This window comes from Salmo salar, chromosome ssa01 (assembly GCF_905237065.1).
Source record: "Salmo salar chromosome ssa01, Ssal_v3.1, whole genome shotgun sequence".
NCBI classification, from domain to species: domain Eukaryota; kingdom Metazoa; phylum Chordata; class Actinopteri; order Salmoniformes; family Salmonidae; genus Salmo; species Salmo salar.
Genome location: NC_059442.1, coordinates 73142533 through 73203480, shown reverse-complemented (window position 1 = coordinate 73203480; position 60948 = coordinate 73142533). Strand labels below are relative to the sequence as shown.

At 42.2% G+C, this 60948-nt stretch overlaps 1 protein-coding gene across 1 annotated transcript; it reads right to left on the bottom strand.

The window, feature by feature from the left end:
* Positions 1–3379: 3379 nt before the first annotated feature.
* Positions 3380–30407, bottom strand: mrps5 (mitochondrial ribosomal protein S5). Its single transcript, XM_014206260.2, has 11 exons — positions 30304–30407; positions 25801–25938; positions 23154–23279; positions 22200–22433; positions 14595–14629; positions 7289–7379; positions 6835–6881; positions 6420–6477; positions 4879–4941; positions 4140–4276; positions 3380–3989 (listed from the first exon to the last, which is right to left on the bottom strand). Exons 1-11 carry the CDS (start codon positions 30380–30382, stop codon positions 3765–3767), a joined length of 1233 nt encoding a protein of 410 aa, XP_014061735.1. The 5' UTR covers positions 30383–30407; the 3' UTR covers positions 3380–3764.
* Between the last annotated feature and the right edge of the window lie 30541 nt (positions 30408–60948).

Here is a 60948-nt window from a genome sequence, read left to right as displayed (position 1 = left end):
GGCGTACAACTGGCCCGGCGTTGTCCGGGTTAGGGTTTGGCCGGGGTATGTCGTCATTGTAAATAAGAATTTGTTCTTAACTGACTTGCCTAGTTAAATAAATGTTAAATAAAAAATGATATTGAACCATATGGAAAAGTGAATCACTTAATCAATTGATAGTGACAAAATTAGATTACTTTCCCTTGGCTATAGGTTGTAGCTCAGCCTCAATGTCAAAGAAATGAAACGTTGATATCCCGTTGCAACCTGGTCTAAGAGCATTTCATATTATTCTGTACGTAAATCTGAGATACCCCATTTAGTATAATATGTTACGTTTGTAGGATGGTTGGTCGGGGTGGATGGGTGAGCGTATAACGTGAAAGTCTAGCAACTCAAAGCTTGTGAGTTTGAATCTCATCATGGACAATTCTAGCTAATTAGATACTTTTAAACTACGTACTAGTTTTTAGCTACTTAGCATGTTAGATAAGCCTTCACCTAACCCCTAGCCTAGCTAAAGTTAGTGAGCTAGCTAAATTCGTAACATATCAAAAAAAATACAAAAAAAATAAAAATATGCATGAAATGAAATGTAAGTCGCTCTGGATAAGAACGTCTGCTAAATGACTAAAATGTAAATCATACCTTTTGCAAATTCATAACATATTGTACGTTTTTCTAATTCGTAACATACAATATGAATTCTAATTCGTAACATATCATACGAAATGGGATATAGACATCCACATATTAATACATACATTTACATTACATTTACGTCATTTAGCAGACGCTCTTATCCAGAGCGACTTACAAATTGGTGCATTCACCTTATGATATCCAGTGGAACAACCACTTTACAATAGAACATCTATATCTTTTTTTGGGGGGGGGGGGGGTTAGAAGGATTACTTTATCCTATCCCAGGTATTCCTTAGAGGTGGGGTTTCAGGTGTCTCCGGAAGGTGGTGATTGACTCCGCTGTCCTGGCGTCGTGAGGGAGCTTGTTCCACTATTGGGGTACCAGAGCAGCGAACAGTTTTGACTGGGCTGAGCGGGAACGGTGCTTCCGCAGACGTAGGGAGGCGAGCAGGCCAGAGGTGGATGAACGCAGTGCCCTTCTTTGGGTGTAGGGACTGATCAGAGCCTGAAGGTACGGAGGTGCCGTTCCCCTCACAGCTCCGTAGGCAAGCACCATGGTCTTGTAGCAGATGCGAGCTTCAACTGGAAGCCAGTGGAGTGTGCGGAGGAGCGGGGTGACGTGAGAGAACTTGGGAAGGTTGAACACCAGAAGGGCTGCGGTGTTCTGGATGAGTTGTAGGGGTTTAATGGCACAGGCAGGGAGCCCCGCCAACAGCGAGTTGCAGTAATCCAGACGGGAGATGACAAGTGCCTGGATTAGGACCTGCGCCGCTTCCTGTGTGAGGCAGGGTCGTACTCTGCGAATGTTGTAGAGCATAAACCTACAGGATCGGGTCACCGCCTTGATGTTAGCGGAGAACGACAGGGTGTTGTCCAGGGTCACGCCAAGGCTCTTAGCACTCTGGGAGGAGGACACAATGGAGTTGTCAACCGTGATGGCGAGATCATGGAACGGGCAGTCCTTCCCCGGGAGGAAGAGCAGCTCCGTCTTGCCGAGGTTCAGCTTGAGGTGGTGATCCGTCATCCACACTGATATGTCTGCCAGACATGCAGAGATGCGATTCGCCACCTGGTTAATACCATACCAAACCTAACATATCATACTAATTGGGGTGTCTCAGATTTACATACAGAATATACCAAATGCTCTGAGACCAGTTTGCCCTATATGCATTGAGTCACCTCTTTCCCGGGTATTTTACAGCTTGTTTCGAGCATAAAGCATCACGGACCGAAGTTACATTTATATTATTTTCTTCAAAATCTTAAGTTAACAAGGAGTAGGCCTTTGTAAAAAAAAAAGACATTTTTTTTTTTGGGGGGGTGGGTAACTTAACAGCTTTTCAATGACATGGAGATAGGCTATTTAAAGAGTGCATGGTGTGTGGAGGAATTGACCGACATATCTATGGATATAGCAGCCTATAGCCTAATTTCGTCTGTCAAACAGGTAGGCTTACATCTTATTTCTTAAATAGGAAGAAACAGGCTCCAACGCAAAGCACCCTTGTTGTTAGTAAATTCTAATTAAAATGAAGATGGTTGAAATGAATTATGCCTACTCAAATGTGTCTACTTTCAGCACCATGAGCTGTCCTTCTCCGATTTATTTGTGTCACGGCTGCTACTTTGAGTTTCAGGACCACACTGTAAATTACTCAAATCTGGCTTTTTGTGAGGTCAATATCTCTGATAAATAGATCATGGGCAATAAACATGTTTTTAAAGCTATCAAAGTTAACCTCCGTTCCTCATCTTCGCGCTCTCCTTCTCAAACTGAATAAAACATAGGCTAGTCCGCATGCAAGATTTCTTGGACTAGGCCTAATAGTCCAAAAATAGGCCACCAATCCCATAGAGATTAAACGTGTAAAAGAGTAGTGTGCAGAAGAATAATAAAAAGTATGACGAAGATTTAAAGTCCCACCCAATTACCAAAGTCACTATAGATGTTTCTGTAAATTACTGGTAGCTTTGCAACCCTAGTCCTGTGCTACCCTAAATTGTCAGCTGAAAGAGTTTACTAATTTGTTTGAATCCTACCATAATGTCAACCACCAAGTTCAAGACAAATTCAAGATCACATTAATAGAACATTATTGAAATGCCTGTCCAGCTTAAAGACAGATGGAACTATTGGTATGATCCCTTCTTTGGAGAACTTCTCATGTGTCAATTAATGCTTCTTCATACTTCAAACCAAAGAGACTCCCTGCCACACACACAGAATTATTTATAACTTATAAATTGACTACATGGGCCATTAAAAGAGAATAATTATACACATTAACAGAGTCCGATTATAGTCAAGGAGAGATGACATGGAAAGTTCTTTGAAGCCATTTTCTTGGTGCATTGTTACCACTGAGTTTCATTTTCATGTTTGTAAAATGTGGCAAATATGTTAGAAGTGGCATACTGGAGTGTAGGCCGAAATCCCTGAAAAGCTAAAACATCAAGAACCTCTGGAGCGAGCGACAGACAGATGCTGAGGAGAAATGGTATACACAAACAATCACTACAACTGTCATCTTAGCATAAAATGTCCCGACTGCTCTTTTGGGGCGGCAGCGTAGCCTAGTGGTTAGAGCGTTGGACTAGCAACCGAAAGGTTGCAAGTTCAAATCCCTGAGCTGTACAAATCTGTCGTTCTGCCCCTGAACAAGGCAGTTAACCCACTGTTCCTAGGCCGTCATTGAAAATAAGAATTTGTTCTTAACCGACTTGCCTAGTTATAAAAAAAAGCAAGCCATTTTGGAGTTTCAATGTTTAATTAGACAGCTCAGATTTTCAGCAATGTCACATGAACAAGTGATTTTGAAACACTATTCTTACAGTGCAAAAAAAGATACTCCATTGGTTGAGTTAAACTGTTTAGATGTGAAACTCTTTTGGGCGTATTTCACAGCCTTTGGTGAAATACTAAGTCATGAAGCTATACATATGCATACAGTAAATGTCTAGGTTCGATGATGTTATTTCCACTGGGGTCCAATCTTACAAGTCTTATGATGCCGGAGAGACAGGCTTCCTTCCTACTAACACTCTCAACCCAACAACCTGAACCCAGCCAAACATCGCCCCAACCTATCTCAACCGGTCCATGGGGCCGGTCTACTGTTATGGTTGTGTCGCGGTCACCAGATGGTCCTCTTCACCCCGGCCCAGACGGAGCGTTTCATGCCCTGAGAGGCACGGACGTCATCCCAGTTGAGCCGCGTGTTGGGGATCTCCTCCTCAGGTTCAGGGTCGGGTCGCACACCCTTCTTAGGGGTGGCCACGATGAGGGGCAGGGGCCCGCGCTCCGGCTGAAACTCTACCACATGGAGCTGCTTCTTTTCAGCCAGGGACTGGTGGGTCTCCTACACAGAGAGAAGGGGAGAGGGTAGGTCTAAAGCAGTGTGTGTGTGCATGCGTGCGTGTTTAGAGCTCGTCTATGTTTTTGCAGGAAGATTTCCTGCGATTGGCCCGAGAGCCAGCAGGTCTCCCTGACGATGTTGACAACGGCTCACCTGATTAGCCAGTCCGGTGAACAGAGCCCTGGTGATGTTAAGCAGGTTGACGGAGCCCTCTACCTTGGCGTACATGTCCTCTACACCAATCAGCTTACAGATGGTGATGACCGCGCGGTGACAGTGTAGTCCGTAACCTAGAGAGAGAGAGACTAGCCAGACTAGTAGCCAACCTCCATGCCTATCACGGTGTTGTCGATGACGCTTCCATTGCGAACAAATGACATTCACAGAGGCACATACACTCATAGACATGAAAAACATGCACGGTTAAGAGTATTAACTGATACCGAACTAATCTCTGATAAGTGATAAATTTAGGAGAGGTTGTGCCTACATCGCCTGAGTCTAAGACTGTGGAACAGACACTAACACTAGTGTCGTGTGTGAGGACAAAGGTCTGAGTGGATACTACTCCAAAAAGCCAGTGTCACTCACACAACTACACTGGAGTTTCATAATCCTTTACACAACACCCCAACTGCCTCTTAGGCGGTTTACATGACAGGGTGTAAAAGAGAGAGAGAGATGTGTGGGTTCCTTTGTGTGAGTGAATAGATTTGGGACTGTGTGTATGTGAACAGTATCAGAGAGACTGTGTGTGTTTGTGTATAGGGTATGAGAGCAGCATTGTCATGGTATCATTTCTCAGTGCACTGTCAGTTCAACTCTCATCAACTTGCTCTTTTAGGTGGAACACATCCTGTTAGGGGCAGCCATGAAACCCCCCCCACTCTACCTTTATGCTGTTTCTTCATGAGTAGGGTGGTCCTCTTGAAAGTGGAATTGATATCATGGTAAACTGTTAAAAACAGAAGAAAAAAAACATCAAAATCAACCCAGCTGTCAGTTCATCCCAGACTGTCCTGCACTTTACCTCTCGCCAAAAAAAGTGCACTAAATAGTGAATAGGCGGGCATTTTCTGATTGCTCCTGATTAGGGTTGTAAAACTACCAGTGACTATCACTAATTTTGGTAATTAACAAGTAATCTATAAATTTGTAAGTCGCTCTGGATAATAGCGTCTGCTAAATGACTAAAATGTAAATCTATGGTAACATTGGTAATTTATACTTGAATAACTATATATATATATATAAAAAAAAAATATATATATATATATATAATTTTTTTTTTATATCTGTCCATGAGTTTCAAGTGGATAGACTACAGGGTTCAAGAGATAATTGGATAATTAATGAAAAAAAGCATCTAATCAACAATGGATATTTTTTTTTTACTAACTCTGCAACTCTTCCAATGATTGACTGTTTTGATGCCAAAACATTGACAACAAATACATATTAACATAGTACAGATTATAAAAGTTTGTAAAAACAAATAAAGGATATTTCATGCTGAAACCCTCATACACCAATGGTACTCACTAAGTTGATGGTTTATATTTAAGATAATGTTTTACAGCTTTGTCATTCATTTTTTTGTAATCATCTTATTTGATTATTTTATAAATTTCATTTTATGTGATAATGTCAGACAGAGGACCAGAGATAATTACAGACACCTGTGACAATCTGAAGTACCCAAAAAGGCCTCTAGATACCAGGTGATAAAATACAATAAAAAACTTGAAAGTTACCAAATTCAGGTAGATTACCGATAAACTTTCAAAGTTACCAGTAATATACCCTCTGTTTGCAACCCTACTCCTGATGAACCTTGGATGAGTCAGAGCCTTGAGCAAATGTAACTGTGTGGGTTAGTGGCGGCAGTCAAAGAGCCAGCCTGTGTTAGACTGGGTCACGAACCCTGGTCACGAACCCATCACCCACAGAACAGAACATTTACAGTAGCTGCTGCAGTAGGTTTGGGCCTGTTAGGAACAGCCTCTTTCAGTGTGTGTGTGTGTGTCTCACACACAGACTTACAGCAAGAGAAATATGCACAAACCCCTAGAGTGAAAACACTTCTCTTTGATCTACCGATTTGTAGCAACTGCTTCTCTGCAGAAAGCCTTTAGCAACATGACTACTGTTGACATAGACTAATCAAACTATGCTGACGGAATAGCAATGATATTATTTGAGCTCGCTCACTTGCAGTACAAGGGTTTGCATAGAACAAGCCTGGTTCGCTGTTCAGACAGTAAGCACAAAAACCATGTTAGCCAGAACAGACTCCTATTCAACAGCCCTGTGTCTGAATGGGCCAAGAGGAGATAAGTGGAGGAGTAAGAAGGATGAGAGAGGAAGCCTCAAACATTCTGATCTCACACTCAATGCACGCAGAGACCCTCCCACAAAAATATAGTGACTTACTAGTGTGATCGTTGTATCTCTCAATGTAGTACAGATAGTGCACTGCTCGGTTCTTTGCCTGTTATGGTAAGAAGACCATTGTCAGTGTATACACATTTCAACACAGCCACTTGAATACGTACTGTATACCAGGGCTGCCCAACCCTCTTCCTGGAGATCTACCATCCTGTGGGTTTTCAGTCCAATCGTCTTCCTGGAGATCTACCATCCTGTGGGTTTTCAGTTCAATCCGAATTTAACACAACCGATTCTACTAATTAGCTGCTCAACAAGACCTTACCTAGCTGAATCAGATATGCTAAATTAGGGTTGGACTGAAAACCTACAGGACAGTAGATCTATAGGAAGAGCGTTGGGCAGTCCTGCTGTAGAGTGCCAGTATGGGTATTTTCCAGGTAACAGGGAAACATTTTACCTTTCTCAGTGCAGTTTGACGGTCTGCCGCTTTACCCAAGGCAAAACCTGCAGGAGAAAAGATGGAAATAAGTATACAAAAATATATAATAATCTTAAGAATTATGTCTTTGGTTTCATCCACATCAGCTTCACTGCCTGTCATAGTTTCCATATCTGATTGCTTTATCGTTCATCTTTTCATGCTGCTGTCACTTGACAGTTAGGCGGAACCAGACAGAATTATTTTAAATAATTCATTAAGCTGACAGCTTCGACAGATAAACCAATCCCATTCCAATCCATGAAAGACAGAAGACACTTCTGGCTCGCTCATCTGTCTCAGTGAACTGAAAGCTTTCGAGTGCCACACAGTGGGAAAAAGTAGAGAGGCTTTGCACCCTGAGAGTGTAGCTAGCTCAGGAGTGGCCACCACTTCTCCCTGGAGCTACTCTCCAGCAGGGTTTTGGACTCACCTGCTGCCCCGTTCCCATTGCCAACAGCTACCAGGCAGCTGATGGACCTCTTCCGGCCCTCTTTGGCTGTCATGTTGAACACGCTCTTCACCTGTCAATAATAATAACCACCACCAGGTTAAAATAGCTTAGACTGACCCCTAGAGGACAGTCAGAACAAAAACCACCCATTACTGCAGACCAGAACAAGGTGAAACATGTCTTTATGGGAGGCAGAATGTCAGTGAATTCCATATACATCCTATTATAAAAACAGAGGATGGGCCCTGGGGGAGAACTAAAGGTAGGCAGGCCCCAGGTTCATTGGATTTGGTGATAAACTTATTCCCTCTCTATGCAATTGCTTTCCTCTTAAAAGTCCTATGAAAAAAACAAAACGGACCAGAGTATAGTCAAATGAACAAATGAACAATTGTTATCAAAAAGAATGCAGGTAGCACCTTATTAAACCTTTGGCTTTTTAAGAGGGATTGACCTTTCCTTCAAGGCCCCAGTCGCCACTTTGTGTCCGATGTTTCGACTGAGTAAAATTCCTGCCGGAGTCTGGAGGCGGTCTGTGGGTTTGCTCCTGGGGAAACAGCCCATCTCATCCCTCCTAGACACCCTCTCAACATTTAATTGCCTCCCATCGATCGGTATAGACAGACGAGTGCTGCCCTTCCCTGTCCGTTCACTCTGTTCCCCTCCCTCCGGACAGATTTACGAGCTGCAGTGTGACCTTGGAGGCAGCAGGGGGCAGTGTGAGCATATGACAGAGCTGAGAGTTACCATACATACAGCACTGGAGGAGAGACAACGGCTGCTCTACACACATTCACACCAGTAACACATTGACATAGAACATACACACAAGAACACACACAGCAAAAATACTGAGAGAATATCCTCTGATATAGAACATCACTGCCACCATTTTAGGTTTTATTTATTCACACCAAAGAAAATAAGTGAGACAAAACTGTACAGATAAAAAAAAACTGGTAAAAACGGTGTGCAGGTGTGATTAGAAGCCCAAAAGGGTTTATAGGAAAAGCACACCACAGATGCAAGTAAAACAAATTTAAAGTGTGTTCAATCAGTTAAACAAAGCAAATGAATTATAATTGTACATAATATAAGCAGTAAACAAGAAAAAGCATGTTTGATTATGTGTGTGTGTGTGTGTGTGTGTGTGTGTGTGTGTGTGTGTGTGTGTGTGTGTGTGTGTGTGTGTGTGTGTGTACACGTGTATGTGAGGTTACACGGAGGAGATATTTTTCTGGAGTTTGCTTCCCTGGAGAAAAACTCCTGGCCCCTCCATGTGGTAGACTGGATGTGATACTAGTGTACCCCTGGGCTTCCTACATCCAGAAAGTGTGAGTGTGTACAGTAAGTGTCAGTGCTCTTCAGTGTGATGTGGAGGAGTTTGATGAGACATAAAGAAGCTGTGACAGAGCTTTCCCCCTGTAGGAGAGGCCAAACCCAGAAGAGGGAAAAATGAGTGGCAAGATGGGTAAGAGACTCTTTAGAGGTTTAAGAGACAGGATTAAAGAGAGAGCAGTGAGAGATGAGATTGAGAGGCAGATACATAAGCGAGAGAGGGAGAGAGGTACAACATAATTATCATGCACCAACTCCCCTCCCCAACACACACACACACACCAAATCACATTGTATCCAGGCTGTATCACATGCGGTCGTGATTGGGAGTCCCATAGGGCGGAGCAGAATTAGCCCAGCGTCATTCGGGATTGGCCGTCATGGTAAATAAGAATTTGTTCTTAATCGTTTTGCCTAGTTAAAAAAAAAAAGATAAAAAAAATGTGCGTCGTAAACAGACGTAGACTAACCGTGAAACGCTTATTTGCACACACACACACACACACACACACACACACACACACACACACACACGCTTATTCACCCAGTCCTAGCCTATCCCGTCCACTACTACTAGGTTACTGACCCCATCACACCCTAACAGAACCCTCATCTCTACCTCATCCAACCCCTCCACTCGTTCCCTCCCCCCATGGGAGCTGGTACAGCTGGACAGTAAAGAGATCCTCCCAGGGCTCACAGCCGTCACAGACAGAAGAACCAGGACAGAACAGATGTAGAGCTGGTACCGGTCCAACAGCACTCTGCTCCTAACTCAACAACACTGACTTCAGAAGTTCCCTTTGTGCCCCTCTATGTCTAGGTGGGTTATGAGCCTATGTGACAGGGAACTGCCAGTGGCCAGCCAGAGAGACAACCCCACTGCAGACCCTGTCTGTTTCAAGGTGTGTGTGTGTGTGTGTGTGCGTGCGCGCACACATGAGAAAGAGCTCATATTACAGCAATACATTAAAAGCCTAAAACATAAACGCAAGATATTATGAGTCCATTTAAAAAGGAGGAAACCATAACAGCTGGGTATTTCACTATAAAAACATGACTCCCAATGTCACTGTGTTAGACCCACAGAGAGGGAAGGAGAGAGAGAAAGTGAGCGAGAGAGGGGGGGGGGGGAATAGCAAGAAAGAGGGAGTAAGACAAAGAGAGCTCCAGTTGCAAGCTAATGTAATTGGCAGTGTCGTTAAGCCACTTTGCCATTGTATTCTTGTTGCCATTTGCTGCTTATTACCAAGTCGCAGAGAACTGTTTTCTATTCACCCGGATACAATTAGGAACCAACATTGTCTCTAGAACCCTCATACTTATTTAACTCGAGTTAGCAGGTGCCCCGGCAAATTGCATCGCAGAAAACCTAATTGCAATAGTTAAACATGCATGAAGTCATAAAATGGAAGTTTGCTAGTGCAATGCGAGGCAGGGAGGGAGTGTTGGGAAGTGATATCTTAGAGGAGCTGGTGCTGGGTGTCATGGCGGGACTCAGTGGTGTATTAGGGAAACCGTTTACAGTTTAAGAACCAAATGGAAGCAAACTATTGCAGAGCTTCTATTGGACAAATTCAGGTAGGTCCCTAACTGTTTCGTTTGCTTCCATTTAAGAAACGTTTTGCAACAGAATTGGTGGAATGAATACATCCCTGGACTGTGGAGGAAGATTTAACTAAACTTTACTGCTATGTGTTGATTAAGCAATAAGGCCTGAGGGGATGTGGTATATGGCCAATATACCACGGCTAAGGGCTGTTCTTAGGAACAACGCAATGCGGAGTGCCTGGATACAGTCCTTAGCCATGGAATATTGGCCATATCACAAACCCCCGAGGTGCCTTACTGCTATTAGAAACTGGTTACCAATGTAATAAGAGCAGTAAAAATACATTTTGTCATAACTGTGGTATACGGTCTGCTATACCACAGCTTTCAGCCAATCAGCATTCAGGGCTCGAATCGCCCAGTTTATAATTAACAATATAGTACTATAAACAGTGAGCCGTGTTGGCTGGCACAGGACTAATGGACCACAGATAGTGCACCACTTCACAATGTGCATACTGGAGAATCACTGAGCTACTGTATGGAATGGATTAACGACCATGGGTATATAAAACAGAGCACACATTTCATTCCACTGCAAGAGTGGTGCGTCTTTTAAAACAAATCTTTGACTTTTGGGGATACTTTGAAGGTTGTGTAGCTAGTAGTTATACGATACATCCGTAATGGTATTCATCCCCTTTTAATGAAATGAGTTGTGAGAGGCCCGAGTCTCCGTGCCATTGGAGCCAGGCCATCTCCTATGGAAGTGCACTCTCCTGTCCCAACCCACTGACTAACTAATGACATGGTGCTATTGTCCTTGGGAAGAAATCCTCCCCCTTTCCAGGAAGCATTTCATATAATTCATGTATATTTATAGGGAGATGGAACTCATAAACTGATCCATCAGTTTCCGGGGGACACGAGTGTCTGTGGCTCTGTATTATTTATGTAAAGAGGAGCACATGCAGAGGCTGGGGAGGATTATCTGCGCAACGCATGCAGGACATATTTAATTAGTTGATTGCTGCAGGCCTGGGTCAATGCTGACCACATTACGATATACGACAGCTGGGCACTGGGCCCAACACATGCCCAACCTCTGAATACAGCTGTCATAATGCTGTCTTAACAGAATGAACGACATACAGCAACAAAAAAGAACAGTAGGCCGACATGGACCTCTAAGGCCATTCCAGCAAAATCTCTTACGCAAGAGAAAGATCCATTGCGTTCCTTCACATCCCCTCGTTTCGCTCCTTTCATCTTAACTCTGTATTTTCCCAACACTTTTCCCACTGTTTTTCTCTCTGTCTCCAAGTGCCCCTCTGACAGGTACTTTCCCTCTTTCAATAGGAATTTATAGCGGTACCTTTATGTTGAAGATTGTAAATACTGTACAGGCAACCACAGCTCACATGTTAAGGAATGAGTGCTTTAATCAGCCTGCCAGGCTTTGAGGGGAATGCCAAGTACTCAGCCTAATGTTCAGATTCAAAATAAATATCACCACCATGTTAAGAAAACAATCACAGCATTGCGCCATCTTGGAGAAACAGAGACATAGGGACATCGCCGCTCTGGCTTTCATCCAAATGCCTCATCTAAACATCTGCCAGGTGGCTTGCTACACCATCCAGCCGCTCACTGGTCATTCACACAAATGCCTCATCTGAACATCTGCCAGGTGGCTTGCTACACCATTCAGCCGCTCACTGGTCATTCACACAAATGCCTCATCTGAACATCTGCCAGGTGGCTTGCTACACCATTCAGCCGCTCACTGGTCATTCACACAAATGCCTCATCTGAACATCTGCCAGGTGGCTTGCTACACCATTGAGCCGCTCACTGGTCATCCACAGCTCAAGGACCTGAATGACAGATTGGAAGAGGGAGGTGTGTGAAACCTGGTCAGGCAGTAGTGTCTTTAGAACAGAACAAACACATAGATATGGTAAAGGAGACAATGGAACGCAGACGTTGACCAGATTGGCGCACATTCAACAAACCTGATCTAACAAAGTGGATATTTGTCAAATCCATATTGATTTATCTATTATAACAAGCCCACAATGTGCTTAAGTTTTGCTGCATAACATGTAGAAGTTCTCAGTTTTCAGGTTTAGAAGAAGTGACTGGTAAATGCTAACTCCGGTTCGTATAAGATGGTAGCATAGCTAGCATAAAGAAATCGTTGATGGTAGTCAAAGTTGTTTTTAACTTAATTGGCAACAATGACATGAACATGTGTTGGGGTTGACATCCATACAAGAATTATACTCTGATTTTTACCTCAACATAGTGAGAAATACACAAACAATAGCCTAATATGTCGACATTTTGCAGTGGGGCAATGAGGAGACTCGGTATCTTTCCCCCACGTCCCTTTTCCTCCAGCGTTTCCATAGAAAATTCCATTGTTTTGGTCGAGTTCAATTGACCTCTTTACCGCATCTATTAGGGCCACGGAGATGAACATCTAATGTGGACTGTAGCATCATGCTGATGCATTTTGGGAAAAAGAGAAGGAGGGAGAGGGAGTGCAATGGAGAGGACTGAAATGGAGAGTTCTGCAGCCTTCTCAGACCCATGTTATCCATCTAAAACCTGATACCCACAGACATTTCAAACTGCAACTTGACCCTCAACAACAATGCATTATGCACCTTCACTCTGGGATGAAAAATTAAATGGCAACCAATTCGTCTACCCCTTAAGAATCACTGTGGACTTACACACTAAAAAGGTAATGCGGTGCAGGTCCATTGCGGCAGGTATAAATTGACTTTATTACAATGGCTTAATGCCTTGGGGTGGATTTCAGTAGCTCTGTGTATCACATCCCTAGGTCCAGTTTTTCAAAATTTGAATGATCCGCATTCTGTAATCCTCTTTTTTTGCAATTCAGGATGAGATCAATCTGGCTGTTTTTGAGCTGTTTTTTCAGAAAATAATCAGATAAGATGACTGATCCATACCAAAGTATTAAGCTCACAGAATGCGTATTTTCAGTGCTTTGAACAGTCCTCCACCTTGCCATCTACTGGACAGGTTATGGTACTGCTTCTACACTGTCACTGGGAAACAGCGATGAGTAAACCACATAAAGGTAGCTCGATTCAAAACAATAGAGCCTGCATACATCCCTTATAAATACACATTTGACACTCATAACAACTGACCTTATACCCATACTGCGGTCAATTTAACATAATGAACCTTTATTCCAGATTAAAGGTCAAATTGGATTACCAAATCCCATTCTTCAGTTCTTTTGAAAAACTCTATGGATGGTCCCGGTTTGTTTGGGCCCTCCACAACATCAATTTGTATTAAATTAGCCTAAATGGAAAGACCATTACCATGAGATCTCTTACGACTGGATGGGAAAGCTAAACGTAACCCTGAATCTCTGTAGCCCCTCTTCTCTCTCTCCTCCACATAATGAGGATTGATGAGGACGGCGAGGAGTTTCTTTTGGGTGATGGTTGGCTTGTTAATCTGTTTATCAAAGTGTTTTGTAATCGACTCCGTCTATATTCCAATATCCTCTCAGAGGGGTGCCCCAGATAACAACGTGTTAGTAATATCCATATCGCCGCCATATTCATATCACCGTACTTTCTTCCATTTACCAAAATAGAAAACGACACATCATTTCCTCGGTTAGGTGTCGGTGTTGACAACATGGCTATGCCTACAGTCTCTCTCATGCAGCCATGGCATAGAACAGTCCTTTGGGAGACAGAGAGCATGCAAGTGGAATCATGTTATGCTCTATGTTTGGAGGGTGGAAGGTGGGTTGACATTCCCTGTAGCCCCCCCCCCCGGTTTGTGCCCAAGTAGGAGTGATGCATGTCGAGGTGAGACGTATCGGTGAGTGTAAAAATACGATTCATTTGCCCTTTTTCACACTGTGTCTAATACACTGACTATAGCATGACTGTGGTAGGGCTTGTGTTTGTGTGCGGCGCTTCATGGTCGTATCCTCTCCTGTTCATCTCTGTGTCTTAGCCCGGTGAGTTCAGCCGTGGGTCATGTTCTTGAATCAGGGAGGTTCAGAGGCCCGTCGGCACCGAGCTACTCAACTAGTTGCTGTTGCTCACCGAGCAAGGAGTTACGGCAAGCAGCAGAGGACACTCAAGACAGACTCTCAGCCAGCCTCCACGGATCAAACCCAGCTCTCCCAAGTCCCGGGAACATCAACCATCAAAGGGATCTCATCCACTTGTCTTCAAAGCCACCAAATAGCACTACGCTACTGCATTGTGTTTGCCCTGCTTTTTCAAACTACAGACTTTGCTAGATGCGCCGACCTACCCTTTTGGGCTGGGTTAATACCACGGTAACCGATTCCAACATTTTGGGTTAGTATTTGAAGAGCACTCACCTCGATCACTCGGGAGTCAAAGTCATCGTAAGTCTCTAAAAAAAGAAAGGAAAATAAGGTAGTAAAAAACAGAGTAACATGAAGGTAAAAGGTGACTTCCAGTGACATGAAATTACATGTTAACCCAGGTTACAGTTTCCAATAAACAATACATGTAACTTAAAGAAAATAAACATTTTATATGACCTTCATGAGAAGAACTATTTGGACTGATAAAGTCCCGGTTTCCCCAATGTGAATACCTCTGATTGTATACTGTTAAACTGCAACATCACCTTCTATCAGACACTAAACATGACAAGGTTCACCTGTGCTGATTGGGTTTAGGAGGTAAATTCAATCCAAACAAATGGGCCTTAGATTACATGTGTAATAGGAGCCACAGAAGCAACTCTCAGAGCTAATCAAAGCAGATTAGCAGTCTGCTTTTAGTGAGACAAATAAAGGGTTGATGAGGCAGATTTCTCAGAGGGAGAGAGGGTAAGGTTTATTGACTTATTTGATGGCATGGGTAAATCGGACTTGCTTATTAGTGTACTCCATCGCTAAAACAGTAGAGAATGTCTGTGATAAACCCATAGAAATCCAAAAAAAATTGTTAACAATCACATGACATTCACTACATGGGGCTAGTTTAAATGGAAGATTTTACAGTAGGTCGCCATAACAGCATACATTTTTCCACTTTTGTTGGCAGGTAAATAAATCTAGTAAGGTAAATCTGTCAATGATTTAGCTCAGGTTTGCCTACAGCAACGTGTCAGTCATTCCCTCAATACATTCTAACATGGGATTCTAACAGAGACAGGTGGCGACAGGGCATTTCCTGGATTTAAGAGCGGGGCTTGGTGAAGGTATCTGTGAGGAGGTGGGGTAACCCTAGCATGAGAAAGAGGAGGGTGAAGGTCAAAGGTCAAGCGTTCCCAGCTCCTATCAAAGTTGTGATTTAGGCTCCCGTCCACGCCACCGCATGGTAAGCCATCACTGTGGTGACTAGCAGACAGAGAGAGCGCAATCGGAAGGCAGGAAATGTAATAACCAACCCAGCCCTGCCCAGAAGAGTGGAGGAACTAAATATACACAACCGTTCAAAGTTTGGGGTCACTTAGAAATGTCCTTGTTTTTTGAAAGAAAAGCACATTTTTTGTCCATTAAAATAACATTAAATTGATCAGAAATACATTGTAGACATTGTTCATTTTGTAAATGACTGGAAACGGCAGATTTTTTTAAATGGAGTATCTACATAGGCGTACATAGGCCCATTATCAGCAACTATCACTCCTGTGTTCCAATGGCACGTTGTGTTAGCTAATCCAAGTTTATCATTTTAAAATGCTAACACAACATGCCATTGGAACACAGGAGTGATGGTTGCTGATAATGGGCCTCTGTACGTCTATGTAGATATTCCATAAAAATAAAAAAAAAATCAGCCGTTTCCAGCTACAATAGTCCTTTACAACATTAACAATGTCTACACTGCATTTCTGATCAATTTGATGTTATTTTAAAATGGACAATTATTTTTTTCTTTCAAAAACAAGGACATTTCTAAGTGACCCCAAACTTTTGAACGGTAGTGTATGTATAACAAATAAATCCTGGCCGTGCAGTGTGAGGACGACTTCAATTAAAAAGAGATTGTTCCGTCTGTGGTGTGTTACCGTAGTAACAGTGGTAGGGGTGGTGGGAGGAGGGGGATGAGGAAAGGTTGGAGAGGCAGGTGAACAATACCCATTTGATACCAGTGTTCATCTCACAGGGAGATGAGGGGATGCAGAGACAGAGTTCTCTTTCAGTTATGTCTTCACACTATGACAGAGGAACACCATCAATATGTTACTCAGGCAACTTACTTATATTCTCAAGTTCTGCAGTTCTGAATGTTTAAGCTTTTTGACTACTTTAGTATTCCAAGCCCTAAATAAGATATCCCTCGGAGGGGTGAAGGGCCAGATGGACAGAGCTGAGAAACGAGATGAAGGGAGGGAAGGGGTGAGTGGGTGGTAAAGGGATTACTTTCTAAATGTGGACAAAGCCGCACTGTCCCTTCTGTTAAATATTGCTCTCCATCAGTCATGAGGTGCTAATGGGCCTGCATTCAGGTCTATCCTTCAGACCTACAGACGGCCCCGCTCATCCTACCTCCTTTTAAAATGACTTTTACGCTTTATCTAGAATCTATCAACAGCTCTTTATCTCAAACATAATTTAAAAAAATGTCAAAGACCTAATATATAATTTTAAATGTCAAAGACTTGATCAAAATAATCTCAAAGTTATTTGATAATTTCATAGAAATATTGTTTATATATAATGAATTTAAAATCACAGGTTTTGGTTAGCCTTAGTGTTGGAGAGGGTTGGTGGGAGGGGAAGGGTCTCTAATGGGAAAGAGACCTGTCAGTCTGTCTGGCCTTTCATTGTGTTTCGCTAGGCTCGGTTGGCTCTCAGGACGTCAAGCAGGAAACTGCTAGCTCCAGGTGACATTTGCCCTTTCCAGACAGAGGTACGGGCTGTGCTCTCCCCAGTGGATTGAGCCTTTACCGTGTGGTGCAGCGTTTGAAAGGCGCCGAGTTGTGGAGGTTGTTGGCATTTGGAGCTTTCAGAAGGAAAAGAGTGACCCAACCTGCCATTTCACTACCACCAGGGGTATTGATTACCAGAGCAGATAGAATGCTGGGAGAAATGGCCCAGTGTTGTGAATATGTCTGGCTGGAGGAATACGCTCGTTCATTACTATAGTACAGCTAGACCAGAGGTGACACACGGAAGCAAGTCAGAGTGTGTGTGATGAATGCAGAGCTCTTTGCTTCAATAATATAGCAACAATATTCAATCTGATCCAAAGCAATGCTACTACACAATAATAGTGATTGATGTTTGATGGAAAAACAGACCTTCAAAGTATGTGCACTAGGAATGTGCATCTTTCCCTTTCAAAACGATTCAATACGTATCTAGAAACATGGGCTTCCATACAATACAGGAACGATATGTTTTAGTTTGAAATGATTGTGTAATTCGATTTGATTAGAGAAATGATTCAATGCTCTAACATTTGTTGCATAAACACATTCATTTTCCATTCGAAATGTAAATCTGCTACTGATGGAGCTCATGAGCTGGATCTTTCTGAGCTGACGTGTGTGTGTGTGTGTGTGTGTGTGTGTGGGGGGGGGGGGGGGCACTGAGCATCTACCCCCCCCACTGTCAGTTAGGGGGCAATGTTTGCCTTTTGCCCCTCCCCCCGCACATATACTTTTGATCTGAAGTCCCCATCACCCATTAATTAATTTAACATTTTTGCAGATTAAAAGTTTGAGCTAGTAAATGTATAATATTTATCTTTAAAAATGTGCTATGCCATAGCCAATGAATACATAGCACAACTTTGGATTTCACCCCCGTGTCATAATCGATTGGTTAAAACCGTTTGGAAGTTGACAGACTCGGAGTGAGTGTCATCTTCCACTTAGACCACGCAGTGCGGGTAACAAAAGTGATTGCGGTCCTCATTACGAAATTATCAACTTTACCCTGTATATCTAAAAATGACCATATATACTGATTGTTTCAAGCAAAACTACCCAAACTATGGTGAACCTGAACAATCTAAATAAAATCTAATGTAAGGCCCGATCAGCATGTAGTCTACCTATAGCCAGATGAGTTGTGTCTCCGGCAGTAGCTTATGTTACTTTTATTCCGGTAAAAAACTATTTTCAAATGGCGCATTTAAAAAAAAAAAAAGACATGGTTGTCACTCAACTGTGGGGATGTCTTTTCAGTGGCAGGGACTGGGAGACTAGTCTGGATCGAGGCAAAGATGAACGGAGCACAAAGAGATCCTTGATGAAAACCTGCTCCAGAGCCTAATATTGCGTGAGCCATTATACAAAGATTTGAATGCTGAACGTGCCTTCAGAAAGTATTCAGACCCCTTGACTTTTTACACAATTTATGTTACAGCCTTATTCTAAAATTAAGTAAATCGTCCCCCCATATCAATCTATACAATACCCCACAATGACAAAGCAAAAACAGTTTTTTTGAATTTTTTGCAATTTTTTTAAAGTGTAAAACCCAGACATAATATTCACACCAGTCAAAAGTTTGGACACCTACTCATTCCAGGGTTTTTCTTTATTTTTGACTATTTTCTACATTGTAGAATAATAGTGAAGACATCAAAACTATGAAATAACACACATGGAATCATGTAGTAACCAAAAAAGGGTTAAACAAATTAAAATATACTGCTCAAAAAAATAAAGGGAACACTTAAACAACACATCCTAGATCTGAATGAAAGAAATAATCTTATTAAATACTTTTTTCTTTACATAGTTAAATGTGCTGACAACAAAATCACACAAAAATAATCAATGGAAATCCAATTTATCAACCCATGGAGGTCTGGATTTGGAGTCACACTCAAAATTAAAGTGGAAAACCACACTACAGGCTGATCCAACTTTGATGTAATGTCCTTAAAACAAGTCAAAATGAGGCTCAGTAGTGTGTGTGGCCTCCACGTGCCTGTATGACCTCCCTACAATGCCTGGGCATGCTCCTGATGAGGTGGCAGATGGTCTCCTGAGGGATCTCCTCCCAGACCTGGACTAAAGCATCCGCCAACTCCTGGACAGTCTGTGGTGCAACGTGGCGTTGGTGGATGGAGCGAGACATGATGTCCCAGAGGTGCTCAATTGGATTCAGGTCTGGGGAACGGGCGGGCCAGTCCATAGCATCAATGCCTTCCTCTTGCAGGAACTGCTGACACACTCCAGACACATGAGGTCTAGCATTGTCTTGCATTAGGAGGAACCCAGGGCCAACCGCACCAGCATATGGTCTCACAAGGGGTCTGAGGATCTCATCTCGGTACCTAATGGCAGTCAGGCTACCTCTGGCGAGCACATGGAGGGCTGTGCGGCCCCCCAAAGAAATGCCACCCCACACCATGACTGACCCACCGCCAAACCGGTCATGCTGGAGGATGTTGCAGGCAGCAGAACGTTCTCCACGGCGTCTCCAGACTCTGTCACGTCTGTCACGTGCTCAGTGTGAACCTGCTTTCATCTGTGAAGAGCACAGGGCGCCAGTGGCGAATTTTCCAATCTTGGTGTTCTCTGGCAAATGCCACGATGTTGGGCTATAAGCACAACCCCCACCTGTGGACGTCGGGCCCTCATACCACCCTCATGGAGTCTGTTTCTGACCGTTTAAGCAGACACATGCACATTTGTGGCCTGCTGGAGGTCATTTTGCAGGGCTCTGGCAGTGCTTCTCCTGCTCCTCCTTGCACAAAGGCGGAGGTAGCGGTCCTGCTGCTGGGTTGTTGCCCTCCTACGGCCTCCTCCACGTCTCCTGATGTACTGGCCTGTCTCCTGGTAGCGCCTCCATGCTCTGGACACTACGCTGACAGACACAGCAAACCTTCTTGCCACAGCTCGCATTGATGTGCCATCCTGGATGAGCTGCACTACCTGAGCCACTTGTGTGGGTTGTAGACTCCGTCTCATGCTACCACTAGAGTGAAAGAACCGCCAGCATTCAAAAGTGACCAAAACATCAGCCAGGAAGCATAGGAACTGAGAAGTGGTCTGTGGTCCCCACCTGCAGAACCACTCCTTTATTGGGGGTGTCTCGCTAATTGCCTATAATTTCCACCTGTTGTCTATTCCATTTGCACAACAGCATGTGACATTTATTGTCAATCAGTGTTGCTTCCTAAGTGGACAGTTTGATTTCACAGAAGTGTGATTGACTTGGAGTTACATTGTGTTGTTTAAGTGTTCCCTTTATTTTTTTGAGCAGTGTATATTTTATATATTTGAGATTCTTCAAAGTAGCCACCCTTTGCCAGGTGGTGCCACTCAAGGACATTCAGAGACTTGTCCCGAAGCCACTCACGCGTTGTCTTGGCTGTGTGCTTAGGGTCATTGTCATATTGGAAGGTGAACAGTCCTGAGCACTCTGGAGCACGTTTTCAAGGATCTCTCTGTGCTCCATTCATCTTTGCCTCGATCCTGACTAGTCTCCCAGTCCCTGCCACTGAAAAGACATCCCCACAGCATGATGCTGCCACCACGCTTCACCGTAATTATGGTGCCATGTTTCCTCCAGATGTGATGCTTGGTATTCAGGCCAAAGAGTTCAATCTTGGTTTCATCAGACCAGAGAATCTTGTTTATCATGGTCAGAGTCTTTAGGTGCCTTTTGGCAAACTCCAAGCGGGCTGTCATGTGCTTTTACTGAGGAGTGGCATCCGTCAGGCCACTCTACCTTAATGGCCTGATTGGTGGAGTGCTGCAGAGATGGTTGTCCTTTTGGAAGGTTCTCCCTGTTAAGTTCATGTTTTAAGTATCCCTATAGTTCTGTTATTACGGGGCTATCACTCAGTCAAGAGTGCGCCTGCGCAGGAAGTCTGTTCGTTGATGGACCTAGCCTAGAGTGCAATGGCTACTTTGTAGTGTGTTCATACGGTATAGTAAACTTTGATAAACTGGAACCTTGTCGTATCATTTCGAGTTAACACTCCCATCTCCACAGAGGAACTCTAGAGCTCTATCAAAGTGACCATTGGGTTCTTGGTCACCTCGCTGATCAAGGCCCTTCTCCCCCGATTGCACAGTTTGGCCAGGCAGCCAGCTCTAGGAAGAGTCTTGGTGGTTCCAAACTGCTTCCATTTAAGAATGATGGAGGCCACTGTGTTCTCTGGGACCTTCGAAGGCGCAGACATTTTTTGGTACCCTTCCCCAGATCTGTGTCTCGACACAATCCTGTCTCGGAGCACTACGGACAATTCCTTTGACCTCCTGGCTTGGTTTTTGCTCTGATATGATCTGTCTACTGTGGAACATTATATAGACAGGTGTATGCCTTTCCAAATCATGTCCAATCAATTGAATTTAACACAGGTGGACTCCAATCAAGTTGTAGAAACATCTCAAGGACGATCAATGGAAACAGGATGCAGATGAGCTCAATTTCGAAATTGAGTCTCATAATAAAAGTGTCTGAATTGTTATATGAAAGTATTTCTGTATACATTTTTTTTAAAATAATAATAAACATACAACAAATTCTAAAAACCTGATTTTGCTTTGTCATTATTGGGTATTGTGTGTAGATTGCTTAGGATTTTTTCGTATTTAATCCATTTTAGAATAAGGCTGTACCGTACAAAATGTGGTAAAAGTCAAAGGGTCTGAATACTTTCCGAAGGCACCGTATGTGCCAGATCAGGAATAGCCCTAGCCCTCGTTGGTCAGCGTGCAGTTTGACTAGGCTACTGATATTGCCTGGGGTTGTTCAGCATGCAAAATGACTTGTAGATCAATGAGTGTCAACATAATGACATGCTTAGCTTGACACTGAAGGAGAGGACGCAGTCGTCACAGAAGATGAGGTATTTTCGGAAGGTAGGAAAAAAGTAATTTGAGCTAAAAACGGCCAATTCATAACATTTCATCTATTTTCTTACCGATGCATGCTACATTTGGATCGCTCATATTTTAAACATTTGAACCGGAGACCGATGTGTATTGGGGAAATCGTTACATCCCTAATGTGCATGCTTTACACGCACAGTACCTCCGTTGGGTCCAGGGTCAGGGGGCCCCAGACTGATGCCGCCCCAGGAGTTGCCAGTCCACCCTCGCTCCCTCTTCACCCTCATCTTCCTCCTGCGATCCCATTCGTCGCGCTGTCGCAGAAGCTCTGCCTGCAGTTCCTGTTGCTCTGACTCCCCGCGGCGAGACATGTTCTGTATGGTCCCGCTCTTCAGGATGGGCGAGTTCAACCCCGGCCACAGGAACCCCCCGCGCCCTGAGAGAGAGACAGAGAGAGGGTAGGGGGTTTGTTATGGGAAGGAGCATTAAATTTGTCCTAAATGTGCCACTGCACTAACTCAACTCAAACGGAGCACTAACTTCAACTTTATTATAGGTTACAGACTGTATAAAGAACAGTCTTCAGAGACAGACACACAGATGGGAGAAATGGGGCAATGATTACAGGGAGTAGACAGCACTTCAACCAGTGTGACGAAGTGCAGCCAAAAATCACATGAACATTGGAAGAGAAGTCACGCCTATTCTCTTCCAATGCGGCACTGATTACACAATCTTGTCACATCTGTAGGGTTTGATGGATTTGAACAGGGCCAGAAAAGAAAGAGGGAGACTGACTGGGCCGCAGACAGCTCAGCAATAAAACACTCAATGAATTTCCACTTTTTAAACGGCACTGAGATAGATGAAAAGAGAAAGAGGATTAATCTGTTCATTATAAATTTATGTAATTAATTAAAATACTACTGGTAACAGATTAATAGTCTACTGCCCATTAGGAGAAGGAAATTCAGATGAAACTTTAGCCATCAATATTCAAACTCGAATTCAGGTTTGGCATTAAAGACAGAAATATACATGATACCAACCAATCGTAGTGGGTTTACTCTTTCTCCAACAAAGTCAAATGTTTGGGTTAGAGAGATATATAAATAACTATGAATGAAATAGATCTAAAACAATATATGCATCTCACCCTCTCCGATGTTCTGGCCTCGGTTCAGATCCTTCTTCATCTTCCTCTTGGTCCTCTTCCCTCGGCCCTTTCGAGCACCGGCACCAGTCTCTGCCAGAACTCCCCTCCAAAGCTCCTCTGCTGTCACTGCAACGATAACACACAGAAATACGGATTTAATGAACAAATCTGACTAATCTGGCAACCTCAATGCAGCATCTTTGTCCAGAATATTGAAAACTATCGCCTGGTAGGATACTGATGAAAAAAAAGGTATTTAAAAAATGGGGTACAAAAATGTTTTTCGACTTTAGTTTACAGAAGCAGCACAATCTCTCTGCAACAAGTCTGGGATCGACCTCCAACAAAAGAGCCCAGAAATTACAATCTGCATCTAGTCATGCACTAATCAAACCTGCTAGAGCGCACTATGCATTCCAGCAAACAAACACCTGCTATTACTCAGAGAGCGAGAATGCTAGTTTGTTTTTCCCAAATAAAATCTATTTTCAGCCGAGCTGCTTGCTTCTCAAGGATTTAGAAGGAGATGCTCGGTGCCGCACAGAGAATCGATTAGGATTTAATTAAAGCATGTGAAGGGAGCTGTAACCAGTGTGTTTGAGCATTTAATGGAGCTTTGTACTACAGCAAAGCAACACGGCACTAGGCTAATAAAAGCTATGATTGTCAAAGAGCCAAACCTTGCTTGAGGCTAAATCTTGTGTCCTTGCCGTGAGGAAAGTCTCAAAAGGGAGTCCTAGACCTAGATAGATAGTGTGGAAATGAATCCATTCTAGATCAATGCACTTAACAATACTACTGGTCAATCAAAAACAACTGTAACCTATGCTAGCAGCTTGGAGCGCTTCAATAGTCTCACTCCTGGGGTGCCAATGCACACCAACTTTGATTATTTTCCTCCATCTCTCCTTTTGGATGGCACAACCATGCTAAAACAGATGCCAGTCATGCCACTAAAGGGATGAGGTATACAAAAAAGTTGAAAGGCATGAGAAGAACAGGCCAGGCTTCCCTCTCCTACAGTATGCAAGTTTCTTTTCCCACACTTTGCCCATGGCAAGGAGACTTATTTGCTACAAGACTTAAAATAGGACGCAAACTAAAGCAGCTAACAGGCATACTGCATATCTAATTCAGTAACGTTTGTTCAGAGACAATATATAATCAAACATGATCTCTGAACAGAGTTCTGAACAGAGTTCTGAGTAGAAAACAAAAAGATTCCAGCTCATCTCCAACGATGTCATGAACTAGTGGAAATATTATCTTCAAAGCACCAAGCCCTCGAGCAGAAGTCTGGAGAAAAGTTAATCACTCAGTGATACCTTTTCACAACAGTTCTTACATTGACACTGTGTACAAGCAGAGGGACCCTGTTTTCCATTCTCCCTTGACTCCTTCTCTGTGGCCAGTCAGTAAAGCTGGCCACTCAGATGTCTGACACCATCATTAGATTCTGCAATTTAAAAAAATATATGCATCAGCAGCATCTGCTCTGGCACCAGTCAGTCAGTCAGTCAGTCAGCACAGGCAGCATCTTTCATTCGCAGAAGTAATGATCCTGTGTTAGGCTGCCACAACCAGCTATTAGAACGCCTGGCGTCAGGCAGAGAAACAATCCATTTCAAGACCCACTGGGACAATTCATTTCCCTCATCTTTTACATTAGTAAACCCAGCATCACATCAGCCTAGGTTTTAGCTTAACTTATGTGATAAAGGTAACTAACTAAAAGGTAACATAGAATCAAGTGATAATTCTGCAATTCCACATCTTGTAGAAAAGTGAACCTTTTCCTGTCAAAAAACCCCAAAGCAGTCTGCCCAAAACAGTTCAGCTGGATGTCAGTCAATTGTGAAAACCCATTGCTAAAGAATAATTTGCCAACAAAATCTTTTAAAAAAGTGTTCCGAAACATCATAGTATACACCAAAGCAAAGTCTGGAGATACAAAGCAATCAAAGTAACAATTATCTTGAGTATGTACACTGTAAATAGAAATATGTGCTGAAGGTGGCAGGTTAATAAAGTGAGAGGAATGGTGGGTGTGTTTGGGTTTCCATGCATTGGCTGAGACGGAGCTGGTGGTGACAGATGTAGCATGAGTAATTATCTCAGTGAGATGCTGCAGGAAATAGTGTGGCTGCCTGCCACTGCTGTGTTCAGCTGACACACACACACACACACACACACACACACACACACACACACACACACACACACACACACACACACACACACACACACACACACACACACACACACCTTCCTGTGGAAGCTCTGCATTTGACAGGTTCAACCACTGTGAATAGGTATCACTTAGCGAGCTCAGGCCATTTTAAGTGAGTCCTATTAAAATGCTCAAGTAGTTATGCCTATATTATAGTGCTGCCTCCGGTAATACTGGGGCAGTATCAAGATATTACATTCGTAGACCAGACCGGAGTCAGGGATGATTACATTGTGAATATCAGCAACATTTTGTGAGGGTTGAGCACATGTCAGAGCTGATGTCAGCAAATCATGATTTGATTTGTTCACTTGAAGAGCTTACCTGATAATGAAAATGATTTTATTGATTGGAAAGCTTCGATATAGGTATTGACTATATATTGACTCTTGAGAGTTTGGGAACACCAGCACTTACGTTTGTTGAAGAAGCTGCTATGTCTGGTCTGTATCCAGGTAGCAGGGGCTGGTGGGGTAGGAGTCCATAGAGAGGCAGTGGGTCTGGCTAGGTGAGAGAGAGGCAGGGCGCCCCCTGCTGTGTGAAGTGGTGCTACCCCTGAAACACAGCACAGAGAGGTAATGCCATTTACTAGTGTAAAATTACCTAGAACAGTTATAAATTCACTAATGCAAATGATCCTGTCTTGTTTATTCTGGGTGTTAATGATAGGTCTGGGACGATATCAGTATCACGATACTCGTTAGTATCGTGGCAAGGAAACAAAACACAAAGCGGATTTAACTTGTTTTGGAAAATATCCCTAATGTTGAAAACAAACATCATTATGTTGTCATCCAGAGTTACATGTACAGTCCCTCCGGAAAGTATTCAGAACCCTTCACTTTTTCCACATTTTGTTACGTTATTCTAAAATGGATTAAATTGTTCCCCCCCTCAATCTACACACAATACCCAATATTGACAAAAGAAAAACTGTTTTTTTAACGTTTTTTAATTTTAACTGGCAGCGATTACAGCCTCGAGTCTTCTTGGGTATAACGCTACAAGCTTGGCACAACTGTATTTGGGGAGTTTCTCCCATTCTTCTCTGCAGATCCTCTCAAACTCTGTCAAGCTGGATAGGTAGCGTCACTGCACAGGTATTTTCAGGCTTCTCCAGAGATGTTCACTCAGGTTCAAGTCCGGGCTCTGGCTGGGCCACTCAAGGACATTCAGACTTGTCCCAATGCCACTCTTGCATCATCTTGGCTGTGTGCTTAGGGTCATTGTCCTGTTAGAAGGTGAACCTTCGCCCTGTCTGAGGTCCAGACCACTCTGGAGCAGGTTTTCATCAAGGATCACTCTGTACTTTGCTCTGTTCATCTTTACGTCGATTCTGACTGGTGTCCCTGTCCCTGCTGCTGAAAAACATCCCCACAGGATGAATGACCATCGGGTTCTTGGTCACCTCCCTGACCAAGGCCCTTCTCCCCCGATTGCTCAGTTTGGCCGTGCGTCCTGCTCTAGGAAGAGTCTTGGTGGTTCCAAACTGCTTCCATTTAAGAATGATGGAGGACACTTCTTGGGGAGCTTCAATGCTGCAGACATTTTTTGGTACCCTTCCCCAGATCTGTGCCTCAACAACAATCCTGTCTTGGAGCTCTATGAGCAAGTCCTTCGACCTCATGGCTTTGTTTTTGCTCTGACATGCACTGTCAACTGTGGGACCTTATATAGACAAGTGTATGCCTTTCCAAATCATGTCCAATCAATTGAATTTACCACAGGCGGACTCCAATCAAGTTGTAGAAACATCTCAAGGATGATCAATATAAACAGGATGCACCTGAGCTCAATAGCAAAGGGTCTGAATACTTATGTAAATATGGTATTTCAGTTATTTATTTTTGCCAACATTTCCTAAAACCCAGTTTTTTTTGTCATTATGGGGTATTAAGTGTTTATATTTATTTAATCAATTTTAGAATAAGGCTGTACCGTAACAAAATGTGGAAAAAGTGAAGGGGTCTGAATACTTTCCGAATGCACTGTATGTGTATTTCACACAAATCTGAATATCATGCTTGTATGGATGTCAACCCCAATATATGTTCATGACATCATCACCAATCAACTGCATTACAGTAAAATGACGTTGGCTACCAACACCGATTTCTGTATGCTAGCTATGCTACCAGCTTATAGGAACAGGAGTTAGAATTTAGCAGTCACTTCTTCTAAAGCTGAAAAGGGTCTTCTAAATGTTATGCAGCAAAAAACAAATATATCTTTATAATTTCATTATCCACACTGTGGACATGTTACAATACATGAATCAAATAAAATTCAAATCCAATTCATGATGGGTTTGACGAATATCAAATTTGTTAGATCAGATTTGTTGAATGTGCGCCGATGCGGCATCCTTCTTCTATCCCCACGGTCTGCATTCTATTGAACTCTTTACCGCATCGATGTCATGATATTTCTGGAATTTTTTATTCTCCCTGTCTATTTTTTTACTTTTGGTGATAGTTCTCAAAGATGATCTTGTTTAGAAATATATTGCTCCATTATACTTATGACGTAATTTATCTGGTTTTAGCCATTTACAGTTGAAGTCGGAAGTTTACAAAGACTTTGGTTGGAGTCATTAAAACTTGTTTTTCAACCACTCCACAAATTTCTTGTTAACTGTAAGTATACACTGAAGACTTTTAGCATCCTGAAAATGATTCCCCCCTCCAATGGCGGTGCACCGCTGCTAAGTGCATATAAGGAAAACACTTGCATCCATGTGTGATTGGAAGGCACCATATAGCTCGCTCTCGTTCAAGTGTATTCAGTATCTCTATCCATCTCACTACATGTGCTACAGAGAGAATATTCCATGGACCTCCAGAGCCTTCTAACCAACTACCTGCGATCTCTCCAGAGCAGAGAAATAAGCTCCTCTGGCGGCAATGTTTTATGCACTATGTAAACTTCCTTCACTATGGCTGTTTGTCTGTGTGATGAAATACACTCACTAGACAGTTTATTAGGCACACCACCTCGTTCAGGTAAATGGATTGCTCCTACAGACAGTGAGTCATGTGGCCATGGCTTACTATATAAAGCAGGCAGATAGGCATCCAGTTACTGTTCAATTGAACGTTAGAATGGGCAAAACATGTGACTTAGAGCATGGTATGATCGTCGGTGCCAGGTTCGAGTGTCTCAGAAACGTCCGCCTCCCTGGGCTTGTCTAGGGTTTACCGAGAATGATGCAAAATACCAAAAAAAAGGAGAATGGGAAGAATCGTGCAAGCTAACAGGCCACAAACAGACATAACGGCACAGTACAACAGTGGTGTGCAGAATGGCATCTCGGAACACCCAACTCATCGATCCTTGTCCCGGATGGGCTATTGCAGCAGACGACCAGATCGGGTTCGACTCCTATCAGTTAAAAACAATAAGAAGTAGCTCCAGTGGGTATGCGATATCCAACACTGGACTATTGAGGAGTGGAAAAACATTGCATGGAACATGACAGCGAGTTCAGTTTACTTGAGTGGCCTGCGCAGTCCCCAGACCTCAACGCAATACAGCATCTTTGGGATGAGACGGAACAGGCTGTTCGCGTCAGCATGGACCAATATCCCTGTGGAATGTTTCCAACATATTGTAGAATACGCCAAAGAATTCAGGCTTTTTTGGAGGCAAAGCGGGGTCCGACCCAGTACTAGATGGGCATACCTAATAAACTGTCCGGTGAGTATATCCCAGACGAGGCTAAAGATTAGGACAAATAGACATGTGAATATATACTGAAGAAAAATATAAAATGCAACAACTTCAAAGATTTTACTGAGTTACAGTTCATAGAAGGAAATCAGTCAATTTAAATACATTAATTTGGCACTATCCTATGGATTTCATGACTGGGCAGGAGTGTAGCAATAGGTGGGCTATGGCCCAACCATCACCCAATCCAAATGCGTTTTCCCTACTAAAGTGCTTTATTACAGACAGAAATACTCCTCAGCACCCCCTCCCAAGCAAACCGTCGACCCCCATAATACGTTGGCAAAAAAAACTATTCAAGTCTTGTCTTCTCATTAGTGGAATGATAACGGCAAGGAGAAGCAATCAACATTTTAAAATTAATTTGGTAAATAGTTTCTCATTATTTTGACCTCCCCACATTATAAATTAGAAGAACTGTAAACTCTTACATAACCTAGTAGCTAGAAAGGTAACTCAAAACACATTTTCGCTAAGAGCAGCTGTTTAGCTGGTTAAACAAATGTTAGCCATGTGTTGGCAAACATTTATGTCCAAGTCAAGAAAGCTTACTGGTAGCCAGCGGCACTTGCCACACTGGCAGCCAATTCGCGGGTGCTTTTTCAAAGCCTATGTCAGACACTCCAGTGAGTGTAATACCAAAGACAGTAGGAACTCTAATTTGCTCAAAATTATTTGAGAAATAAAAAGGTGACATCATTAGAAGATATTGTTTTTTCTAGTGTAGGTATGTAATTCAAAATTAGTTTATTCTGTTGTTGCTAGGAATATTCATAAAAACATTAACTTTTTTCCACCTTTTTATTTATTAAAATTGTTGCAGACTCCGTGCAGTACCTTCGTCGACCCCCGGTAGAATACCCCTGGCCTAGGCAACTAGTCATTGTCGTCACGCGGTGGACCAGGCATTCATCAGAAAGCGATCCAAACGAAATACGGAGAAGAATCCCATTATGATGGAATGGTTAGTTTACATAGCTAGCTGGCTGTCCGGCTAGATGACAAGCCGAGGATGACAAGCTATAACTAGCTAGTATTAGCCATAGCATAGTGTGCAGACTTTGTCTATGAAAATATACATTATTCCAATAGACTACACAGTTCAGTATACAACCCGATTACATATTCTAGGGCCCTTTTTGGGTAAAACATCTGTGTGACAGAAATGTGTAATTTAGGAAATATATTCACCTCCCAGCGTAATTCGGAGGGCACAGCACACCCGTATGGACGCCGCCATCTTGATGTTGTGAAAGGTCCTGAATAGCATAACAGATAGGCTGAGATGTGCCTGTTAAGAATGAATTTGATTGAGTTTAATTGGGAAAAGAGATAACGTTACATTATTGATACACTACAGGTAAATATGTTTAAAATACATTTAGATGAAAGCTATATGAAATGTAATGAATGTTATAGCTAATGAAGTACAGTATTTTGATTTTACGCGTGTAGGCTACATCTGTCCCACATCTGATATTGGTATATGGCTGACTGGTTAATAATTTTTTGGTGGGGTGGCATATACTGTAACCCTATTATTCAGTGTGAAATAGCTGTACAAATAAATTAGCTTGATTTCTTCTGGCTATTTGTGAGGAACCTATACACAGGCAGGGTCGTAGGAGCGACTCTTGTGTGTGTGTGTGTGTGTGTGTGTGTGTGTGGTGGTGGGGGGTGGGGGGGGGTGGGGGGTGCGCAAAGGTTTTGTTTATCAGGTTTTAAATGCTAATTTCTATAGATTTATATTTTGTACTCTTTCCCTGCTACTGATTAATGTCCTAGTAATTTTCCCACTTCCCCTGTCAGGTTGTTACTACTGCTGCTCTACATACTGAATGGTTTCAAATTTAGCATAATATTTTCAATTTAAAATCTAGTTATTATACTTTAATAATAACCAGCAACATACACAGTCAAAAACTATTTTAATTCTTTAAAAAGTAAGCAAACTGAAATTATTATGAAAAATAAAATATAATATAATCATGACTGCTTCTCTCCTGCATTAAGTTAAGTCATACAATAATTCAGATTGTGTCACAGTCTGTTGATTCACACTATCTTATCTGTTGATTTGTAGCCTCTCTCTCACCCCCTCTCTGCCCGTCTCTGTCAGGATTTCATATTTTCCTGTTATTTTACCAATGGTTCATCCCGAGAATAAAATCTAACATTTTCTTATTGCATTTGTTATCGTTAAAGTTATTGGTCATCTCTCAAGATCTTGTTTTAAATGTTTTATTTATGTCGTTGGGATTTGAAACTGACTGAATCACAGAGGCAAAAAAATAACAGGTTCAAATGAACAAAACACTTTATAAAACAAATTAAGGTTACATCAAGGCGTTCTTTGTTAACATAGGCATAGTCTATTCATAGAAATGTTATGATAATTAAATAAATACAAATAAATCAAGCTTTTCACCAAAACAAATGTTCGTCAAAACACATAGGCTAGCCTACATCATATCCAAATATAACCACAATATAAAATAAAATAAATGTGAGCCTTATGATGCTGAAGAAGATGGGGAGCATGAATAAAACTGACACGCAAGCTAAGAGCAGACCTGCACAGCACAGTGAAGAAAGTAAGGAAGATTGCGTGTCACTTTCACAAGTCAGGGGTCAGTGATGACAAGCTACAGGGGTGGGTTATATGAAGGAAGAGTTAAGGAAAGAGCTCAAGATGAAATTGGACTGCAGAGCTCAAGATGAAATTGGACTGCAGCACACGGTGGAACAGTCTGGCAGATAAGGTAGATATTGTGTGTAGCACAATGCTGTTTGCAATGGCATGGTAGGGCAACCCATCACTCGCAGCCATTTCTGCTACAATTTCATCCAGTGCTTGTGTCGGATTGAGGTAAAACTGCATCTTTCTAGGATGTTTTGCTGCACTAGCTGAGGCGCCCTCTCTGCACTTGGGGGTGTAGGCCTGCATGTCGGATTAGTCCACTTGTCGAATATATGGGCTACATTTTATTCTGCACTTGCATTACTTAAAGTGAAACTCTGCTACACAGTAGGTAGGCCTACCCTACAGGTAGCCAGGGGCAGTTTTAGAAGGGTACGTTTGTTATGGCAGTTTAGCAGTATTGGTTGCAGACTTTAAGACCATACGGATGGCTCAGAGCCGGTGGGAAGGCTGTTTGATTGGCTGGCTGGCTTTAGGACTTTGAAGAGTACAGCTGCAGTTGTTGAACAGCGCAACTTCTCTCTCAGTTGAGTTGACGAAAGCAGTGCAGACAAGAAGATGGCTAGATAACTGCTGTTTGACTTGAAAGGAAACTAAATTCATTTTTAATCACGGTGCTGAGCTAGCTAATAGCTCATTTCTGTATGTTTGTTATAAAATGTTATGTTTGTTCCTTATCCACTGAGATGAATGGCACTACAGCAGCTATGGTGATAATGGCTGGAGTAATTTCTACTTGTATTTGCTGTTCTCCACATAGTTTTTGAGAGCTTTTACATTTTGCAGAAATGCAGTAACGCCGCTTCCTTGGGGGGGGCATCCTTGGTGTCCTGCTCTAGATGGCACAGTAGAATTAACTTCTCAATGGAGACTGAAGTACTATTACTTTTAGCTTTATATCTGAAGCATGGTAACGATTAACACTGTTAATGCAGGCACACTTCAAACTGTAAGACCGCTCATTTACATATCCCCTTGACCTTCAACCTCGAGTGATACTGGTTGGCTGTTAAACACAGGGGAGTTATGGACTATCATTAAAGGTGTATAGCTCCATCTATTACATTTGGAGGGGGAGTCAACACTCAACATGTATCTAACTTCAACATGGATCAAATGTATTTATTTAATAAATGAGGGCACATATAAATTTCAATCCAATTTTCAACGCTATTTGTGATACAATTTGCTGATTTCCCATGGCCACCCATGACTGTTTTTTGGTCCCCCATTGGCACCCCATCAGAAAATTCCTAGAACCGCCCCTGCCAGTAAGTCAAAACTGGGAGACAGTTCTAGGCCTATTAACTGCATTTCAAAGTAGTGTACAGTTTCAGCATAAACAGTATGCATAAACAACAAGTAAATAAGATATGTTATTACAACAGAGCACGCACTCATAGACACACACTGAGTGTTGCTGTATATAGCAGAGCAGAAAAGGCCATAGAGAAGCCAGATCTAGACCTTGCAAATAATTTAACAGTTCCACTTATAAATAATTTATCATAATTTCTCACAGTTATTTATCCTGGGAAACGGGAGTGGGTTTGGGCGCGAAATCTCTGTAACCTGGTTCCCGCCATTAAACCCTAGTCTCTGTTCCTGCCATGATCATGATAGCACCAAACAAAGTCTTAACACATGGAACACACCTTCATGACCCATAATCACTCTGATGAAGTTAAAGACATCTACAGTGCCTTCAGAAAGTATTCAGAAACATAGACTTTTTCAACATTTTGTTACGTTACAGCCTTATTCTAAAATGTATTAAATAGTTTTTATTCCTCATCAATCTGAAGACAAATCAAAAACAGGTTTTTAGAAAATGTTGCTAATTTATATTTAAAAAAAACTGCTATAGCATATTTACATAAGTATTCAGACCCTTTACTCAGTACTTTGTTGAAGCACGTTTGGCAGTGATTACACCCTCGTCTTCTTGGGTATGATGATACAAGCTTGGCACACCTGTATTTGGGGAGTTTCTCCCATTCTTCTCTTCAGATCCTCTCAAGCTCTGTCAGGTTGGATGGGGAGCGTTGCTGCACAGCTATTTTCAGGCCTCTCCAGAGATGTTCGATCAGGTTCAAGTCCGGGCTCTGGCTGGGCCACTCAAGGACATTCAGAGACTTGTCCCGAAGCCACTCCTGCGTTGTCTTGGCTGTGTGCTTAGGGTCATTGTCCTGTTGGAAGGTGAACCTTCCCCCCAGTCTGAGGTCCTGAGTGCTCTGTAGCAGGTTTTCATGAAGGATCTCTCTGTAGTTGGCCACTGTGTTCTTGGGGATTTTCAATGATGCAGAAATGTTTTGGTACCCTTCCCCAGATTTGTGCCTCAATTCCTTCGACCTCATGGACCTTATATAGACAGGTGTGTGCCTTTCCAAATCATGTCCAATCAATTGCATTTACCACAGGTAGTAAATCTTAAGGATAATCAATGGATACAGGATGCACATGAGCTCAATTTCGTGTTTCATAGCAAAGGGTCTGAATACTTTTAATACATTTGCAAAAATGTTTTTGCTTTGTCATTATTGGGTAATGTGTGTCGATTGTTGAGTATTTTTATTTATGTAATCTAGTTTAGAATAAGGCTGTAACAAAATGTTGAAAAAGTCAAGGGGTTTGAATACTTTCCGAAGGCACTGTAAGCTGAAAGCACTCAAATTTGCCAGCTCCCAAGAACCTTACTGACAGTCCTTTGCACTCCTTTGAAAAAAAACTATTATGTCATCTTTCTTTTCTCTTCTTGTCTGGTAGCACAGCCATTGCTAACTTGCTGACCCTATAATGAAGACTGAGACAGTGATTGTGCAAGTCATTCTGTTGCTAGCAAGTTCTTGGCTTCAAAACATTCCCTATCTGTTTTTTCACACAGCCAGAACTACCCAGCACTAGCTAGTTTGATTAAACCTGACACAGCTAAAAATGACTCAACTGTAAATGTAAAGCTATGTCACGTTGTATAAATGATAGGAGACAGGCACAGGAATACGTAATAGGGGTTTTTAATACTCCACCCAAAAATACAACATGCCAAGAAAGACACGGGGATGAATTCCAAAACAAACACGTATACAAAAACACAGGGAAGTAACCCAAACAAAGAGCGAGGTTAAACCTCTAATAAATACATGGGACGAGACCCATAATAACAATACACGGGACGACACCCGTAATAACGAGTACACAATACACGCAGCACGAAAGCAGAAACCACAAAAGCACAGGTACACACAAGACCAATGGACATGGGAACAGTAACCTACAAGACAATGGTGAACAGAGGGCACATATATACAATTACTAATCAGGGGAAATGGGAACCAGGTGTGTGTAATGAAAGTTCAGTGAAGCCTAGAGGCCTGTGACGTAGACCTTTGGAGCTGGTGCACGGAATGAGCAGCAGTACCAGGGGAATCCGTGACAAACTAGCTCATAGCCAGGAGAAAGCTAATAGTTGCTGACTTTCGTACTAACATATAAAAGTTTATTCACATTCATACACTTTTTTACTTAAACTTATTTTGTTGTTGCCATCAATTACTTTACCTGGTGTGGTGAGTAATGATGGTGGAGGTGCACAGTGCTTTTTCTCCCATTATAGCGTCTGTGACAGCATGGGCAGCACTATTGAGGCTATCTCCATTTAATGTAGTAAATGTTATTCTTCTTCATTGGCTGATTGTTCCCAACTCATAGGAATCCCCACACAGTTGACCACTTTAAAATGGTGGAAACCCTCAGTGGCAATCTCCATGCTAAAACGGGTTATATCCATGATGAGTCCTCTACAGTGGGGAGAACAAGTATTTGATACACTGCCGATTTTGCAGGTTTTCCTACTTACAAAGCATGTAGAGGTCTGTAATTTTTTATCATAGGTACACTTCAACTGTGAGAGACGGAATCTAAAACAAAAATCCAGAAATCCAGACATTGTATGATTTTTAAGTAATTAATTTGCATTTTATTGCATGACATAAGTATTTGATCACCAACCAACCAGTAAGAAATCCGGCTCTCACAGACCTGTTAGTTTTTCTTTAAGAAGCCCTCCTGTTCTCCACTCATTACCTGTATTAACTGCACCTGTTTGAACTCGTTGCCTGTATAAAAGACACCTGTCCACACACTCAATCAAACAGACTCCAACCTCTCCACAATGGCCAAGACCAGAGAGCTGTGTAAGGACATCAGGGATAAAAATTGTAGACCTGCACAAGGCTGGGATGAGCTACAGGACAATAGGCAAGCAGCTTGGTGAGAAGGCAACAACTGTTGGCGCAATTATTAGAAAATGGAAGAAGTTCAAGATGATGGTCAATCACTCTCGGTCTGGGGCTCCATGCAAGATCTCACCTCGTGGGGCATCAATGATCATGAGGAAGGTGAGGGATCAGCTCAGAACTACACGGCAGGACCTGGTCAATGACCTGAAGAGAGCTGGGACCACAGTCTCAAAGAAAACCATTAGTAACACACTACGCCGTCATGGATTAAAATCCTGCAGCGCACGCAAGGTCCCCCTGCTCAAGCCAGCGCATGTCCAGGCCCGTCTGAAGTTTGCCAATGACCATCTGGATGATCCAGAGGAGGAATGGGAGAAGGTCATGTGGTCTGATGAGACAAAAATAGAGCTTTATGGTCTAAACTCCACTCGCCGTGTTTGGAGGAAGAAGAAGGATGAGTACAACCCCAAGAACACCATCCCAACCGTGAAGCATGGAGGTGGAAACATCATTATTTGGGGATGCTTTTCTGCAAAGGGGACAGGACGACTCCACCGTATTGAGGGGAGGATGGATGGGGCCATGTATTGCGAGATCTTGGCCAACAACCTCCTTCCCTCAGTAAGAGCATTGAAGATGGGTCATGGCTGGGTCTTCCAGCATGACAACGACCCGAAACACACAGCCAGGGCAACTAAGGAGAGGCTCCGTAAGAAGCATCTCAAGGTCCTGGAGTGACCTAGCCAGTCTTCAGACCTGAACCCAGTAGAAAATCTTTGGAGGGAGCTGAAAGTCCGTATTGCCCAGCGACAGCTCCGAAACCTGAAGGATCTGGAGAAGGTCTGTATGGAGGAGTGGGCCAAAATCCCTGCTGCAGTGTGTGCAAACCTGGTCAAGAACTACAGGAAACGTATGATCTCTGTAATTGCAAACAAAGGTTTCTGTACCAAATATTAAGTTCTGCTTTTCTGATGTATCAAATACTTATGTCATGCAATAAAATGCAAATTAATTACTTAAAAATCATACAATGTGATTTTCTGGATTTTTGTTTTAGATTCCATCTCTCACAGTTGAAGTGTACCTATGATAAAAATTACAGACCTCTCAAGCTTTGTAAATAGGAAAACCTGCAAAATCGGCAGTGTATCAAATACTTGTTCTCCCCACTGTATCTACTGTAGCTCTATGACAACAGGCACAATTCCGATGTGAAGTAATTTTGTCAAATGCCAAGTTTGTCTACTTATATCAGTGCATTTGTAACAATCGAACCATTATGAAACTTCTATTCAATGATATAAGCCTCACGTAGCAAATGAGCAATAACATTTTTTTGTTGACCAAATTCGACATTCTCATTTACCTCCATAAAAAAATTCCTCACTTAAAATCTAAAAATAGTTTTTATGTTTTATTTATTGGGGGGTAACCATTTGACCTGCTTCTAACATTGGGGTAGGGGGGCATGTCCCCCTCGGCTTATACGCCCTTGTTCACAGGTTCAACTCAAAGAGCATTGCTCCTGCTATGCTTATTGCCACTGTGTTCTAATTACAAATGGTTTCAGCATTTAATGAGACTTCTAACACCTGCAGTAGGCAAGAAGGGAAATGTGAAAATTAAAACGTCTTAGCCAGAATATCCTGTTACAGCTCTTGTCTCTCTTATTGGTGACCCACTGCATGGAATGGAAATGTGAATTTATGTACAGTACCAGTCAAAAGTTTGTAAAAAATAAAAAATATATTTTTATTTGTTTAACACTTTTTTGGTTACTAGAAGATTCCATATGTGTTATTTCATAGTTCTGATGTCTTCACTATTATTCTACAATATAGAAAATAGTAAAAAATTAAGAATAACCCTGGAATAAGTAGGTGTGTCCAAGCTTTTGACTGGTACTGTATGTGCATTTTCTTGTTGCCGTTTTGACAACTTATCTACCTACCTACATTGCCTGCTGTTGGACAAAGATAAAGAAAGAAAGCTCAGGAAAGGAACCTGGGGATGTGAATACAACTCAATACAGCTCCATCAGCATGATAAACTTCTGTCCAACAGGATAAGCCTCAGTGCGTCACCAGACCCAGGCTTCTGCAATTTTCTGGGAAGATGACAGGTAACAAATTAAGATTCTTGAAGGTTCCTCTCCCACTGTCGGTACAACAAGGACAGTTCAAGCTTTTTCCCCTTAAAATTAATTATAAAATCTACAGGGTTCGAATAAGGCAATTACGGAGTACATTTGATGAAAATACTTCAGGTTCCACCATTATCTGCTCTTCCCGGGATCTTGATTACAAATGTACAGCCTTTTTCTAAGTGTAAATGTGAGTGTTTACTTGTCTGGGCTGACTGTCAGACCTGAGAGAAGCTACAGCACTCATATGGGGCAGTGTAGGAGGCAGGAGAGCTATGTCTTATCATACTGATGCAGGTGTTGCATAAGCATAATGCACTAAGAATCTAAATGAACAAATAGTTCTAAGTTTCTCAAACTCCCGGCCATCCGTGCTTTATTTAAGTGATGGAATGGATAACTTTCCAGTGCCAATTATACTCCACAGATTATCTTTTGATCAAGTGTGACATATAACTACTTTGATTCTTTTGGAGCAAAATAATGAACCATATCCATTCAAATATGTTCTGAAACATTGTCAATATCACTGTGCAATGACGCATGACTGTAATGACACTGTAATTACATTGTAATGACTCTTTTCTTACAAGAGGGACAAGTCTATCACTTCACCTCATCTGTCTGGCCCAGCAGGCTCAGGGGACTAGAGTGGTGGACACTTCAAGCTTCAGTCTAGTTTAGAGCTGCATGCTATTTTTCATCAGTTCCCCAGGCTTTTCGTCCTGGTCTGTGATAGACACTTCCATAATCACACTCTATTCACCGTGCTATGTATAATTACCCTTCCTCGGGCTACCGGCTGGGGCCTTTTTTGTGTGTGCGGCGGGTCACCCATCGCTCCTGCCGTATGGCTCAGCTGTAATTGCTGTGTGGCGAGGTGGGTAAAATATCCACGGTGTGATTCGCAATTGCATGCTATTCAGTGTAATTGTCACAGCATTACATTGCCTTTCTTTGTTGCAATCAAAGGAGTGACAGTGAAAGCAATAATATCAAGATTTGTTTTTATGGAAGGGGGTCAACTGCTACAGTTATCAAGATAAGTTACACACACAGAGGGCTTCTTCACAAAAAGGCTGACTAAAAAAGGTGAGGCAAAACCAGTTTTGAAACATTAAATTAGCACATACATGCAGACAGACAGACAGACAGACAGACAGACAGACAGACAGACAGACAGACAGACAGACAGACAGACAGACAGACAGACAGGTACAGTATATCCATACACACGGAGTCATCGTTCCTCCTATCCATATCCAGTCCAGAGTCTACTGTCCAGGCCAGGCTATTCCTGAAGGGATCCTGAAGGTGTTGATGGGGAGCAAGCCTCCAGCTCTCACATTGATTGATATCAGCCTGTAATCTCCAAAGCCACCTTTAGAAGTCTGAGTTAGTGAGGCCACTCTGGGCGCAACCTGACTGGGATCGATATGTGCCTGTTAGCACCATGCAGCTCTGGACCAAGCCACTGACTCTGGTAGCTACTGAGGAAAGAACGGGGAGGAAGGGAAAGAGAGAGAGAGGGGCGGAGGGAAGTAGAGCGGGAGAGAGAGAAAGAGAGAGAGGCCCCAGGGATCCAACCTTTTTCTATCCCTCAGGGGACTCACTGAACAGAATCTATCAATGATGGGAACCTTTCGATCCAAAAAAGGTTTTTATTTAGGGAAAATGGCAAGACCATTGTAAGAAAGCAAATTATAATAGGGGCTTGTACATGCTTTTGTTGTATTCACTTGCTCCTCATGCATAGAGATAAACTATTTCAACAGGTGGAGTCTCATAGGTGAAATTATGATTTATGATTTTAGCTTCCTGTTGGCCTTGATATCTTCCCAGGTATATGCTGTTTTCCTCTCCAGGGATATCACTCCAGAGCCATTTAGCTTGAGACATTTTATTTAAGATTATTGATATGAAATAATTGCTTTTCTGGGGAAAAGAGACTTACCAACTCAGTGTCTCCCGTTCCATTTGGAGGAAGTTGGAAACACAAAGTACATTTAACTGAAGTGATATCCAGCCATAATGAAATTGAAGGCTGTCACTTTAGGGCTTGGCAAAACATGAGACAAAGTATTGGCAGGTCCTCTGGCCATTTCCTGTGATTTTTTTTTTGTCCCTGAAACACCCATTACAAATATTAGTGCTGAAGAAAGCATCAGGCTGTGGCTGTGTCATTCCAGGCTGTGTCATTACCGGCCGCGACCGGGAGTCCCATAGGGCTGTGCACAATTGGCCCAGCGCCGTCCGGGTTAGGGGAGGGTTTGGCCGTGGGGGCTTTACTTGGCTCATCTCACTCTAGTGACTCCTTGTGGTGGGCCGGGAGCCTGCAGGCTGATTTCGGTCTTCGGTTGAGCGGTGTTTCCTCTGACACATTGCTGCAGCTGGCTTCCGGGTTAAGCGAGCGAGTGTTAAGAAGCGCGGTTTGGCGGGTCACGTTTCGGAGGACGCATGACTCGACCTTCGCCTCTCCCGAGCCCATTGGGGAGTTGCAGCGACGAGACAAGATCGTAATCATGAAATTGGGGAGAAAAAGGGGATAAAAAAAGGTGCTTTTTGGAAGAAATCTTCAACCAGTAAGATTAGCTAGCTAGATAAGCTAGCTAACGTTGCTAATAAAGTTAGTTTGCTTGAGGTGTCTGTCCAGTGTTCCAGATTTCTATGAAATATTACCTAAAATGTATTACAATATGAATCAAATGTTAAAAAATATCATTAAGGATGTTAAAAGCAGTTTTTATCTCTGCCCCTGCCCCTTTTATCTCTGCCTCTGCCTGTTACGAAACAACAAAGTAGTTTGTGCGTATACGTCAAAAACAGCTGATTTGCTCAGCCAATGAGTTGCGCATACACCTGGATATTAAAATGTGCTCCCACGTGGGGGCAGAGAGGCTATATGGACACTCCTGGTGCCCAAATTGATGATGTACAGTATGTCGCACACCTGAGAATCGAGTGGAGACGAATGAATTTGGTTCAGTTATCCTGATGAGCCCTTCCCAGCTAGCTAGTTTATGCTTGCTAGCTGGTAGCAACAGCAGGATGGCACTAATTAAAACTTGTAAAATAAAGCGTTTATTATTGGTCACCATCTGGATGTCACTGTGACATGCTAATTAGCTAACGTTACGACAAGCCGGTGCAAATGACCAGTGCAACTATGTTATATCAAGGTGCTTGCTGACTTGAGTTGTTTCCACTGGGCAGAAGTTGCTACCCACTTGGCAGCTGTATCACATGTCGCCGGCGGTAGCTGATGTGGCCAATTTGTTCCATCCCAATTGATTTTATTTTGAGTAAGATAGCAGCCTACATGAGAAATAACTTCTAATATTGGTAGTAACCACCTGGATGTCACCATGATACAGTCTACTGCTCAATGGGGAGAGTGCGCTGCAAGCCGGCATCACAAAAACACTGGGCACAGTGTCTTTCGCTCCCGCTTGCCGAGCACTGCTGTATCGTAAGCAGAGGGAAGTAGCTAGCTAGTGTATCCAATATCAGGCCAAGGTGACAGTTAAAGCAGATTTATTGTAGCTAGTGATTTTCACCGAAAATGTACAACTAGACGTATGGCATTAAAAAACTGAACAATTACTCAGATAAAAACTTAATGATTCTGAACAGTCTCTGAAGTCCCAACTTCAGGAGACAAGCTTCACATTCTCGCTAAAGTTTCTAGCCACAAGCATGAACTAGTTCGCTGAAAGGGCTTATCAGCATGACCTACTGAAGTGAATCCTTTGTCTCCACTTGACTCTCAGCTGCGTGACATACGTCATCAATTTGGGCACCAGGCATGTCCGTATATCCTCTCTCAGCGGAATCACTGCCGAACTGCCCGACAGGCTTGCACTTTCCCCAGGTTTAAGCAAACCAAGTAAAATAGTATTGATGGATTCAGGATTTGGAAACGCACGATGGAACTACTAGGGCACTTTACTATAACAGCAATAAATACAGACTGATTATTTCACATTATTGTCACTATTCCATTTTAGTTGTTAGCTAGCTAACTAGCTAGTTAGTCATTTTCACTAGCAGCTAAACTAGCTAGATAACAGCTGCAACCTAGGTAACTAGGTTTCCTCTTGACATCCAAATTTTAGCTACAATCCATATCATATCATATCAATAGACATGGCTGGCAAGATAGTTGTGTAGAAGTTGTCATTTTTGCTAACAACAGCTGAGGATTGCTTGGCTTGCTAGCTAGCTAGCTTGTGTGCTGTGCGCAATCCTGAGCCTGTGTATCCCTCCTTCTTCACACCAGAGAATTTGGGAGAAAAAAAGGAAAAAGCTGCTGGACATTCGACAAATCACAGATGGACCTGTCTTGGCCGAAGAGGATAATGTCATGTTTCAAGCAAATTTCAAGCATTTGTTTCCAATAAAGCTAAGGTTTGTTTGAAATACAAGTTTGAGATGGGGTTTTACTCTAATTTATGCTTTGGCCCTAACTACGAGTAAAGGATGAGTCAACAACATTATTTGGGTATGAGCAAACAGAATATGAGCTTTTAAAAATGAGATTTCACTGGACAGGTACTTTAAAATTGACAATATGGTCAAAATATCAACACATTATGCACACTGATAAGTTTGTAACTATCAAAATAGGATTTGCTTTCATCTTTTGGATGAAAATGTGAAAGGTTAGTGGTGAATTGTTGCAACTAGGGTAACAACTACTTATCTGAGTTTCCCTCTTATAATTACAACTTGGAGGGTCATTCAAGTGAAACTTCCCAGTCGTAACTCTGAACTTACGATAACTCCGACAGCACGTAAACACACATTATCATATTAACCATAACGGAATGCATTAAAATAGGTCTTCTCTTTGATTTCTTCATATTGAAAACTCCAATGTGAGAGTGCTTTTTAGAGTTTATCTCATTTCAGGTGTGGGAACAATGCGATTACTTCAAAGAAAAGAGAAACCTGCACGCTGCTCAAATCCCTTTTTTTTAATTAAAGCTTAAATGTCAGCCTCATGGCCTTCATCATAGATTTTGTAAAAGTTTGTAGTCTCATTTCTTCATAATTTAACACAAAAAAGTTTGAAAAAAATCACACATGGCCGATGAATAATTGAACCAACTCTATGTCAGATTAAATATTAATTGTGAAAAGAGACGTAATATTAATTGAAGTGAGCAAAGTTGGAGGCAAACTTTGGCCTTTTCAAAAGAGAGATCCCGTGAGCAGGGCTCTCCAACCCTGTTCCTGGAGAGCTACCGTCCTGTAGGTTTCCACTCCAACCATAATCTAGCGCACCTGATTCTAATTATTAGCTGGTTGATAAGATTAATCAGATTCGTTACAACGGGAGTTGAAATGAAAACCTACAGGAGGGTAGCTCTCCAGGAACAGGGTTGGAGAGCCCTGCTGAACAGCAACACAGTGTTAATTACGAAGGAAGATGGGGAATAAGAGGGTTTGATTTTTTTGCATGTATTAAGCATATTTTAAATGGCTTCAATATTTTATCAGATGAGAGCGACAGTGTCACTGATTAATCACATCATCGGAGGGATTGACTGAGAGAAGGAAAAAGCCTAATGGACCAGAATAATTCTTCATATCAGTAATATAGACAATTGCACATTCCTGCACTGTAGGGCAGAATGAGACACAGTCAGAACAAGTACGTAGGAGGTTTGGACAAAAGGTGATATGAGAGAAGGTGATGGAGAGGAAATGAGAAAAAGAGATGAGCAGAGGGAATGAAAGGTTGAAAATGAGAGAGGGGAAAGAGGGAATGAGGGGGTTAGGGACGTGAGTGTGTTGTTAGGAGGAAGGTGAACGGGGCTGTAAGAACAGCAGGAGGGGGATCAGAAATGACAGCAGACTAACTGGAGATGAATGAAACAGGAGCAGATGTGACCTACAGAGACAAAACCCAGAGCGAGGACCGACAGAAAACACAAGGAGGTAGAGGAAGAACAGACAGATACAGAGAAAGTTTCAGAGATAGCAGATACAGACATACGGACACCCAAAAAGAAGGTGTATTTTTATCTGTTTTTTAAGTCTACTGATTGCATCAGTTACCTGCTGTGGAATAGAGTTCCATGTATTCATGGCTCTATGTAGCACTGTGCGCCTCCCATAGTCTGTTCTTGACTTGGGGATTGTGAAGAGACCTTTGGTGACATGTCTTGTGGGGTATGCATGGGTGTACAAGCTGTGTGCTAGTAATTTAAACAGACACCTCGGTGCATTCAGTATGTCAACACTTCTTACAAAAACAAGTAGTGATGAAGTTAATCTCTCCTCCACTTTGAGCCATGAGAGATTTACATGCATATTATTAACGTTAGCTCTCCGTGTACATTTAAGGGACAGCCGTGCTGCCCTGTTCTGAGTCTATTGTAATTTTCTGAGGTCTCTCTTTGTGGTACCTGACCACATGACTGAACAGTAGTCCAGGTGTGAAAAAACTAGGGCCTGTAGGACCTGCCTTGTTGATAGTGTTATTTAAAAGGCAGAGCAGTGCTTTATTATGGACAGACTTCTCCCCATCTTAGCTACTGTTGTATCAACATGTTTAGCAGTTTAGTCACCTCAACTTGCTACATTTTCACATTATTTATTACAAGATTTTGTTATTGTTGCAAATACAATGCTTTTAGTTTTTGAAATATTTAGGACTAACGTATTCCTTGCCACCCATTCTGAAACTAACTGCAGCTATTTGTTAAAAGTTGCAGTGATTTCACTCGCTGTAGTAGCTGATGTGTATAGTGTTGAGTCATCCACATATGTAGACACACTGGCTTTACTCAAGGTCAATGGAATGTCATTAGTAAAGATTGAAAGAAGTAAGGGGCCTAGACAGCTGCCCTGGGGAATTCCTGATTCTACCTGGATTATGTTGGAGAGGCTTCCATTAAAGAACACCCTCTGTGTTCTGTTAGACAGGTAACTCTTTATCCACAATATAGCAGGGGGTGTAAAGCCATAACATATACATTTTTCCATCAGCAGACTATGATCGATAATGTCAAAAGCCGCACTGAAGTCTAACAAAACAGTAGCATGTCATAGCTCTTGGACATGTCTAAGTAGTGATGAACTCAACAGTGGTACTTGCTCCAGGGGGAGTTACTACCAAGGCCTGATCTAGGATCAGCTTCTCTCAACCTCGCCTGAACCTTCTTTTTTAGGAAACAAAATCAAAATATATTATCTCCTGGATCACTTTCTGGGGAGAAACAAATACTATATTTTGCATCTGCTGTTTGGTCCAAACTGTCACGTCCTGACCAATATTTAGGTATTATTTCTATTATATCTGGTCAGGACGTGGCAGAGGTATATTTGTTTTGTATTATGGGGTTTTGTGTGTGGTGTAGTGGGGTGTATTAGTTTGGTATAGGTTCTAGGTTTGTTTTTCTATGTGTAGTTTTGGGTGCTGGACTCTCAATTGGAGGCAGGTGTTTCTAGTTGCCTCTGATTGGGAGTCCCATAAGTAGGTGTGTGTTTGTTTGGTTTTCGTGGGTAGTTGTTTTTGCACTGCGTGTTGTGTGCCTGCAAAACTGTTCCTGTCGTGTATATTGTTTTCCAGTGGATGCGTTACTCCTTTTTTGAATTAAAACATGAGCATCCATATTCCCGCTGCAGTTTGGTCTATTCAACACGGCTCTTTTTGTGACACAAACCAGTGTGACATTGTAGACTAACCATAGGTGAATTGATGATGTTGAAATGCTGAAGTTGAAATGGTGCTGGAATAGTGGAGGCAGCTCCTGTTTTCTTTGCAACTTGCGGTAACTCTCTGTGGTTCTAAATCAATAGTTGTTTAGTGGTTTGAAAATGTCAGAAACATTAACTTGCTTGACCATGCTGTAGGTCATGTAACTGTCTGTTACCCTACATGCAATATGCCTTGTGGACTTCACTGGACAGAGGTTGCTATCCGGTTTTGTGATAAAAACAAAGGCGTGGTTGAATTTATTCTGACACTGTGTCTTTTTATTGTCTCCATATATTGTCGACCATATATCACGGTCGCAAGGCAAATTAATTAACAGGTTATAGAGCAAACAACACAATTATCACAACACATAGGTTGTAATATGGCTTTGTTTGTCCATATTCCTCAGCGATTTTACCCTATGCACCGCTACGGGTCTCCCATTCAACAGCTAACCTAGCCCTAGCTGTCATAACTTCTGAAAAGCTGCATCTGTAACTGCAAGCTAAAAGCATTCCAGAATTTCTCCCTGACTGTCCATGAATTATTAATTACATTATAATCCTGAGGAAAAAGTGTTTATCTTCCTCTACCATTGTTATCCCAGTAATCCCAATAGTGACAATAATTGAGAGAGAACTAGAGGGAGAACTTCCTTTCATTACTGTGCTCATGTGGTTATCTACAGTAACTGTCTCTCTATTGGATGTGATGGGGGCTAACTATAATAAATGTGTCCAGGGACACATGGTGTAAACCAGGGTCAGTGGTGAGACAGTGACCTCGCCCCAGCCTGGACCCGCTCTGTCATTAACATTTACATTTTTACATTTTAGTCATTTAGCAGACGCTCTTATCCAGAGCAACTTACAGTAGTAAATGCATACATTTCATACATTTTTTTTTCTGTGCTGGCCCCCCGTGGGAATCGAACCCACAACCCTGGCGTTGCAAACACCATGCTCTACCAACTGAGCTACAGGGAAGGCCAACAGGGACCATCAACTAGATTCAGCCGGGGCCGATTTTTTTCTTGAGCAGATGGTCGGGGGCCGGAACATAATTTCAAGTCATTTGTGGACTGCAAATTGACCACAAGAATCCCAAATGGATATAATATTTGATAATAACATAATTTCTATTCTTTCACGTGTCTTTCTATTATGTGTGGGAATACTTGGGAACAGAGTTCCTAAATTAAAATCATTTGGAGCTGATTTCCTGGTGTTTTTACAGTCTTTGATGTCCAACAATGAAAATATAAAAATAGATACTTTTTTTGTTTTGATGTGGTCAGAAAACTTGGGGCCAAATAAAACCACCTTTGGGCCAAATTCAGCTCCCAGTTGGGGAACCCTGCTCTAAAAAGTCAGCTCCTATTTATGGACAGTCAGGGAGAATTTATACACTGCCAGCTATACCATTCCCCAGAAAATGTCCTTTTAAATTATTGTCACTCAATTATTTATTAGTGTGCGTTCAGGACTTATTATGCGTGTTGAATAATTCAAGCAGGTTAATAATTCAAAATTAGATAAAAAATGGGCTGCCTTAACTCAGTTAACAATTAGCCTGGGAGAGTAAGGCTGCATGCATACAGGCAGCCCAATTCTGATATTCTTTTCACTAATTGGTCTTTTTACCAATCAGATCAGCTCTGATTGGTCAAAAGACCAACTAGTGGAAAAAATATCAGAATTGGGCTGACTGTGTCAACACAGCCTTAGAAAGACACTGACTGACTGTTTGTGAACTGTGTGACGAGTAATTTATTATGTCTGTGATGATGCTCTGATATTACGTAGCCTATGACTTGGAACACGTTGTTGACATTGTGTTGCTTGACATTTTTTTAAATATCATCTAGTCATAACAAACTTAGTCATACTAATAGAAATATGACTAAGATGTTCTAACTCTGTCTGCAGGTGATCTGTCTTTCTCTGTCATTTGTCTTCATGTGGGTTCCTGGCTGTAACTTGCAAGTGTTTTTCAAGTGTGTGTGTGTGTGAGAGAGAGAGTCCGCATGTGCATGAGTAGCAAATAAGGATGGTGTGTTGAAAATAAAACAGCTCTTGTCTAGTCGTTATATTGAATTAGTTTTGAGGAGTGAGAATATGTGTGTCAGTGGAGTCTCCTCAGAGGAGGAAGGGGAGGACAGTGAAATCCTCCTCAGTGAAATGTAATAAAAATAGAAATAGTGAAACATTAAAAATTTTATCCTTTTAGATAACACTATACTAAATATTCATATGTCACCAAATAATTGATTAAAATACACTGTTTTGCAATGAAGGGCCACAGTAACTTCAACAGCAATGTCTGGGGTAGCACCATGGTGTAGCTGAAGGACAGATGGCTTCCGTCCTCCTCTAGCTACATTGACTTCAATACAAAACCTAGGACGCTCATAGGCTTCACCCCCTTTCATAGACCTACTTGGTAATTATGACCACTTCCGGAGGACGTCCTCCAACTAATCGAAGCTTTTGCAGTATGAACAGACATGTTGTCCATCCAGTCATAGAATTAGGATCAGAGAATTAACCTAATGTGTTGTATTGGGATTGTGCCACAGAGCATTATGGGGGTTCTATGTGTTCAGAAACTTGGTGACATTGTTGGATAGATATTAAGAGTGAAGAGTGATAGTTGAGCATTTTTTTGATATTATTCAATTGAAATTAGTTTTTTGAAATTACAGGAGATGAGGAGGTATATTATGAATTGTTTTCTTGGATTTAGAACTTTATTTTTGTGTCCAGTTAGTGTAATTTATTTAAATTTGCCTCGCTAACTTCAGTAGCTAGCAAGCTACCAGCGCGAGTGTGCAGAGTTCTCTGCCAGAATGGCCGATGCCAAAACCGTTGTGGACTTTTTGTTGAAGAACCCCCATTCTCTGGGGTACACGGAAAAAGTGTGAATTAAAAGCAATGGTCGACCTCTGCCTGAGATCAGTTTCATGAAGAAGGATGAAAATGTGAGGGTGTTCAATATCAAATGATATCAAAAGTGTATATGGTTAACAGGCAGCCTTTCATCAAGCCACCTGTTTTACTGGCCTTGCCTGCTTTTTGGAAAGTCTAGCCTTGGTCGAAAGGTGGATATAGGGACCTGAAGAACAGGTACAGTTGAAGTCGGAAGTTTACATGCACTTAGGTTGCAGTCATTAAAACTCATTTTTCAACCACTTCACAAATTTCTTGTTAACAAACTATAGTTTTGGCAAGTTGTTTAGGACATCTACTTTGTGCATGACACAAGTAATTTTTCCAACAATTGTTTACAGACAGATTATTTCACTTATAATTCACTGTGTCACAATTCCAGTGGGTCAGAAGTTTACATACACTAAGTTGACTGTGCCTTTAAACAGCTTGGACAATTCCAGAACATGATGTCATGGCTTTACAAGCTTCTGATAGGCTAATTGACATAATTTGAGTCAATTGGAGGTGTACCTGTGGATGTATTTCAAGGCCTACCTTCAAACTCTGTGCCTCTTTGCTTGACATCATGGGAAAATCAAAAGAAATCAGCCAAGACCTCAGGAAAACAATTGTAGACCTCCACAGGTGTGGTTCATCCTTGGGAGCAATTTCCAAACGCCTGAAGGTACCACGTTCATCTGTACAAACAATAGTACGCAAGTATAAAGACCATGGGACCGTGCAGCCGTCATACCGCTCAGGAGGAGATGTCATACCGCTCTCTAGTCTCCTAGAGATTAACGTACTTTGGTGCGAAAAGTGCAAATCAATCCCAGAACCACAGCAAAGGACCTTGTGAAGATGCTGGAGGAAACAGGTACAAAAGTATCTATATCCACAGTAAAACGAGTCCTATATGGACATAACCTAAAAGGCCGCTCAGCAAGGAAAAAGCCACTGCTCCAAAACCGCCATAAAAATGCCAGACTATGGTTTGCAACTGCACATGGGGACAAAGATCGTACCTTTTGGAGAAATGTCCTCCGGTATGATGAAACTAAAATAGAACTGTTTGGCCATAATGACCATCGTTATGTTTGAAGGAAAAAGGGGGACGCTTGCAAGCCGAAGAACACCATCCCAACCGTGAAGCACGGGGGTGGCAGCATCATGTTGTGTGGGTGCTTTGTTGCAGGAGGGACTTATGCACTTCACAAAATAGATGGCATCATGAGGGAGGAAAATGATGTGGATATATTGAAGCAACATCTCAAGACATCAGTCAGGAAGTTAAAGCTTGGTCGCAAATGGGTCTTCCAAATGGTCAATAACCCCAAGCATACTTCCAAAGTTGTGGCAAAATGGCTTAAGGACAACAAAGTCAAGGTATTGGAGTGGCCATCACAAAGCCCTTATCTCAATCCTATAGAAAATTTGTTGGCAGAACAGAAAAGTGTGTGCGAGCAAGGAGGCCTACAAACCTGACTCAGTTACACCAGCTCTGTCAGGAGGAATGGGCCAAAATTCACCCAACTTATTGTGGGAAGCTTGTGGAAGGCTACCCGAAACGTTTGTCCCTAGTTAAACAATTTAAAGGCAATGCTACCAAATACTAATTGAGTGTATGTAAACTTCTGACCCACTGGGAATGTGATGAAATAAATAAAAGCTGAAATAAATCATTCTCTCAACTATTATTCTGACATTTCACATAATTCAAATAAAGTGGTGATCCTAACTGACCTAAGACAGGGAATTTTTACTAGGATTAAATGTCAGGGATTCTGCAAAACTGAGTTTAAATGTATTTGGCTAAGGTGTATGTAAGCCTCCGATTTCAATTGTATCTTGTCAAGCTTTTTATCAACACCATTGAGTTTTTGGGTATGCAAGAATTTGCAAGAATTTGCATACCCAAAACTATCCCTCTTGCATACCCGAGAGGGATAGTTCAGCCAACAAGAGCAGCTACAAGGAGCTTGCAGAGGTAATTGCACGGTACGATGCTTTACTTGCTGAATCTATCGAATTTTTGTCTGTCTTTTCTGGGATGTCAAAAACAATTCCAAATTATTTGATGGCTTCCATCGCATCATCCATTAAAAGTTAGATTAAAGGTTGACACAGCACATTTTTCCGCGTGCGCTCAAGAAAGCTTTCCACTTTCCTCCGGTATTTATTTAGCAAAGATGATAACACAATCACTCTGGACAGAAACTCATAACATAAATGTTGCAGCAGCCTAGGCTACACCTAAACATCCCATGCAGCATGTCAGAAATCTGAAATACGAGACTATTTTTCAGTCTAATCAACTGTAGGCTACTAATAAGAGCAGCTGCATACAGCCTATGCGCCCTGTCCATTTGGTCAGGGTAACTAATTGGTAGCGTTATGTATTTATAGTCCATTGGTGTGTCAGGAGAAAATGTCCATGTGATCAAATTTAGTTTATATTCAAAATTGGGCTGGCTAGGCTGCCGATATGTTTTTAATCCACAATGATTAACTGGAATGAATCAACATAATAGTGATGAAAGATGTGATTTAAATGTTGCATAGGCCCGCATGATGCAAACATTCATGAAGCAAGCTCAGCCCTGTGAGTTATATTGTCTATCAGTTGTTGTCTATGTGTCTGGGTAGAGGAAATACCCCTCCTAATCTAGTCTAAATGTAATTTATATGAAGAAATATAAGGTAGCTGCAGTTTGACAAGGTTTTCATCCCCCCCAGGGCCAGTTTTTTACAACCATGTGACCTGATTAGGAAAAACTGGTCCCATCATAGCCCATATACATTTTTTTTTACAACAGATTAATCACTGTCATACGTCCAGAGTTTTCCTAGTTAGTTTAACATACAGACTAACCGGTGCCCCCTGTATATAGCCTCACTACTGTTATTTTATTGTTGCTCCTTAATTATTTGTTATTTTTTATTTATTTATTTTTTACTTCAGTTTATTTTAGTAAATACTTTAACACTTGTTTTTTTCTTCTTAAAACTGCATTGTTGGTAAAGGGCTTGTAAGTAAGCATTTCACTGTAAGGTCTACTGTCACAATCTTCACCTTCATCTGAAGATATCTCGAAATCACTGTCAGACCAATACGCAGCGGGTTGCGTGCTCCACATCATTTTATTTAAATATGATGTACACGAAAAAAACAATAAACACGACAGATGACAGTTTCACAGGCTAAAGCAATAATACTTAGCAGTGCAAAATGTAACTACCCACAAATGACAAACCAAACACACACCTACTTATAGGACTCCCAATCAGAGGCAACTAGAAACACCTGCCTCCAATTGAGAGTCCAGCACCCAAACCTACACATAGAAAAACGAACCTAGAACATACTAATTCAGAAACATACACCCAAAACCCAGGAACACATAAATAACACACCCCTCTAAACCACACACAAAAAAACCCACCATACAAAACAAACATACCTCTGCCACGCCCTGACCAAATATAATACAAATAATACCTAAATACTGGTCAGGACGTGACATCTACACCTATTGTATTCGGCCCTTTCCAACACTGTGTAAGTAGCCCTCTCATTCCCATTCCCCACAATATTGTTCTATAAAGGTCTTTATTAAATGCTTTAGATTAAAATAATTAGTCTTTGACGATTTCTTTAAAGACATTTTGGCACATTCCGTGCCTATACCGTGGGTATTTTTCAAATCACCAGCCTCCACTGGTGCGTGTGTGTGTGTGTGTGTGTGTGTGTGTGTGTGTGTGTGTGTGTGTGTGTGTGTGTGTGTGTGTGTGTGTGTGTGTGTGTGTGTGTGTGTGTGTGTGTGTGTGTGTGTGAGAGAGAGAGAGAGAGAGAGTCCGCGTGCGCAAGTGTGTGAGTAGCAAATAAGAATGGTGTGTTAAAAATAAAACAGCTCTTGTCTAGTCATTATACTGAATTATTTATGGAGAGTGAGATTGTGTGTGTATGGTGTGTGTGTGTGTGTGTGTGTGTCATGGGAATGTTTGTGTCATGGGAATGGGATGAGTCACATCTCACCTCCCTCCCACCCCACTGCCAGACACACACACACACACACACACATATCGGCATACCTGCACACACATACGGGTCATGGTCAGAGTTCACGACATGATATGTCTGTCTTTTCTCTCTGATTGATTGATTGATTGATTGATTGATAGTACAGTAGGTATTGACTGTGGTTGAGGTGAACATCTGTAGCACAGTAATCACATACACATCCCTAGAGAGTGTTGAGGCTTGGAGAGGCCATCTGCTGCTAAACTCAGGGACCCTCAGGACCAGATCAGAAAAGCCTTGCTATATCCAGTATCATTACAATTGCTCATTAACAGACTAGTGTCCCCTCATATCTGACTGCGTGTGTGTGTTACTGATCAGGTTTCCAGGGTCCACTGGAGCATGTGAAATGACACTACAAGAGCCACTAATGACTCATACTGGTGCCACCTTTCCCTTCCTATCTCAAGTGCACACACACAAGCACACAATCATTTTACACAATACACATATCTTTAAAATATGATTAATGGTCACCCCTTATCCACAAAGACTGATTATCATATTGTGTTGAGATGAATGTGGTCAAAGCATGGTGCAATCAATACTGTATAAAAAGCTGTGTGATCATTTATCCATGTGGTGATTCATATAGCCTAACATGTCGTTTTTAATTATCCCTGGCTGCTGGCATAAATCAAGCTGTAACCATTAATGGTTTGGGAGCAGTAGAAGAGGACAGCTACAGATGGAGCTTCTCTCTCTGAATGGGCCTATAGAAGCTAATGTGAGCGCTATGAAGCCTGGCAGCTATTTATTTCCTCTATGAAATGCATTCATCTACATAAAAAACAAGCTGTCAGGCTAAAAAAGAAAAAGAAAGAGAGAGAAAAAAACTACAGCCATCAAACATGTCACCAAGGACATGGGCTTCGGCATGGCTGACTGATTTGAGGAGAGCGGAAACCTTTAAAATAGGAGGTAAACTGCTGGATTCTGCAGGAGCCTCTCTCTCTCTCTCTCTCTCTCTCTCAGTCAAAGCAGTGTCTGCCATTATGGTAATGAGAGGATGGACGGCTACCGCTGTGTCCAGCCTGGATTACAGCGGCTCAAGGGTGTGACTAAAAATAAATGAGAGACTAACTAAAGGTGCTATCAGGCCCTCTAAGAGGATGTTAAATTATCAGTAAACACACATGTAAACAGTAGGGTTAACGATGGGTTTTGTCATCCATGAATGAGACACAATGAAGTTTGTAAATGGTGACTTGTAGAGCGATTAACTGGGCTATTTCATTGCTATTGAATGCCATAGACTTACATGGATGTTTTGATAGAGACACCAATTTCATTGTAATTATCACAAATAAGGTGAGATACTCATGTCTAGGTTGTAGGGATAAGGGAAGGACAAACAAACAAACACACACACGCACACACACTTTTTGTTTCATAGATGGCTGGGTTAGGACTGGGGGTCAGCTGGAAGGATAATTTGTTTTTGCTCCGTGGTTGATGGAGCCGGTAGGACTGCCTGACTGCTGAGGGCAGGGAGTTGGGATGGTACAGTCCACAAGCGTGAAGCCCTACTGCCTCCAAACACAACTGTCACCCACACAATCAGTCTGCTGGATATTAGATCATGATGATTTCATGATCCCCAGGCTACCAGGCTGAAGACCATCAGCTTCATCTTCACTCCTACATAGGTGGCTTCTAGTGGGCTCTAAAGAGCAGGACCAGTGTTACTTAGCAATTCTTCATGTCACTGAAGGATTATTGGTATTTTATAGATATTTGAAGTGTCTCTGAAATGAGTTCCATGTTCATTTTGTATACATCTAAACAATTTCCACTGGTGGAGGAGGTCAGTCTCACCTGGTTCCTCTTCAATTTAACTCATCAGTATTAGTACTAAATAATGTGGCTCTGGATTGTGCTGATTTACCCATCATTATACAACGGTGGATCTAATCCTGAATGCTGATTGGTTAAAACCGCATTCCAGCCGGTGTCTATTCCACAAGTTACCACCGGCTAAATCTATGATATTAAAATGCCTATTTACTCTGTTCCATCTGACTGCGTAATCCACTGTCTCATCAGCCCAGCCAAGCAATTTCTAAACTTGATCTCCACTATAAAAAGCAACTAGACATTATCTCACATTTCTTTTAGACTAACATTTAGTTTTCAACAGCAGATATTTGTATAAACCTTGCTGTCTGTCCTCTGACATTTGCAACATTGTTTCAAAATTCAAATCTCCAGCTGCACTTTTATTTATTTTTATTCCTGTGATTTATGTTTCCTGTTTATTAAGAATAACATTGACGGACCATTTTCAGGTAGCCTAGTTAGTTGGGTTTTAGAGTACACAGTCGATGACATGGCATTCATCCATTGGTTGACACAATAGAACATTTGCAATGTAGTCTTCGTGGAACGCGACCAGTACCAACGACAGGTGGATCCTCATATGAAACAAAAAGATACTCAAAAGGAGATACAATAAACATTTATTTGACAGAAAAACAAACATAATGGTAATAGTATAATGCTTAACACAAAACGTTATGTCATTAACATTTCAGGATGGATTATCCCAAAGTACAGCATGAGAAAGGGACGCGCTGTCTAGAACACCTAACTTGAATTACACTTGACTACGCCAGTTCATCAATACGGAAATGTATTGGCAGCATTTCCAAAGGAAAATGGCCGTGAGCCCGTGACATTTAGGCCCTACCTGTGCTCTAGTTGAGAATGTTTTTGACCTTTGTCTTGTTTTTAAATCAACAACTAATACTTTTGTCCCTGTGTCATTCTCTGGGTTGAGAAGACAAATGAATATACAGCATTACTTGTATTTATTTTTCATGGGATGAGTTTTCAGTTGCTTCGTACAGTTTAAGTTTCATAACATTTTAAAGGCCCTGTAACCTTTTTCTCTGTTTTTGGAGGCCATTGAACTCCAGACTGCGATCTTATGATGATTGTTTAGAGGGATGTTTGAGAATGGGCCTTCATCCTCCATCATAGCCAACTCAGGAGTAAGGATCCTCTAGTGGTGTCAAGCTACATAAAACCCTGCTTTCTTTGCAGCAACTTGACTGTTTTCTCCCCTTAGCACCTCGCCCATGCTTATCGGGTCCTATTGTGCATCGAGGTCCTGTCTGTTAAAATTCTGTGTAAATGGATGCGTCTGCAATAGTAAGCAAAATGCTTCAGTTAAAGTTTTCTCTGAGCTAGAGGCTAAAGCTGTACGCTGTAGTTAGGTTAACCCTCAACTATGTCTTCATGTGACATAGCTGTTAGCTTTGAGCCAAAGCTGTGCACTACAATTACACTCAGCTACTTAAACCACAAGAAAACAATTACATTAGCTACTGCTGGCTGTTTATCGTCAGATGTAGGCACTGCAAGCTATGTTAAGGTTAACTCTGATCTCAAGTTGAGCTAAAATCAAATCAAATCTTCAAATCAAATTTTATTGGTCCCGTACACATATTTAGCAGATGTTATTGTGTGTGTGTAGCAAAATGCTTGTGTTACTAGCTCCAACAGTGCAGTAGTATCTAAAAATTCACAACAATACACACAAATCGAAAAGTAAAAGGATAGAATTAAGAAATATATAAGTATTAGATTGAGCAATGTCAGAGTGGCATTGACTAAAATACAGTACAATAGAATACAGTATATAAACTCAGCAAAAAAAGAAACATCCTCTCACTGTCAACTGTGTTTATTTTCAGTAAACTTAACGTGTAAATATTTATATGAACATAACAAGATTCGACAATTGAGACATAAACTGAACAAGTTCCACAGACATGTGACTTACAGAAATGCAATAATGTGTCTCGGTACAAAGGTGGGGTCAAAATCAAAAGTTGAAGTCAGTATCTGGTGTGGCCACCAGCTGCATTAAGTACTGCAGTGCATGTCCTCCTCATGGACTGCACCAGATTTGCCAGTTCTTGCTGTGAGATACACAGATACCCCACTCTTCCACTAAGGCAACTGCAAGTTCCCGGACACTTCTGGGGAGAATGGCCCTAGCCCTCACCCTCCGATCCAACAGGTCCCAGACGTGCTCAATGGGATTGAGATCCGGGCTCTTTGCTGGCCATGGCAGAACACTGAGATTCCTGTCTTGCAGGAAATCATGCACAGAACGAGTAGTATGGCTGGTGGCATTGTCATGCTGGAGGGTCATGTCAGGATGAGCCTGCAGGAAGGGTACCACATGAGGGAGGAGGATGTCTTCCCTGTAACGCACAGCGTTGAGATTGCCTGCAATGACAACAACCTCAGTCCGATGATGCTGTGAAACACCACCCCAGACCATGACGGACCCTCCACCTCCAAATCGATCCCGCTCCAGAGTACAGGCCTCGGTGTAACGCTCATTCCTTCGACGATAAACACGAATCCGACTATCACCCCTGGTGAGACAAAACTGTGACTCATCAGTGAAGAGCACTTTTTGCCAGTCTTTTCTGGTCCAGCGACGGTGGGTTTGTGCCCATAGGCGACGTTGTTGCCAGTAATGTCTGGTGAGGACCTGCCTTACAACAGGCCTACAAGCCCTCAGTCCAGCCTCTCTCAGCCTATTGCAGACAGTCTGAGCACTGATGGAGGGATTGTGCATTCCTAGTGTAACTCGGGCAGTTGTTGTTGCCATCCTGTACCTGTCCCACAGGTGTGATGTTCGGATGTACCGATCCTGTGCAGGTGTTGTTACACGTGGTCTGCCACAGCGAGGACGATCAGCAGTCTGTCCTGTCTCTCTGTAGCGCTGTCTTAGGCATCTCACGGTACAGACATTGCAATTTATTGCCCTGGCCACATCTGCAGTCCTCATGCCTCCTTGCAGAATGCCTAAGGCACGTTCACGCAGATGAGCAGGGACCCTGGGCATCTTTCTTGAGGTGTTTTTCAGAGTCAGTAGAAAGGCCTCTTTACTGTCCTAAGTTTTCATAACTGTGACCTTAATTGCTTACCGTCTGTAAGCTGTTAGTGTTTTAACGACCGTTCCACAGGTGCATGTTCATTAGTTGTTTATGGTTCATTGAACAAACATGGGAAACAGTGTTTAAACCCTTTACAATGAAGATCTATGAAGTCATTTGGATTTTTACGAATTATCATTGAAAGAGGGTCCTGAAAATATGAGATGAGTAAAGCAGTATGTATACATTATTAAAGTGATTAGTGTTTCATTATTAAAGTGGCCAGTCATTCCTAGTCTATGCATATAGGGCAGCAGCGTCTAATGTGCAGGGTTGCGTAACCGGGTGGAAGCTGGCTAGTGATGGCTATATAACAGTTTGATGACCTTGAGATAGAAGCTGCTTTTCAGTCTCTCACTCCCAGCTTTGATGCACCTGTACTGACCTCGCATTCTGGATGATAGCAGGGTAAACAGGCTGTGGCTTGGGTGGTTGATGTCCTTGATGATCTTTTTGGCCTTCCTGTGACATCGGTTGCTGTAGGTTTCCTGGAGGGCAGGTAGTTTTCCCCCGGTGATGTGTTGGGCAGACCGCACCACCCTCTGGTGAGCCCTGTGGTTGCGGGCGGCGCAGTTGCCGTACCAGGCGGTGATACAGCCCGACAGGATGCTCTCAATTGTGCATCTGTAAAAGTTTGTGAGTGTTTTAGTGGCTAAGCGCTGTTGCACATTCTTCACCACACTGTCTGTGTGGGTGGACCATTTCAGATCGTCAGTGATGTGTACTCCAAGGAACTTGAAGCTTTCCACCTTCTCCACTGTGGTCCTGTCGATGTCGATAGGGGCGTCCGCTCTCTGCTGTTTCCTGAAGTCCACGATCAGCTCCTTTGTTTTGTTGACATTGAGTGAGAGGTTATTTTCATGGCACCACTCTCCCAGGGCCCTCACCTCCTCCCTGTAGGCTGTCTTGTCATTGTTGGTAATCCGGCCTACTACTGTTGTGTCGTTTGTAAACTTGATGATTGAGTTGGAGGCGTGCATGGCCACGCAGTCATGGGTGAACAGGGAGTACAGGAGGGGGCTGAGCATGCACCCTTGTGGGGCCCCTGTGTTGAGGATCAGCGAAGTGGAGGTGTTGTTTCCTACCTTCGCCACCTGGGGGCAGCCCGTAAGGAAGTCCAGGACCCAGTTGCACAGGGCGGTTTTCAGACCCAGGGCCCGAGCAAACCTCTTACATCTAGATGTGCCGCTAGCGGAACGCCTCGCCAATATCCAATGATAAAGCTTTTGGCGCGAATTACAAACACTTCAGAAATCGAAAAGCTTAAATTTTTCAAACATATGACTATTTTACACCATTTTAAAGACAAGACTCTCCTTTATCTAACCACATTGTCCGATTTCAAAAAGGCTTTACAACGAAAGCAAAACATTAGATTATGTCAGGAGAGTACCCAGCCAGAAATAATCACACACCCATTTTTCAAGCTAGCATATAATGTCACAAAAACCAAAACCACAGCTAAATGCAGCACTAACCTTTGATGATCTTCATCAGATGACACTCCTAGGACATTATGTTATACAATACATGCATGTTTTGTTCAATCAAGTTCATATTTATATCAAAAACCTGCTTTTTACATTAGCATGTGACGCTCAGAACTAGCATACCCACCGAAAACTTCCGGTGAATTTACTAAATTACTCACGATAAACGTTCACAAAAAACATAACAATTATTTTAAGAATTATAGATACAGAACTCCTTTATGCAATCGCGGTTTCCGATTTTAAAATAGCTTTTCGGTGAAAGCACATTTTGCAATATTCTGAGTAGATAGCCCGGCCATCATGGCTAGCTATTTTGACACCCACCAAGTTTGGCACTCACCAAACTCAGATTTACTATAAGAAACATTTGATTACCTTTGCTGTTCTTCGTCAGAATGCACTCCCAGGACTTCTACTTCAACACCCAATGTTGTTTTTGTTCCAAATAATCCATAGTTATATCCAAATAGCTGCGTTTTGTTCTTGCGTTCAAGACACAATCCGAAGGGTGACGTGCCGGCGCGTATCGTGACAAAAAATTTCAAAATATTCCATTACCGTACTTCGAAGCATGTCAAACGCTGTTTAAAATCAATTTTTATGCGATTTTTCTCGTAAAATAGCGATAATATTCCGACCGGGAGACCTTGTTTTTGTTCAAACACTGAAAATAGAAAATGGAGTCTTCAATGACACGGGCGAGCGCATGCATGTGTTCTCAGAACGACCACTTTCCAAAACCCCTACTGTTTTTCGCCCAGGGACTGCAGAGTCATCATTCCCCGTTCTGGCGCCTTCTGAGAGCCTATGGGAGCCTTAGAAAATGTCACATTACAGCAGAGATCCTCTATTTTTGATAAAGGGGCTATAGAAGGACAAGAAATGGTCAGACAGGGCACTTCCTGTATGGAATCTTCTCAGGTTTTGGCCTGCCATATGAGTTCTGTTATACTCACAGACACCATTCAAACCATTTTAGAAACTTTAGGGTGTTTTCTATCCATATCAAATTATTATATGCATATTCTAGTTTCTGGGCAGGAGTAATAACCAGATTAAATCAGGTACGTTTTTTATCCGGCCGTGAAAATACTGCCCCCTATCCTAAACAGGTTAAAGATGAGCTTGGAAGGTACTATGGTGCTGAATGCTGAGCAATAGTCAATGAACAGCATTCCTACATACAGTAGGTATTCCTCTTGTCCAGATGGGATAGGGCAGTGGGCAGTGTGCAGTGCGATGGCGATTGAATCGTCTGTGGATCTATTGGTGCAGTAAGCAAATTGAAGTGGGTCTAAGGTGTCAGGTAAGGTAGTGATATGATACTTAACTAGCCTCTCAAAGCACTTCATGATGACAGAAGTGAGTGCTACGGGCCTATATTCATTTAGTTCAGTTACCTTTGCTTTCTTGGGTACAGGAACAATGGTGGACATCTTGAAGCAAGTGGGGAAAGCAGACTGGGATAGGGAAAGATTGAATATGTCTGTAAACACTACAGCCAGCTGGTCTGCGTATGCTCTGAAGATGCGGCTAGGGATGCCATCTGGGCAGCCTTGCAAGGGTTAACACGCTTAAATGTCT

Excerpts from the sequence above, each read along its gene's own strand:
- mrps5 (XM_014206260.2), bottom strand. The coding sequence starts at position 30,382 with ATGCTATTCAGGACCTTTCACAACATCAAGATGGCGGCGTCCATACGG. Across the intron at positions 6,882-7,288 it reads CAATGGGAACGGGGCAGCAG|GTTTTGCCTTGGGTAAAGCG; the intron begins GTGAGTCCAAAA and ends TTTCTCCTGCAG. Across the intron at positions 4,277-4,878 it reads CATGAAGAAACAGCATAAAG|GTTACGGACTACACTGTCAC; the intron begins GTAGAGTGGGGG and ends CTCTCTCTCTAG.